We start from the raw sequence: 71383 nt of genomic DNA, 5'->3' as shown, positions 1-71383 counted from the left end.
TGAGTTCTTGCATCATATTTTAAGTGCAGTTGGAGTCCACCCTCCAAAAATTGAAGCGTGACTTCTAGCAACCGGACCTGCGGTTCATATTCCACGTGAAATCGCTATCTCTTATAGCAAAATCCTACCGCCAAAAAGTTAAAGGGAAGCAACCTAAAAATTTCCAGGACAAACCAGAGGAGCCCTTTCCAAATTTTTCCTTGGAGCAGCGAAGAGGGCAAGAAGTATAAAAAAAAGGAAAAGGCCGAGAGTCTCACGGACAACATGAGAGAGAGAGAGAGAGAGAGAGAGAGAGAGAGAGAGAGAGAGAGAGAGCGAACGACGGATATAGCGGGAGAGGATGAGGACAACTCATCAGATGCTCCCGGTCGGGGAAGTGCTGCCGGACGTCTGATTTGTGGGCCCCAGCCCGAATATTATGGGCTGGTCGAAACCCCACCCACGTTGACGCCTGGCCTCACCTAATCACAAATATGACTTCGTCGCGCGCGACCACATCCCGCTGTACACTGTACCCACACCTGCCATCTGAACCTTCTGATTGACGGGCACATCATAAATAATCCCTCCAATCCATACTCACGTATCTCGGTCCAAGGTTTCAAATTTAAATCATCGCAACATTATAATAACTGCTATAACGTCACTGAATCATGGCGATCATCAGATTATCATCTAATTATATTATAACAACCACCATATAGCAAAAGAGATCCGGTTCGTTCTTCACCTTATCATAAATAAAATAAAATAGAATAAATTTATATATTAATAATATCTGCAAAAAATTTGTTTATACAAAAAAAAAAAACTGATTCAAGTGTAGAATGTTGTATATATTTTTAAGAATTTTTTTCATTCTAAAAATTTAAATTTGCACGAATATTTTTTTAAAATTTATATTTATTTTTATACCTTCGTAAAATATTGTTTTTGCATAAATGCCCCTAGTATACGGTTTTTCTTATATCGTTAATAAAAACAATATTTATTTTAATTAAACATAAAATAAAATTTTGAAATTATTTTTTTAATCATCCATCGTAATTTTTTTATAAATATTTTTTTTTTACACATCTACACCATTTTAGTCGTTTTAATTTGAAACCGTTAGTTTTTTAATGATGTTAGATGGCGTAGGTACATATACAAAATTAAGGATAAAAAAAAGTAAGGCAACAAAATAAGTATTTTACAAGAGTATATGAGGGTATTCATGTAAAATTCGATCTTTAAGAGAGTATTTATGAAAAAAAATATGTATTTAATATAGATATATATTGTTAGAAATAGAATGTTATAGTTCACTGTTACCGTTAGTCGTCAGTGTCCATTATTAAGGAGAGCCCCGGAAAATAACGGAAATTATTATACGGAAAATGACGCTGTCAGAGGGGGGCCATCAAACCGGGGATAACCGCGTAAAAGAAGGGGAAACCTTATGGTGGGCCCCATTTAAAGAGCCCATAAACCCATCCGTCCATCGCTCCGCTTTGTCAGTTTATCGGTAAGTTGATGACGGGCATTATGGGTGGGACGAACCGACCGGGCCCACCGTTGGATGAGTGTCGAAGATTGTGCGGACTTCCGGCACGGGACCATGGATGAGGTCCACCGATTAGACGGCCAGGATGGGGCCACACGGTTGTAGGGCAGGCGTCATCACAACAGGGACGGAACATCGACGTTGGCCCCCAAGTGGAGGACCGCAGCTTGGGCGGTCGCCATCAACCCGAGTACAGTTAGCTCAGGGGAGCCCCTGATGTCAAGGACTCCTCGGCAAAATTTCAACCCTCCGATCTGCAATGATTTGGTCTGCGATCTCGACGGCCACCTTGTATGTGGGGGGGATCCACACGGTTGACTCGGTGTACCGCAAAGACGAAGTCATCGAGACGTTGATGGGAGAACAAGAGTAAGGCAGGAGGAATTTGAGTTCCTCCAACTGAGATCGCTACATTTGAGACTAGTGTAACGATACTTTTTATAAAGAAGCTTGCTTGATAAGCTTTTAGAAGTTAAATCACAATGGCTTTTTGTACCATTTTGCGGTTTCACTCGCTCAGGGTTATCTAACTCATTGAGTAAATAAATTATGAAGTAACTCGAAGCAAACCAATTGATGACAGTTTATTCTCTTATATTCTGAGATTTTCCACCACTTCTACTTCATTGGAAGAAAGTGAATTGAGAATATACGCACGAAATGAACTAACAAATCCCATATTCAAGGTTTTACACATGATTAGCTGGTTCTTAGGTTGGTGGTTCAGAGTTTTGCTAATGTTTCTAAACTGAAAGGTTAAGAGGACTTGTTTGTTGAAATTCTAGAGGATCAAAATAACATTAAAATGGATATTCTATATGAATTGGGCTAGTTAATCTGTCCAGCCTCTTTGTTCATAAAAGCCCATCCTAATATTAGCCTAAATCCTATTTATGAGAATATGAGCGGAAAAAAATCTATAGAGATTTTTTTATCTGGTAGGATTTACGTCGAAGAGAGATTGAATTGATGCGGACCTTACTTAAATAGATTTAAATTTATAATATAATAAAAAATTCAGTCCAATCCTACTGAATTTTTCAAACAGGCTCTAATTTCCACCGGGACTGATGTTGCACGGGCTGCTGAAGCCAAGTCACAAGCAAAATGGCTAAGCACACCTGAAAGGCAGTTCTATCAACTCTGCACTTCTCAGTAGCCTTTAAGCTCTCTAACTTTGTATCTCAAGATCTAGTTTAACATAGGCCATAGGCCAATACCTCTAACTTTTTCGCCAAATTGTCACAGTGTTTCACATCACTGAGCCACTTGCACCACATGCAGTTGCATCTACAGAAGTCCTTGCTGCATGCAACAAAAAGCAATAGTCCCACGACCACAGAATCGCCTTAGAGGAATTCAAACCCAAGAACTCACCCCACTGGAGGGCGAAAGCCGTAACTTCTCTCCAAGTTGTTGAGTTGCAGGGGCCGACTAAGATCCACCAGTTCGAAACTCTCATCCAAGTTGGTCATTCATTCTGCAGGCTCGGATGAAGTTGTTTCACAAGCTTCGAAGCGGCAGTCCATCACATGACAATCCCAGCCCAGCCCTGTGAGGGAAACTTTGAAACACACGTCGCCCTCTGCCCAAAAGTGGAGTGCAAGTCAGCCATGGCATTTGTAACCCTCCAAAGACACAAAGAAGAAAGAACGACGACCGCCGAAACCAAAGGATTCTAACCTAGGAGGTAACCTAAGTGGGAGCATCTTACAAAGGACACAACAAGGTTAAGATTCCATGGAGTAAAGGAGAGCTTAGACCAAGGAACTGATAAATCAAGTAAAACTGGCCTTGCAGGCCAAGAGGCACGGAGCGTACAAGATGATGCTAACCTGCCAGGTCGAACAGACTATGCAGTGCCATCCACAAGAACTTAAAAATATTCAACCTGCCCATCACCTCATAAGCATCACCAAAGTGAAATGATAAGTCATCCAGGTATAGTAAAGCCTTTCGATCTTTTCATGGGTCCTGTTCAGACCCAGCTATCTTTGAACAACTATACTGATTTATGACCAAAGCAGTTCAATAATATAATTTTCAATAGGACAAGGTCTGCACAGTGACCATCACTGAACGAGCCAAAAATCAGATTAAGAAAGAACAAATTTGATAGATAAAGCTACTAAGAAATAACAAATTAGATAGACAAAGCAATCAGGTCCAAAATTTATATAAAATTTCCACCACCAATTACATTGTTCACCAAAGGAATCAAAAGGTCGACAAAATCAGTAATTTAAAGCATCCTCTACGAGAAAGCACGTAGCCATAATACAAGGCCAGGATTAAACAAAAAGTAGTCATGAATAATCTTCTTTTTTGATGAAGAAGTCATGAATAATCTTCTATCAAAGAAACTAGGAAGTACGAAGGGAAAATAAGACATACCCACCATGAGAGATAAAATGCTTAATCAACCTCCTCAATCTTAGGACCTGCACCACTGTCACCACCAGAGGGACTATCATCACCCATTCCACCAGCCATGCCAGCACCAGCACCCTGATACATCTTGGCAATGATGGGGTTGCAGGTGCCCTCCAGCTCCTTCATCTTGTCCTCGAACTCATCGGCTTCTGCCAACTGGTTGCCGTCGAGCCACTGGATTGCCTGCTCAATTGCATCCTCAATCTTCTTCTTGTCAGCAGCAGGGAGCTTCGACGCAATCTTGTCGTCCTTGATGGTATTCCTCATGTTGTATGCATAGTTCTCCAAAGCATTCTTTGTCTCAACTTTCTTCTTATGCTCTTCATCCTCTGATTTATACTTCTCAGCATCTTGTACCATCTTCTCGATATCCTCCTTGCTCAGACGACCCTTGTCATTAGTAATCGTAATCTTATTCTTCTGCCCAGTAGTCTTGTCCTCAGCAGAGACGTTCAGGATACCATTAGCATCAATATCAAAGCAGACTGTAATCTGAGGAACCCCCCTAGGAGCAGGCGGAATGCCAGAGAGCTCAAATTTTCCAAGAAGATTGTTATCCCTGGTCCTGGTTCTTTCACCCTCATAAACTTGAATCAGGACACCAGGTTGGTTGTCAGAGTAGGTTGAGAAGACCTGCTCCTTCTTGGTGGGAATGGTGGTGTTCCTTGGTATCAAAACAGTCATTACTCCACCAGCAGTCTCCAAGCCAAGAGAAAGAGGAGTGACATCCAAGAGCAGCAGGTCCTGTACCTTCTCATTGCCCTCACCACTCAAGATGGCAGCCTGCACAGCAGCACCATAAGCAACAGCCTCGTCAGGATTGATATTTTTGCACAACTCTTTCCCATTGAAGAAATCCTGCAATAGCTGCTGGACCCTAGGAATTCTGGTGGATCCACCAACAAGGACAACATCATGGATACTGCTCTTGTCCATTTTTGCATCTCTCAAACACTTCTCAACGGGCTCCATACACTTCCTGAACAAGTCCATGTTAAGTTCTTCAAACCGGGCCCGTGTAATGGTGGAGTAGAAATCAATGCCCTCATACAAGGAGTCGATCTCTATAGTCGTCTGAGCAGTGGAGGAGAGAGTTCTCTTTGCCCTCTCACATGATGTCCTGAGCCTCCTAAGAGCCCTAGGGTTTCCGCTGATGTCCTTTTTATGCTTTCTCTTGAACTCCTGAACAAAGTGGTTGACCATACGGTTATCAAAATCCTCTCCCCCAAGATGAGTGTCACCAGCAGTAGCCTTCACCTCAAAAATACCCTCTTCAATGGTGAGCAGAGAGACATCAAAAGTGCCACCACCAAGGTCAAAGATGAGAACATTCTTCTCACCAACACTTCCAGCCTTCTTGTCTAGACCGTAAGCAATGGCAGCTGCTGTGGGTTCGTTGATGATTCTCATGACATTGAGACCAGAAATAACACCTGCATCCTTGGTGGCCTGGCGCTGAGAATCGTTGAAGTAAGCAGGAACAGTAACAACACCATTCTTAACAGTGGAACCCAAGTAGGCCTCAGCAATTTCCTTCATCTTCATCAAAACCATAGAAGAAATTTCTTCTGCTGCAAACTGCTTCTCCTCACCCTTATATTGGACGACAATCATCGGTTTGTCACCCGGGCCAGCAACAACCTTGAAGGGCCAGAGCTTAACATCACTTTGAACACAAGCATCAGAGAATCGCCTGCCAATCAAACGCTTGGCATCTGAAAAGAAAATAAAGAAAATGTAAGGTCTTCCATGTGATGCCATGGTTAGTCAAATTTATGCTAAATATTGCTGGGTGTTTTTTTTCTGATGCTAAGGAGTGTTATATATAAAAGAATTAAAAAATATACAAAAGAGAAAGCTTAATCAACTACATGGTCACAGCAGCCAGGTTTACAAGCTCTGATATTTATAAAGCAATCAATTAAATCATAAATCGTAACCTCAATACCACAAAGTGAATAAGGAACTTCCTAGCATTTGGCGAATAGCAATAGAAAATGGCACTAGTAATAAGTGCTGATATGTCTAGCAATTCCTTTACTGTTGATGAAGATCACTTACAAGCTCGTCAGACATCCCAAGAACCACTAAAATTATAATCCAAAAGCCAACAACATGCATGCTTAACCATAGTATGAGAATTTACATGCAAAATTCACATGTATCACTTAATCTCCAAAATTATCCACTAGAATGGAGCAGACAAGGGAGGAAAGATCATGCAAGCCACCCAAGACCAAAAAACCCCTACATCTGATCACTATGTCTAGCTACAATAGTCAAACATAGTAAATCAACACCTAAGTGAATCTCATTTTTGCCAAAACAGAGAACCTGAATGGCAACAGTTGCAACCACATAGCATAAGCACAAGCTGAATCAAGCTAAATCTTGATGATCCCAAAAGCAGTTAATCCTAGAAGTAGTTAAGGCTGGAGACGTAGAAAGAAAAACTGAGAAACCACAACAGCCTTTTTTTTTTGGGTACACCGGCGGCTCACACGCAACGGGTGTGGGTGTTGCCCATAAAACCACAACAGCCTTGATAAAACTTTTACAACAGCATGTAAAACAAGGGCTGATATATTCAAATTCTAGATAAGAATGGAGCCTGTAGATGGTTATAATATTGACTACGGACAACCAACAAGTGCTTACACTTTAAAAGGTATAAACTAGTTTATTTTCTATAGTTAAAGCAGCTTTTCCACATATTCTGAAACCTATTACTTTTCCTGCTCAGTCTTTAGCTAATGAACCTCCTGTCCAATGACATGACAGTTAAGTTATTAAATAATACCGCATTAACTCATTAAGAACTACTTAAGAGTCACCGCATGTATTTTAACTCATCAGACACCAACTTAAACAAAATTGGAGAAGAGGTACACAAAACTAATCATGCATGAAAATAGGAATCATTTTTTTTTAATGTTCTATAAAACAATAGCTGAAAATATCAGATTAGTCTGTTAGAAACACAAAACTGGAAAAAAAAAATAGATAGTGTGCAACATAAAGAGGTCTTAGATCTGTCCGCATAAATTCCAAACAGCATATCTAAAGTAGATCTATCCACATAATCCAGAATAGGATATGTTGGGAGATTACCCAAGTCACAACACCTCAGAGGCGCTCGACCGAAGAGCGCCGACCAAAGAGGCGCTCGACCGAAGAGCGCCGACCAGAGAAGCGCTCGATTGGAAAGCGCTGACCAGAGACAAAAAGCGCCAAATAGAGGCACTCGGCTGGAAGGTACTCGACCGAAGAGCGCCGACCAGAGAAGCGCTCGACTGGAAAGCGCCAAATAGAGGCGCTCGGCTGGAAGGTACTCGACCGAAGGGCACCGACCAGGAGCAATCCCGCCACAGGACACACCGCTAAGCGACCTGCTCGGCTCGGCACCTCCGCTAGGCCCATGCCTTAGCCGAATACCCAATCACCGCCTAATCCTCCAACAAGTCTGACAACCAAGTACGTAACTCCACTACAATCTGCCACCGTCCCTAAGTCATCAAGGCACGGGATCTCCACAGGAACTCGGCATGACCTGTCATTAATGCATAAGACCCCCTCGGGCCTCCGATGCACTCAGTCATTAAACGAACACAGCTCAAGACGATCTCCGGATCACTGAACCATCACAACGTATGGCTCACCCTGACCACCGGTTCACTCAGCAATTAATAAACTTACTATCTACGAACCCCCGGGCCTACCATAACCGGCGGTTCAACACACTCCAATGGGCCCAACCGACCGTGACAGCTCCCTGACTCCGGTCTGATCCGGCCTTATTCTCCACAACAACATTAATGAGCGTGATCGCGTCCAATTATTGCAAAAGGAGACAAACTCCCCTGTCACCTCCCAGGTAACGTTATGTCCCTCTATAAAAGGGGCGGGCCCTCTTCCACTACGACACACAGATTAGCCCCCTCTGACTTAAGCTTCGGAGGGCCGGCGCCGGATAATCCGGCCACCGGCTTTTTTGCAGGACTACCCAGGGGAACACCGCCAGTCGGCGCACCGCCTCCCACCATCCCGGCAGCGGAACTCCTCCCCCTCCTTGGTCCGCGGCAGCCTCCGGGTCCAATTTCCAGCAACAGTTGGCGCTAGAGGAAGGGCCCGAGTTGCTGCCATGAAACTAAGAAGTAAAGGGGCTTCCGATGCCTCTCGATGTCCTCCACCTAGTCCCGGACACTCTGTCCAGAACTCACCACCTCCGGCCGAGTCAACTCCTCAAGTCCGGCCGGAGCAGTTTGACGCCCTGATACGGCAGGTGCAGGCCTTGGCTACTGCTGTCCAAAGCTTGCAACCCAGGGGCGTCCCGACGGTACCACCCTCGCCGGCCCCAGTTCAACCGGAGCCCCCTACAAGCGGGCTCCCCCTTCAAGGTCAGGACTCTCAAGTCCAGGCTTCTCTCTGGAGAGAACACCCAGTTAGAGGCCCTGGTGGCTGGCCTCAACCCTCGGAGGTCGAGTCAGTCCCAGGGCAACTCGCACCGGAACGGACCGTTGCAGCGATCCCCCAGAACCATGAGCTCGACAAGAAGGTCGAGGAGCTGGAGCGCCAAATCCAGGCGTTCCACGGGAGGAAATCAGGACGTGATGGTGACTTCGAGTTCACTACGAAGTCCCCATTCTCCCCGGAGATTGAAGACGAGCCGGTCCCGTCGCGGTTCAAGATGCCCCAGGTGGAGCCTTACAACGGCAGGGCTGACCCCCTAGACCACTTGGAAAATTATCGGATCTTAATGGCCCTACAGGGGGCCTCGGAGGCCATGATGTGCAAAGCTTTCCCAGCGCCACTCCGAGGACCGGCCCGGCTTTGGTTTACCGGGCTAAAGCCGAGCACAGTCTCCTCTTTCGAGCAACTTGGCCGGCAGTTCGCCAGCAATTTTGCCGCCAGCCAGCCCCAGCGGCGGACATCAGACTCCCTCCTTGATGTCAAACAAAAGGAGGGAGAATCCTTCAGGGAGTACTTGGATCGGTTTACCGCCGCAACATGGGAAGTCCGGGAGCTTGACCAGTCGATCGCCATGTCAGCACTAAAAACTGGAGCCCGGTCTTACAGGTTCCTCTTTTCTATCAAAAAAAACTTCCCTGCGGACCTCACCGAAATGCTTGTTCGGGCACGAAAGTACGCCAAGGCTGAAGAAGCCGTGGCTACCAGGCGGAGCGGGGCCGAACAGACATCCAAGAGACAGAAAAGGCGTCGCGAGGAGCACGGCCAGCCTAGAAGCCCGTCCCCGCGCCGAGCCAAAAATCCGCCCCGCCTGAAGAGTCCACCCCGATTACGAGGACCGCCTCAGCAGAGGCTATCACTCCGCCCGAGGTTTTCGCCACGAGCCCACGCACCTGAGGGGAGGTACGAGAGCTATACTCCCCTCACCGCTCCTCGAGCCGAAATCCTCATGGAGATTGAGGGTCAAGATTGCATCCGACTCCCACCTCCTAAACGAGATTCCAGAGCTTGGCGCGACCCTCGGAAATATTGCCGTTTTCATCGAGATCACGGTCATGATACCGAGTACTGCTACCAGCTCCGGAACGAGATTGAAGCACTCATTCGCCGAGGGATGCTCGATCGATTTGTGCGGGGCCGGTGTGAAGAAAAGAAAAGAGCCGAAGAAGCCGCCCAGCCTGACAGTTCAAACGCCAACAGACCCATCGCCGGCATCATCAACACCATCCGAGGCGGGGCCCCTGTTGGAGAAGCTTCGGGGGAAGGAACCTCCTCGAAGCGCCTACGCTCCTCGGAAGCCATCTCTTTCTCGGATGACGATCTGATGGGAGTCGAAACTCCCCACGACGATGCCGTTGTCATCTCCATGATTATAAATAGATTTGATGTAAAACGCATCTTAGTTGATAATGGAAGCTCGGCGAATGTTTTGTATTTTGATGCCTACTGTAGAATGGGGATGACAACAGAGCAACTACAGAGGATGAATGCTCCGTTAGTCGGATTTACTGGGAATTCAGTCCCAGTAGAGGGCGAGGTCGACCTTCTGGTCTCGGCCGGGCTCGCCCCCCGTGAAAGTACCGTAAGAATGAGCTTCCTTGTGATACGCCTGCCTTCGGCCTACAATGCCATTCTCGGACGACCAGGTCTTAATGCCCTCCGAGCAGCGGTTTCGACTCGCCACTTGCTCGTGCGATTCCCCACTAGCCAAGGAGTTGGCGAAGTTCGCGGGGACCAGATAGTAGCCAGACGATGCTACATGGCAACTCATGAGGCGAGGCAACCAGCTGAGACACTTTTCCCTGCAACCGGTCAGCCTTCAGTCAAAGCTCCGGAGGCACGAGTCAGCCCTCAGAAGGAGCGGGTAGAGCCTGGTGAGCTACTGATCCAAGTTTCCTTACACGAAAACTTTTCCGAGCTAACCGTGCAGGTCGGCTCTGGCCTTAACAAGTGCGAAAGAGAACGCCTCGTCAATTTTCTACGAGACAACATGGACGTCTTCGCATGGTCGCCTGCGGACATGCCAGGGATAGATCCAGAGATCATGGTCCACCGGCTCCAAGTGAAGCCAACCTGCAAGCCCGTGCGACAAAAGAAGCGAGTCGCCGCCCCAGAACGACAACGAGCGGCGGCCGAGGAGGTTAACAAACTCCTTGAGGCTGGATTCATCCGGGAGATATCCTACCCGGAGTGGCTCGCCAACGTGGTTCTTGTCAAAAAAGCCAACGGAAAGTGGCGCATGTGCGTGGACTACACTGACCTGAATAAAGCCTGTCCAAAGGACAGCTTCCCCCTTTCCAGCATCGACCAGCTCGTAGACTCTACCTCGGGGCACGAGCTGCTGACGTTCATGGACGCCTTTTCCGGATACAACCAGATCCGCATGGCACCGGAAGATGAAGAAAAGACGGCCTTCATCACCAACGGGGGCACCTACTGCTACAAAGTAATGCCATTCGGCTTGAAGAATGCCGGGGCAACTTATCAAAGGCTGGTCAACCGGATCTTTAAAGATCAAATAGGCCGAAACATGGAGGTATATGTTGATGACATGCTGGTGAAGAGCAAGGTGGCGCAAGACCATGTGGCCGATCTTGATGAAGCATTCTCCACACTCCGAAGGTACCAAATGAAGCTTAATCCAGCTAAATGCGCTTTCGGAGTCACCTCGGGCAAATTCCTCGGCTTCATTATTACACAACGAGGAATTGAGGCCAACCCCGAAAAGATCCGAGCACTCCAGAAAATGACGCCTCCGAAGACAGTCAAGGAGGTACAACGGCTTACAGGCCGAGTTGCAGCCCTCGGGAGATTCATCTCTCGCTCGGCCGAGCGCTGCCTTCCATTCTTTACGGCTCTAAAGAAGCCAAAGAATTTCTTGTGGTCAGACGAATGCCAGCAGTCTTTTGAAGAGCTTAAGCACCTCCTGGCCTCCCCTCCCCTACTCACAAAGCCTCAACAGGGTGAACTCCTCTATTTGTATCTAGCCGTTTCCCCTGTAGCAGTAAGCTCGGTCCTGGTTCGAGAGGAGGGCAAGCTCCAAAAACCGGTGTATTACACCGGCCGGATCTTGAGGGATGCTGAGACCCGATACTCTAAGCTGGAGAAGACTGTCTATGCTTTGGTCACCTCGGCACGAAGACTCCGGCCCTACTTCCAGGCCCACACAACGGCCGTGCTGACCGACCAGCCAGTAAAGCAGATCTTGCAGAGATCAGACCGAGCTGGCCGGATTACTAAATGGGCCATCGAGCTTGGGGAATTTGATCTCGAGTACCGACCCAGACCGGCGATCAAAGCGCAAGCACTCGCCGACTTCATAGTCGAATGCACCATACCAGACGAAGTCGAGCTTAAGCCCAAGCTTACGCCAACAAAGCAGACCCCTAGTCCGGCATGGGCCTTACATGTCGATGGCTCTTCAAACTCGGGGGGTAGCGGAGCGGGTCTCATCCTCACCAGCCCGGAGGGGGTGGTCGCTGAACAGGCCCTACGCCTCGAGTTTCCTGCTTCCAACAACATGGCGGAATATGAAACACTGGTCGCCGGGCTCAAGCTAGCCAAAGAGCTAGAAGTAAAAGACTTGGAGGCCTTCAGTGATTCTCAGCTCGTCGTCAACCAAATCCTGGGTGACTTCGAAGCCAGAGACCCTACAATGCAAAAGTATCTACAGAAGGTACGGGATCTCGCCTCGTCCTTGAATTCTTTTCACATCCAACATGTCGCCAGGTCGGAGAATCTCAGGGCCGATCGGCTGTCAAAACTGGCGTCCTCCCGCATGAGCGAGTTCCCCAAGACAACGGCACTGGAGTACCTCCAAAAGCCCAGTACGGAGGAGCCCGAGCAGACCCTCTGCGTCGAATCTGAGCCAAGTTGGATGGACGAGCTCATTAGCTACCTGCAAGACGAAGTCCTCCCCGACGATGAACGGGAAGCCCGCCGAGTGAAGCGCTCCGCCACCCGGTACATATTGTACGAGGGAAAGCTTTATCGGAGATCCTTCACATCTCCCCTCCTCAAATGCATCCGCCCAACAGAGGCTGACTATGCAATGAGCGAAGTCCATGAAGGAATTTGCGGAAGTCACCAAGGGGGACGAGCATTGGCCCATAAAATTTTGCGTCAAGGATATTATTGGCCGACACTCCAGAAGGATACAATGGACTTCGTCCGGAGATGCGACCGATGCCAGAGAAACGCCAATATCCAACGCCGACCCTCGGCTTCCTTAACCTCTATCAGCTCCCCTTGGCCTTTTGCCCAGTGGGGAATTGACATTCTAGGGCCATTCCCTCTGGCTACCGGGCAAAGAAAATTCCTGGTCGTCTCCATCGACTATTTTACAAAATGGGTGGAGGCCGAGCCACTTGCCCGGATCACCGAGCAAAAGATGCGGGACTTTGTCTGGAAGTCAATAATCTGCAGATTCGGACTCCCCCGCATCCTCATCTCTGACAACGGTCGCCAGTTTGACAACATTCACTTCAGAGAATTCTGCTCCGAGCTTGGCATTGACCACCGCTTCACCTCGGTCGCGCACCCTCAGACAAATGGAGAAACCGAGGTAACTAACCGTACTATCTTGCAGGGTCTCAAAGCCAGGCTCGACAAATCCAAAGGACAATGGGTCGAAGACCTATACAATGTCCTGTGGGCCTACCGGACCACGTTCCGCGTCCCCACCGGCGAGACTCCCTTCAACCTGACATACGGAACGGAAGCTGTCATCCCGTTGGAGATCGGACTCCCATCTCCGAGGGTAGAACATCATGACGCCAGCTCCAACTCCTCGCAGCTAAGGAACAATCTCGACCTGATCGAAGAAACAAGGGAAGCCGCCCGTGTTCGCATGGCAAGGTACCAGCAAAAGACCGCCCAGTACTACAACGCCAGGGCTAAAATCAAGTCCTTCAAAGCAGGAGACCTTGTCCTCAGAAGAGCCGAGGCCTCCCGACCAACCGAGCAAGGGAAACTGGCTCCAAACTGGGAAGGACCTTACCGAGTCACACGCATCCGTCGGCCCGGAACTTATAAGCTAGAGTCTCTAGATGGGACTCCCATCCCACGAAGCTGGAATTCTGAAAATCTCCGCGTGTACTACCAATAGTATTCCAAGGGATCCCCTACTGTAACCATTAAATTTTATTTGTAAAGGGTTTGTGCTTGTTCAAACTCACCGATTCTCCTATGTTGTCTCCTGGTGCCAGGCTCGTTCTCCATCGGCCAACGAGCTCGGCTCGTTCTCCATCGGCCAACGAGCTCGGCTCGTTCTCCATCGGCCAACGAGCTCGGCTCGTTCTCCTACCCCGACCTCGGCCGGGATGCCTCGAGACGTCGAGATGCCCCAATTCATCGGGATGCCCCAATACGTTGGGATGCGGTCTTCATTGACCAGACGAGCTCGGCTCGTTCTCCATCGGCCAACGAGCTCGGCTCGTTCTCCATCGGCCAACGAGCTCGGCTCGTTCTCCATCGGCCAACGAGCTCGGCTCGTTCTCCATCGGCCAACGAGCTCGGCTCGTTCTCCTACCCCGACCTCGGCCGGGATGCCTCGAGACGTCGAGATGCCCCAATTCATCGGGATGCCCCAATACGTTGGGATGCGGTCTTCATTGACCAGACGAGCTCGGCTCGTTCTCCATCGGCCAACGAGCTCGGCTCGTTCTCCATCGGCCAACGAGCTCGGCTCGTTCTCCTACCCCAACCTCGGCCGGGATGCCTCGAGACGTCGAGATGCCCCGATTCATCGGGATGCCCCAATACGTTGGGATGCGGTCTTCATTGACCAGACGAGCTCGGCTCGTTCTCCATCGACTTCAGCCAACGAGCTCGGCTCGTTCTCCCATTCATGATCAGCGAGAAGTCCGTGTTTGGCAAAAGCTGAATCTCTCTGCTAACGTCCTCAAAAAACGGAGCCCGAGCAGAGGAGCGTCTTCAAGTAGCCAGATGAAGTTCATAGCCTCGGCACAAGAGCGCTCACGGTACCAGGTACCCATTCGATTAATGTCTACATTATCTCATTTATTTTCATTCTTGGTTAATTAATCCGATCATCCGCCTCGGCAACCCGAGGTCCGGGCTCGAAGTTCGCTAAGGAATCTTAAGTCTAGTGGCCTTATCCTAGGGCTCGGTCGAATTCCGAGTTAAACTCGGAGAGTCCCCCCCGAGCCCAAGCACGTCCTAGACATAAGCACCGCTATATTACTGGTCTTGGGCCCCTAGTTCAGCGGTGCCGAGCCATAACGCAAGTTCGGTTATATAGCAGACGAAGTTGGAGCCGCAGAACCTAATTCCTTAATATAAAAACGGATTCAAACGAAAGATCTTTAGTCAGCCAAAAATGGAATCAAAGCATAAGTCATAACAAATGTATATTCATTTTAAAAAGCCCATAGGCCAAGTACAAGAGTCCGGACTCGGCCTAAACAAGTATAAAGGCCATTCCGACTTACACAAAAAAAAAAGAGAGCGGAAAGGAAAGGACTATATAAAGGGCTCAGGCCCGGCGATTTCAGCAACGGTCGGCTCCTCTGCGGTCGAGGCCTCCACGGTAGCCTCGGGAACCGCCCCGGTGACCTCGGGGGCGATCTCGCCTTCTTCAACTTGACCCTCCTGGTCGGCCCCGCCAGAGGTTGGAACCTCTGCCTCCACCTCCGCTTCTGGATTTTCGACCCCAGCGCCTGGTTGAAGCAGGCTAAGGTCGAAGTCGGGAAGAAGTCGCCGCAACTGGTTGCGGAAGTCCTTGAAGCCCTGGATGAGCCCGTTGACGCCTTCCTCTTCCATCAAGTCGCGAAACTCTTCCGATTCACGGAAGAGCTTGACAGCGTCCTGGGCCTGCTCCCGGGCCTCCTTCTCCCGAGCCTCATGGTAGGCGGCCTTCCGCTCCAAAGTCTTTATTTCTCTTTCGCGGTCCGCGAGCAGAGATTGCACGTCAAGTAGACGGATCTCGAGATCTTGGACCTTTATTCGAGCCTCCCCCACCTCCTGCTCGCGAATAGCGAGCGACGATTCGGCCTCCGTCCGGCGGGCCTCAGCGGCGCGCACTTCAGACCTGGTCAAAGTGTGCGCGCCCCTCTCCTCTTCAAGTTCGGCGACCAGAGCCCGAACCTCGTCCTCGGCCGCCCCTAGCTTCGCTTGAAGCACTTTCTGCTCGGCCTCGGACGCGAGAAACTTTGTTTCGGCCTCCTCACGCCCCCTTTGATGCCTTCGGGCCCGGTCCCGATAGTCCTGGATGATGTGAATCATCGTTTCGGTCTCGTGGAGGCGCTGCAAGAGGAACACGTAAGAAATAGTTTTAAGCCGAAACACAAATTTGCACAGAAATAAAAGCTGACTTACTCGGATGGAGGAGCAAATAGTGGAATCCATGAACTCGCCATAGTTCATGGACCGGATCTTGGCCTGGTCGGCCGGGAGCAGCGCGATCCGGAGAACTTCGCGCGCCACTTGTACGCTGTCGAGGGCCGAGTCGCCCTCAAAGACGGCCCATCCAGGAGCGTATGGCACCCGCTCCTGGGGGCCCGATGAACCCGACAGGCCGGCCTCGGCCGGCCTGGGTGCAGCCGACCCCGTCGCTTCCTGACTATTCCCCGGCTCGGAACCGGAGAGCTGGGGTCGGATTGGCGGCCGACTTGACCGCCGCATGGTAGAAGAAGGGCGCGCGAGCGCCAAATCTGTCGAAGTCCACCCTCCCTGGTCGGAATTTGGAGCTTCCTGCCGACCAGAGATTTGCGAAATGGGCATCGGGCATGGGAGTGCCATCGTGGCTCCGCCAGAGCCTACGCCCTCTCCCCGACCAGCCTCAGGGCGCACGGGGCGAGGAGCGCGCACCTCAACCGTTGTGGTCGTCGAGGTCTTCGCCGAGGTCTTTGCTTTCTTCCTCGGCTCGGTCGGTTCTCCTGAAAGTTCGGCCGCCCTCTTTTGGAACCGGGCGTATAGGACCTCGCTCTTGGTCACCATTTTTGCGATATCTGCAAGGACGAGCAGGATTAAAACTTGGAAACTGTAACAAAATGAAAAAGACACCCTACTGCTACTCTTACCATGGGGACGCGCCGAGCTCAGCCCAACATTCACTAGAGCATCCTCATTGATGAGGCCGCTCAGTAAGATGCCGCCCCCAAGGTTGCGAATGGTGTCGAGGACCCCTTGCTCGCGCGAAGAAAGCTTAGGGACTTTATTGACAGACTTGAGTTGGGTTGGCCCCCACCTAGGGTTAAATCCCCATGTCCGTTCAGACCCCAGGAAGAAGAACTTCTTCTTCCAGTCATGAATGGAGGAGGGGGCACCCTGAAAAAGTGGACGACCCACCCGAAGGGCGATATAGAGCCACTCTCCGTCTCCCGGGTTCGACTTTAACACAAAAAGTCGCCGAAAAACATTAACAGAGGTCAGAATCCCGTGCAGTAAGCACAACGACAGGAAACCGATCACTGTTCTCCAGGCATTCGGAGCGAGTTGCGCTGGAACCAGCTGGTATTCCGTTAGCAACTCATCCACGAAGCCGTGAAGAGGAAACCGTAGGCCAGCCCAGAGTGATTCCAGATACACTCCAATCCGGCCTACTGGAGGGTCGGTCACCCGATCCCCCTGCCTGGCGGGCTCCAACTGGAACCCTTGGAGAGGAAAAAACCATTCCTCGATCATTTCCACCTTCAGTACACCCATGGTGGACTCGACTTCACTTGGACCGGAACCCATTAGGAAAAAGGAAAAGAGATTATTGGGAGAAAAAGAAGAAAAGGGAAAGGGACCTGTGAGACGCCGGGAACAAAAACCTCGGACTGAGAAAAACTGGAAGAAGAAGACAATAAGAAAGGAGAAGGAAGCCAGGTGAGGGTTTATATAAATCCCTCCAACGGCCCAGATCAGCAAAAAAAAAAAAAAAAAAAAAAAAAAACGCTGCTCCCCATTCGGGTTACGACGCGTGTCAATCCAAAAGATAAAACGCCGCATTTATTCCGGGCTGACGCTTCGAACACAGAAGCGCCCTATCGAATCATACGGCCCCATCATGAGCCCACGACGCGAGGACGCCTCGGAGAAGGCGTCCCGATAATGAGGTATTCTCGGGAAAGAAGAAACGCCGCCTATTAAAGGCGTTTCAAAGCGCCCGATAATTCAAAAACGCGCAATAATTTCAAAATTTTCCATAATAACCCAACTAAAACTACTTCCCGCGCTCAAGCTAGTAGCCAGCTAGAACTAGGAAGTCGGGGGGTAGTGTTGGGAGATTACCCAAGTCACAACACCTCAGAGGCGCTCGACCGAAGAGCGCCGACCAAAGAGGCGCTCGACCGAAGAGCGCCGACCAGAGAAGCGCTCGATTGGAAAGCGCTGACCAGAGACAAAAAGCGCCAAATAGAGGCGCTCGGCTGGAAGGTACTCGACCGAAGAGCGCCGACCAGAGAAGCGCTCGACTGGAAAGCGCCAAATAGAGGCGCTCGGCTGGAAGGTACTCGACCGAAGGGCACCAACCAGGAGCAATCCCGCCACAGGACACACCGCTAAGCGACCTGCTCGGCTCGGCACCTCCGCTAGGCCCATGCCTTAGCCGAATACCCAATCACCGCCTAATCCTCCAACAAGTCTGACAACCAAGTACGTAACTCCACTACAATCTGCCACCGTCCCTAAGTCATCAAGGCACGGGATCTCCACAGGAACTCGGCATGACCTGTCATTAATGCATAAGACCCCCTCGGGCCTCCGATGCACTCAGTCATTAAATGAACACAGCTCAAGACGATCTCCGGATCACTGAACCATCACAACGTATGGCTCACCCTGACCACCGGTTCACTCAGCAATTAATGAACTTACTATCTACGAACCCCCGGGCCTACCATAACCGGCGGTTCAACACACTCCAATGGGCCCAACCGACCGTGACAGCTCCCTGACTCCGGTCTGATCCGGCCTTATTCTCCACAACAACATTAATGAGCGTGATCGCGTCCAATTATTGCAAAAGGAGACAAACTCCCCTGTCACCTCCCAGGTAACGTTATGTCCCTCTATAAAAGGGGCGGGCCCTCTTCCACTACGACACACAGATTAGCCCCCTCTGACTTAAGCTTTGGAGGGCCGGCGCCGGATAATCCGGCCACCGGGTTTTTTGCAGGACTACCCAGGGGAACACCGCCAGTCGGCGCACCGCCTCCCACCATCCCGGCAGCGGAACTCCTCCCCCTCCTTGGTCCGCGGCAGCCCCCGGGTCCAATTTCCAGCAACAGGATACATGAACGTTAGCAGATCTATCCGCATGTTAGCAGATCTACCTAACAAATTAGAACGTTCCCAGTGAAGGATCTACCGCAAGACTATCAGATAGAACAAGATGTTTTATCAAAAAAGAAAATTATACTAGCCCCTGAAATCTTTTATATTTTGTATTAATTCCGGTCTTTTGAATAGTTATATTTTAATCTCCGAAATCTTGTAACTTGTTTTCCTCAAGTTATTTCGCTCAAGTTAACTAGATGAAAATGTAATGTTCATCGTGTTCATCTAATATCTTGTAGATATTTTTGTCCCCGCAAAATTAACCGATCTTTTCACCCATGTCCCTCAAACGATGGTCCCTAGCATCCAAGACCTGAACGAGAAGAAGGCAAAATGAAAGAGAAGAGATCAAGTCCCAAGCCACATTTGGTACAAAGGCAAGAACATTTTTGTCCTTCTGCAATACTGATTAACCTGAACCAGGGTTCAGTCAGTGAAAGCTAGAGAAAGTAGTTATTTGCAAAAAAGAACTTTATAAGAATTTCTATATAAATATAAAAATTACCAAACGCACAAGATTTCAGAGGCCAATATGCTAAACATGACCAGGGACAAGTAGAACATAACACCACACCAGATTTACGTTTTAGACACAGATCCTTAAAAAAAAATTTCCCCAAGGGGGAGATCATCACATTATGAAAAAAAAATATTTTTCCCTTAAAATATTTTTTTAAGAAAAAAAAGCCAGGGCATCACGCATGGATCAAAAAAATTTGATTTTTCCCCGTGAAGCACACGAAAAAAGGAAAAAAGCGAGAAGAACACCGTATCACACCTCATTGCAGACATTAGCAAGGGATCTATAAGAAAACGAGATTAAAGAGCTAAAAAACTCACCAAAAACGGTGTTAATGGGGTTCATGGCGACCTGATTTTTGGCAGCATCGCCGATGAGACGCTCGGTATCGGTGAACGCCACATAAGAGGGGGTGGTGCGATTCCCCTGGTCGTTGGCGATGATCTCCACCCGATCGTGCTGCCACACTCCAACGCAGGAGTAGGTCGTGCCGAGATCGATTCCGATTGCGGGACCTTCTCCCTTCCCGGCCATTGCTTCAAGCTGATCGGAAACCACTCGACAGAAGAGAGGAAGGGAGCGGCGAAGGAGGGACTCCGCGGCTAGGGTTTTGTGAGGGAGGGAGAGGAGCGAGGGCGAGAGAAGAGCTTAAAAAACCAGATCTAGAGTTTCTAGAAAGTTCTCCCCTTCTTCCCCGTGACTTCGTTGGGGAGTTTGTTCTAACCGCCCGATTATATTGGACGGTTTCAGATCAGCCGGGTTTCCGCGGGAAGGCTTCCACTCGAATTCTCCTCGCCCGTGCGAAAGCCTAGGAATCTATACGACGCAGCGCATGCAAGGGCCTTGCGGACGAACGCCCAAAATTGGTTGTATTTGAACTGGACTTGGGCCCAGATTCATTACATAGCACGCCCAGATTGCTATTGTGAATTGCGACGGCCTTCTTGGGTTTTGGATGATACAACTTGCTAATAGCTTTATTATTTATATATATTCTGGGTATTATAATTTGGCTTGTTTTGCTACCTGATTAATTTAGTTAATAGTCATATATTTGTTTCAAAGATTTTTACCGTCCAAATACTTTCGAGCTTCTTGGTGGGTTCACCGTGCGTCCGTGCCTGACCCGAGCTGTAATTTCCAGGCGAGTTGTTCCCGAATTTTAATGATGCTAACATGATACAAATATCATGTATTTAATTATCAAATAATTTAGCTGCTTTTTTTTTTTGTGCTGCAAGTAGCAATCTAAGAGTGCATGATAGATACTGTTCAAGATTTCAATGAAGAAGATGAAGGCCTGAACGGATGATACGGTGAAAAGAGATTGATGAGGCTACCTCTCGGCCATGCAAGTTGGCGTCGAACTGGGACAGAATCTTTCCGTTATCCTGGGTGGCTGTGCAGATCTCCCAGGGCTCGAAGTCGTATCGAGACACGTGGCAAATTAGCAGTTAGATGGGCTGCCTAAAATGTACGCGAATGTTAAAGCTTCTGTCAGGGTAGGCGCCTTTAGATTCGAATGCTCGTATGTAAATCTAAGAGCCCAAGACGGGAGAAATTGGGAGGACCGGGGGAGTCCGTGCGAGTTCGGTGGATCCGGTGTTCCGCGGTCGTGAGGTTGCCGCCGCCGGCCATGGATCCGGAGGGGTTGGAGTTGGAGAGGGAGAGGCACGTGTTGTTCCTGGAGATGATGATGGAGAGGCTGCCGTCCGACTTCGAGACGCAGGAGATCAATCATCTCACGCTCGCCTACTTCGCCATCTCCGGCCTCGGCATCCTCGGCGCCCTAGATCGGGTAAAAGCGTTTCCTTTTCCTAATTCCACGAAATTACTGTAGATCTGTTCATTTCACGCTAAAAGACTCGATCTTGTCAAGAGTTTGGACTTGTTGGAAGTGGATCATGGATTTGATTTAGGGCGATTCTTCTCCTTTCTTGGTTTTACGGTGCTCCATTGAAATAGATCGGCCCCGTTGTTTAATTCCTCTTGTTTTCGGATTCTCATATAAACAGAAGAGAAACGAACAAGAAAGGAAAACCAAAAAAGGGAAAAAACTTTTTATGTTTCTCGATGTAATTTTCATCCATAGGATGTTATTTTGGGACGGTGGTGAAAGAATTAGTGAGACAGGTAACAAGATACCTAAGATCAAGGCTGTTTTCTTACTTGGTTCGTAGAAGAGTTTTGAGGAAGAGAAAGGATCCATTAAAATTTATAGCCATGGAAGAAGGCATGCAATATAGTAAGAAGAGAAGAAGTTTGCTGGAGAGGTGGTTTTGGGGGTAATGTGTAATGTGTTCCAAATGAATATGTAATTGTTGCATCAGAGAGGTGTTAGAGAACAATGCTATGCTTTTTCTTTTCTTTTTTTTCCTTCTGGAGTGCTGTCTTTCCCCTCTACAGAACTTTTGCCAATTGGCACTTGCTATAAATATTTGAATTATCTAGCATGAGTTTTGTGATTCCATGACATGTTGAATGGATATGGTGTCAGCAAATGAGATTATTGCAATGGTAAGATTAAGTGGACAAGAAAGAATTTATAATGGTATTTAATAAGAAGTGCTACCAAAAAAAGAAAAAGACAAATCAATAGCCTTACATGTTTTTACATGGTATGGTTCTTTAACTCCCATAGCTTTTACCAAAAGATTGGAGAGATAAAGAGATTAAAAAAAAGGTTGGTACGCGAAGAAAATATTAATATTATCATAAAAATATTAAGATTAGCCTCACTGCCATATCATTGTTCTGCAAGTTGTAGGATTAGCATTAACTAGTTATCGTAGACTATTGGTTTTGATATGTCACATTCATGTCATCAAGTCATGGAACTTATTGGAGCTTCAGTTGCACAGCATTAAGGGCCTCTAATCTCTTTTAGTATTGTTCACTGAATATATTTTTGAATGTGTCTTCTCATTTAGGTTGACAAGGATCAAATAGCCAGTTGGGTGTTATCCTTTCAGGCACAACCAAGAACAATGTCTGACTTGGATAATGGTATGTTATATGAAGTTATGTGCTGTTTGGATTTATCTTGTTATTATTCTGCAAGTTGTGGAAATGCATATAAATTCTGCTTTGCTCAGGACAATTCTATGGATTCCATGGATCTAGAACTTCTCAATTTACTATCGATGATAGTGAGGTATGTGCTGAATAAATATGGTGCTAAATACAACATCTTGGCCGTACTTTCCAAGTTTGGCTATTTATCAATTTCCTATTTCTAACAGGTTTCAAGTCACAACTGTAGTCATCTAGCAAGTACTTATTGTGCTCTTGCCATATTGAATATGATTGGCTATAATTTGTCAAACATCAATTCCGAGGCAATCTTGATCTCAATGAGAAATCTTCAACAACCTGATGGAAGGTATATTTGCATCTTCATCCCCTTATTCATCATCCTATATCCCTATATTATCACAAAATGGAAATATAGAAATTGACAATTTGTTTTATATGCCTGATTGCGTATAATATTTTTTAATGAACATATAATTTGCACAATAATTTTGTATAAAAACTGATGTCTCAACTATCTTTTTTTTTGGTTATATGATTCTTGTTATAATACGCTTCTTATGCACCTCTTTTGGGCACATGTATATGTGAGAAATAAAATCTACGACAATGAGAGCACCACACAGATACCTCAACTGACAATCTTTTTTGTTTTTTTAAGATTCTTGTCATGGTATGCTTTTTAGGCATTTCTTTTCCTGCGTCTGCATGCACGACAATGAGTATGTATGACAATTAGAACACCGCACAGATACCTCAACTGGATTTTTTTATTTCCTTTTTTTATTTCTTTTTGGTTATGTGATTCTTGTCATAACATGTTTTTTGTGCATTTTCCTATATCTTTTAGAAATAAATAAACTGACAGAAACATCATACTTTGACTATGGTTTTCATGTAATATTGTACATGCACTTGTTTCTTGTGGGCATGCTATTGAAAAATTTCCCTTCCTAACAATCAATTATCCTTCTCTGTATGTGCATTATAGATAAGAAAATTTGTGATTCTTCGCTATATGCTAGTTTGATGCTTGCGTCCACACTGAGAATCTGCAATCAAAGGAAGATTCCTTTCATTTGAGACATTTGGGAATCAACATTGCTGCCAAAAGCACCTTTACTCCCCCTTTTACGCAGCTTGCATGGTTCTATTATTTGTATTGTTTCATGAACTTCTACCAATTATATGTCTTGTGCATACATATGGTTACTTTAATTTAGTGATATCAATCCTATTTCCTGGCTTTTATTAGAAAAAATTGAAGTTATATATGCTCCTTGACAGCTTCATGCCAATTCATTTTGGGGCAGAAAAAGACCTGCGATTTGTTTATTGCGCTGGTGAGAAAAAAATTTTCTTTGCATATGTCTATCTTCGTTTTATCTCTTTGTATTTGCATTATTGAGAGCTTGTATAATTAAACATGATTGGTCTTTTCAGCTGCCATTTGTTTTATGCTAAATAACTGGACGGGAATGGATAAGGAAAAGGCTAAGGAGTATATATTACACTGTCAGGTCTGTAATTTGAGCAACTTCTAGATGTCTTTTTTTGCATTATGGCTATATTTCTGCTATTAATTAATAGATATTTTGGTTCTCAACGGGATTTTGTTGCAAGTCTTCTAATGCTTTTAGCTATTGCTTGCAGTCATATGATGGTGGCTTTGGTTTAGTACCAGGTTCAGAATCTCATGGTAAGTGGATCCTATTAATTTCATGTTATGATGTTCAGGTGGTGATTTCTCTCTCTCTCTCTCTCTCTTCCCCCCCTCACTCTTTCCCTCTCTCTATCGCCATTTTCATTCTCTCTGTCATTGCATTTTAGTTTTTTTTTTGTTCACATTGCTAGTGATGTTTTCCATGGTGATGAGGCATATATAGTTGTTCCATGCTTTGGATGGATGTAAGGAACTTCAGGGGGTTTTCTAAAGAGCCCCTTTTGGCTGTATAACTTTTAACATTCCGTATTTCCATTTTTAAAAACCCCAACAACGAGCTATCAACATGTAAAACTATCTTCACTAAGTACTCATTGTCTTTCATTGTCTTAGCGATGCAGGTGGTGCGACCTACTGTGCAGTTGCTGCTCTCCAGCTGATGGGTTTTATTAATGCTGATATTTCTTCCAAACCTGCAAAATCTGTGGTCGTTGATGTGCCATTGCTCGTGGATTGGAGCTTACAGGTACCTTTCCCTAGAAGCATCATGTATCTGGACAAATGAAATTGAATAGATGTTTAATCTTGTGCTTCCTTCATGATGGCTCCATATTGAGTGATAATAGCCAGCAGCTTAGGTTGTTTTCTCAAATGTGTGCAATCCAGTGCACCCTATCTATTTTCTGCTGATACATTGTTCAACAGGTACTAGTCGTTATGCTTTAGAATAAGAATTAAAAAGGTTCTTTTGTGGGACAAGTCTGTTTTCAGTCCTGTTAAAGTGATTTGATGTTAGAACCACCAATAAACATAACACCTATTTTAAAGGAAGGATTGTACTCACTTAGTGGTGCAACTTGTTTAAAGGGGGTTTGGCCTTCAGAAATTAGCATAATGAATTGATCAAATCAAAGAAATTCATCATTTGCTGGTAGTATACTTACGATCGTATGCCAAGAGTTGGAAGAAATTGTTCATGTGTTGAGCTCCTCTTAAATTGCATGCCTTCTGTTTTTTGAGTTGTGATGAATGATTATTCATTGTTTTGATGACAATAATAACCATGAGAGTGATGGAAAACCCAAAGGATACAGCAGTGATCTCTATTTCCCTTTTTCATTTTTCAATTGCAGAGGCAAGCAGCAGATGGTGGATTTCAGGGCAGAGCCAACAAACCCAGTGATACATGTTATGCGTTTTGGTAAGCAAGGAGGCAACATTAAATCTTAAAGTGAGAACATTTTTGTATCTCTAAAATGTCCGCTATCCTGTGTGTTACATTCAGGGTTGGAGGAGTCCTGAAAATCTTAGGGTTCTACCACTTCCTCAACAAGGGTGCTCTACGCAGATTTTTGCTTTCTTGCCAGTCTAAGGTGCTGACGGTGCTTCCCATTTAGTAGCTCTGTTAAGCCAATTTTGCTTCTTTAGAATGGCTTGGTTCTTCTGGACTTGCTGACATTTTCCTTTTCTGTTTTGCCTGCACTAGTATGGTGGTTTTACGAAATTCCCAGAGAATATGCTACCCGACCTGTATCACTCTTACTATAGCTTTGCTGCACTGAGTTTGATGGAGGAAGAAGGACTCAAGCCACTTTGTGTTGAACTGGGGATCACTGCTATAAATGACAATGGAATCTGAGCATCTGCATTGATGCATTAGTTTCCTGCTCCATTTGAAGTTATTGCTCAATTGGGAAAAAGAGCAAGTAGGTACATTCAGTGGTGTTGGTATTACTTCAGAGGTGTTCCATTAAGGATGTTAGGTATGGGGATTCCTTCAATCCAGCAATGATAGATGCTCTGGAAATAACAAAATCATGGCTTCCATAATACAGTGTTATTAGAACTGACTGAAAATTTGTACCATTACTTGAGTTAGGAATTATGTATTTAGCACATTTCATGAATGTTGGTTTTAATTTCTGCTAAACTTTTTCTATATGCGTATTTGTAGTGGGTTGGAGCAGGGTCGATTATAATCTGTGATTGGATGCCCACAATGATTGTTAACAGCAGCATATTTCGATTTAACTGACTATTTGAACAGTTCATTATTAATAATGTCATGAAACAACTTTTCAAGCAAGTGGATCAACTACAGGATAATCGCAACTACTGGCAGCAGGACAAAGAAGTTTACCAGATTCATGTTTCAGACCAGTGATTCAAACTGTAACATGTTGCAGCAAGAATGATCAGCCACTGGAGGCATACTTTTGGAAAACGTTTAACATCTTGATAGCATCTCTTTTTGTGATGTAAGAATTTTGAAATATCTATGCTTGGAGACATCAGCAAGGGAGGGCTTTTTTTTTTTTATTTGGATTGAACAGTTGGGAAGTGAAAACAGTGGCTATGCCTGGCTTAAAATGCTTGGGATTTTTACCCACTGTTTAAAAAGGATAATCTGCTCGTCAGGAAAACCATTTCCTGAAAATGTTTACATGGCTCACCGTATCGGCAGCAGTTAACAAAAGAAATTTAAGTAATTTGCAAAGGCTTCAGAATGTTGTCATTTCTTGATTCTGTCATCACAGAAATGCTTCCTACACAGATATATCAGGTATTAGAACTGGTTCGAGGTAGCTGATGACATTTAAATACGCAATCATCCATCTGATAATCATTGTAAGATGCCTGTTCTGTTATCATCTGTATTCTGTACGGTGTTACACGAAGGACATGTTTGGATGTAGGGCTGTTAACGAGCCGAGCCGAGCCGAGCCCGAGCCTGGGAGAGCTCGGCTCGGCTCGTTTCACAGAAGCTCGGGCTCGGGCTCGGTAACGAGCTCTATATTGGGCTCGAGCTCGGGCTTGCTTGGCAAAGCAAAAGCTCGAGCTTGAGCTCGTAAAGCTCGTTTCAATTACGAGCTCCAGAACGAGCCCGAGCTTTGGCTCGTAATCGGGCTCGAGCTCGGGCTTGGGCTCGATAACAAGCTATTTTTTTCTATGTGGTCAGATTTTTATGAATTATGGTGCCGAAATAAGATTTTTCAGTGGGAGACTAGAGCTCGTTTGGGCTCGTGAGCTGCTCGGGCTCGTTTGACTAACGAGCCGAGCTTTTACTGAGCTGAGCCCGAGCAGCTCGGCTCATTAACAGCCCTATTTGGATGGCGGATGTTCTTACCTATAAAAATCATCAAACACCCACCCTGCTCCTACAACCGTATGATACCAAGGACAACCCACCTGAAAGACACAAAAGATGGCAGAAGAGCAACATATATAATTTAAGCAAGCAGCCACATACATATGCATAATGAGAGCAGTAGCCATCCTCCTGTTCGATTAAAAGACACATTCCTGCAATCAGCCTTTAAGATAACAGCCAACTGAGGAGGTAAAAGATCAGAAAACTGAAAATCACAATCCCCTGATAAAGCCAAATTTGCCATGAAATCAGCTGCTTGATTACCTTCTCGATATGTATGAGATACCATACATTGGCACTGAGTTTTGATCTGCCTGTGAATGTCACGTAACAAAGGAAGATTATGACATCTAATAGCGGATGGGTGAGATATCCATTTGATCACAGGGACTGAATCCCCTTCCAACCATAACTTCTGCGTCTGAAACTCTGTAGTAGCAATATAAAGTCCCAACCAAGCAAAAATTAATTCAGCATACGACGAGGATGAAAAAGGTAGCAATTTACCTCCTGCTCGAACTAAGCGCCATCTATGGTCTCGAAATTTAAGTGAATCTCTCTCCCTCTCTCCACCCTTTCTTAAGAGAAAATTTAAGAAAATCATCTGCATGGGCACCTTTGCCCACCAACCAGCTGTGCAGCAAAAACCTTCGAAACGATCTTTACATGAACAGGGTATGACATGGTTAAGTTATTTCCATTGCCTACGCCTAAACTTCCTGGGAGACAGGAGCTTCAGCAACAACCTCTCCAGCCCTCTTGGAACTTATTGTTGGTCTTGCGAGTTATAATGCTAGGTTTCTCGGAAATAGCACAAGGATCCTTGCCAAACCGGGAACTCCCCACACACCATCCACCACAACCATCATCAAATCGAAATGCTCCGATTTTTCTATATCCTAGGCATGCTTTTTTCTTCTTTTTTTTGATCTATGTCCCCTCCCAGGGGACATAGATCAATTAATCTGTGTGTGTGGATCATACCAGATAAGTACGGATGCACTCAATAAAATTAAAAAACAAAATACCTCGAAGTGCCAGGAGCAACTCTCCATCTCCAACCCACAGAATACTACCCGAGTGACTGACTACATAAGCAGCCACCCAGTCTGCGGCCCCATTAGCTTTACGGAAGACATGCTTGGCCTGGAAAACCCCTCCATCCCTCACCATTGCCCAGATATCTCGGAGTAAAGGATGGACACAATCGTTGCCATTTTATTTTTGGAACTTTTTATTTTAATACAAATCAAATACACATATTCCTATTAGCTCTCTGGTAATCAGTTGGTCCATTATAAAGATCTACCACATTAATTTGATTTAGAAAAATTCTGTGAATCTAGATATGAAACAATAACTTGGACAACTGCTGCACCCCACATGGCAATCCATTGACTCAAGATATCATCATACAGTAGTTTTTGAAAATCTAAACGCAGGATATAAACTGATATTTGATTTCCTGTAAATTTTTATTTTTGCGGATTATTGGGTGCTCTTTCTTTGGTATGAAAGAGTCGAAATCGGCTTCACACCTTCCTGGCTCTTAAGGCTTAGGTAAGATTTCTTCCAGTTAACAAGCAGTTCGCTTCCTGCTGGAGCTTATTTCATTCATGTGGATTTTTGTGCGTAACGTACAGCAATTAGTTAGAAGAAAAACGATTTCTAGCCTTTATGAATTTGAACTTTCTGAGTTATTTTCCGTCCTCTGTGATGCCTAATAGATGCTTTGTTTATGGTCATGGCAAGACATCTGAAAGGTGCTGCATTAGGATGCCAAATACGAGGGATTTCTCCTTTGATTACTTGTATGCATCCGTTATTGCCCTCGGACTCTATGAGTCTATGTCCCAGGCATGCTTTTTTCCTTTTTTTTTTTTAACCTTCCCATTTTTCTCTATCCATCTGGATATTCTTGCAGAACCTGGCAGGTCACTTTTAGGCCTGACGTTGCTCTTCTGGTTGAATGAACCGCTGCCGCAGGCAGCACACATGTGCCGTTATATGCTTGGGCAGCCGAAGAAGGCTCTCTCTAAGTCCAAAACAGCGTAAGCCTGATCGACAAGGACACGCGACATATTTATGTTATTGAGTGCTAGATTTGTTGCTGCCACAAAATATTCTACTAGCAAAGCTCATTATCTGTAGAATCATCGAAGCGACTAGATGTTGGGGCTCAAATGAAAGGATGTTTTATTTCTTTATGTCCTCGATCTTCTTCTTTTTTCGGAAGAGTTTATATGTCCTTTATCTGGTCTTAACCATCTTCTAGTTTTAAACCTTTTGATCACTATTGTTGTTACCAACAATTGTTTACTGTGGGCAAATTTGAATGCCCTGAATTATAATTGAGATTCCAACTTCAACCAGCCCTTGTGGTTCAGGCATCTAGTAACAACATGTCATCTAGAGTCTGTTTGGGGTCAGAAGACATTACCTTAGAATACTTGTTTCCTCCAATGATATTTGAATACAGCTCTATCAAAACGTGCAAGGATCCAGTGTCTGATCGTCCCCATTTTTAACTGCAGCATATAGGTAGAGGTGATTTTTTTTTCTTTTTTCTTTGAGAAAAAAAACAATATCATTTGACACAAGTACCTTCAAATAGTTACGCGTTCTGCTAAACAGGTTGTAAGTTCACAAATCTCTGTGGTAGTCAAAAGACTGAAAACAGGAGCTCGTTATTTCTCATGATGAAATACTGCATAAAGAAAGTGCATGAACTTTACGTGGGTGACCTTCATGATCATAGATGGTTTACCTAGAAACATGATGGCACGCATGGAGTTGAAAATGCTCCGTGCTGGTTAATTAAGCACCCTTCACCTCGTTCATTGTCTTTGATATATAGATGGGCTTAGAACAGATTTCTCAAGACATCTTCAGCAGGCTCATGCACTTGGACACTGAAACAAGCTAAACGAAAAAAAAAGGGGGGCTATGCAGGAATAATACATGCAACACAAGGATGTGTCAGGATGAGCTTCGGGAGCTTGCCAACTACTCAACTAAATTGGTGTCTGATGTCTGCTCCAAGCTCTTGCCTTCTTGGCTCTAACAAACCAAGTAGTTCAATTTTTATCGAGCATGACGGGACATTACAACATGGCTTGGTGCCTGTGTTCAGGTATGACATGATTACCATGAATACAGATATGACCAGCATATGTGAAATTCTCTGGCAAACAGCATGTACATCCCCCACCAGATTGTCAATCAACAAGAGCCTGTTCAAAGGCAAGAACCTTCTCAAATGCAGTAATTTCGCTGCTCGCATTAACTCATAGTACTTATGAAAATAAAAAATGAGCTTCCAATGTGCACCTACAAGAAGGACAAATGTAATCTCCCATGGGACGTGCATGGAAAACAAAAACAGAAACAAATGCTTGATCGGTCTGTAGTCAATCCTTTTACTTGAGAAGAAAACCTAAGCATCTTCAGGAGAAGCACTGGCAGCGCTCAGATCCACAGTCAAATCAAGCTCCTGTGTAATGAAAGAAGAATAGATTATTACTGTTAAGTCTATAAACATTGCAATAGGTTCGTAATCTTTTTGGTTCTCTTAGGCACTTGGTAAAGCCGATGATGGTGGAGAAAGCTAGGATTTACATTGTGATTATTACAAGGACTACTAATCTTGGGAATTTTTGGTGGAGATCGCAAAGTGGCTGTTTTAATGCCAGCAGTCACAAGTGGACCCTGCATGTAATTCATGTGTCATAAGGATTATCTTGACGTAGATTTGCACTCATGTAGGACATGTGCAAAGCATTTCCAAGAAACACAACACCATATCGATTTCCAATTTACTAATATAACTGTCATGTAGCAATCTAATTCCCAAACTTCATCAATCCACAGCTTTCAAAACTGAACTCTTTAGCTTACAGAACTCCATGCATGATACCATATTGTTTTGGGGAAAAAATTATACATCTTTTAATGAAAATGTAACTAATGTTCAAGGGCATTATCTTATATATATACATGTACAAACATATATGTATCTTGTAATGAAATTGCAATTAATGTTCAAGGTCATTATCTTATATATAGAGAGAGCTGGACTTGACTAAACTTAGTGGATCTCCACTCAGATCAGGTCTGGTCAACACTTGATAATGGAGGTCCAACATCAATGATTCGAACTATTGGATGTAATCTACTACCTCAAAACTGCTCACACACCAAAAATCATATGATTTGGAGATCCCTAACCTATGCATCAAGTGATCAAAAAATACATATAATTTAATTTTATTTAGGTTGTCTAATTTTTTGACTACTTGATGTATAAGCTAAGGGTCTCCAAGTTACATGATTTTGGATGTGTAAGCAATTTAAATGTAGTAAATTACATCCAACTACTCGGATCATCAACATGGGACTCCCATTGTCCAATATAGACCTGACTAGATCTGAGTGGAGATCCACTCGAATGTAGCCAAGTTTCTCTCTCTCTACATATACATATATGATATTTCAACTATAAAAGGTAAAACATATCATTGTACCAGTATGTATTTACTTATCTTAATAATGTTATCCCAAATAATGAAAATATTACCTTCCCAGTTATCCTACTGTACATGGAGATCGCATCCTGTACTGTTGACTCAAAGTGTGTCGTTGCATCGTAACTCTACAAAGAAAATCACTACAATCAGAATTACCAGCTGGGTTCCCTTATACACAAAACAAGTTTTCACTAAATATTCTGGTGAATGGAAAATTAAGTAGCTTCACTAAATATTCTGGTGAATGGAAAATTAAGTAGCTCTTATCAAACAAATAACAAGATTCGCTCATATATACCGTAGATATGAAGCAGTTGTCCTCATCATGCTTGTTGATAGGTTCATATCTGTCATAAATGTCAAACAAGATCTCTTCCACAGATCCAAGTAAATCAATCCCAGGCTTCAGTTCAACCTCAGGTTGGTCAGTTTCAGCTTCAGTTGAAACAAAAGCAATATATTTCCCTTTTGGGGCCACATTGTGAGTGTAAGAGCAACAAAAGACATACCTGAAATTAATAAATCAATCCTGACATCAATATTAAGAGACTTCAAGTGTGATATTTTAGTAGAACAAAAATGTCTTCCCGCTATCCACTTTATAATAAATTGGTTGCTCGTGTCCATAAAACATAATCAAAATTTCCTTCTGCACTGACATTGTTTGTCATCCATGTCCATTCTTAATTAGGACCGGACGGCAAGTTCTTTATAATTATACAAAATAAATGCATATTTACAAGAAAATAAAACTTAAGGCTTACTAACACAGAAACAGTAGCTGCTTGAGCTTTTAAAACAAAATACCCTTACCCTTTCTTAACAAAAACATATTGTGGTCATTTGTAAAGAATGTACCGATGTTGCTAGATGAATTATTTAGACAGGCAACTTGTTTCTAGCTATTTAATGGTTACAAAAACCAAAGAACAAGATGTTAATGTTAAATATTCATAAGAAGTTAAATTCAAGGACAAATAAATCAAAAGATATTTCACTAAGACAAAAGCATCAGAAACAAATCCATTGGGAATCCTGTCTTAAAATGCAGAGAAAATTGAAAACTATCAATTTATGGCTCTTTATTTCTTTTCTTTTTTTCAGAATAAATGACTCTTTCGATTACTAATTGACTGATTACCATAAGTTTGTTAATTAATTCATGGAAAAAATAAAGCATGACTTTTGTTAAATATACAACCATAATTTTGAGCCTTTACTCATGTGACTTCAAATAGGCAATGCATGCAAATGCAGAACATAACAACAGATATTCAGTCAAACCTACATGTCTGATTTACGCTCCACTGTTTCTGTGGCAGGATAATCTGCACTGAATGTGAATCATAGGTATTTGGAATGGGATGACTCATTATACATACAGCACGTGCTACTCTTCCAACCTTTTTAACCTGTTAAAATTGGTCAGTTGGAGATCAGAGGTCCATTCTACACAATTAGAAAAAGATGCCACAATTTCATAAATCATTTCAAACCTTATCAGGCAAGTATGAAGGGTCACAAACTACTTTCTTGCATCTAGCAGTTTCTCCCTCAGACGTCACACCATAAACTTTTCCGTTTGCATCAAACTCTACCTATCATGCAATCCTTGTTCTTCAGGTTTCTTAATTATGTTTAACAAATTTGAGGTTCATTGGTCCTTTATGATCGACCAATACTATATATTAAAGACATGCACAAAAATGAACTAACTTAAATGAAAATAGATCAAATTTCTTACCTTGCATTCTGGCTTGTTGAGCATGTAGGTTCCACCATAAACTGCACTAAGACGAGCAAAACCCTACGAACAAAGGCATGTGTCATTTCAACCTATTGGAAACTATCACCATAAAAGCTATGGTGATAGATGAGAACATACTTGGGGAAGCTCTCCCAACCCATATAGTGGATAAATATAAGGAGATCCTCCTTGAAATCGTGCCAAAGATTCTGCATACAGCTGTTCGAAATAAATGTAACAATGATGAGCACTCATATAATGTCACTAGTAATCCTAAGATGTAATGCAAGAGCTGCACCGAATCCAAATCTCCACATTCCTGCAACAGATACATCTCAAGAAGCCTCCAACAACTATGACTACAAAACCAGGTTAAAAACTTCTCTTCTGCTGGATGTTTGAAGTATTGAACAAATAAATATTAGCTTCAGACCAAAATAATTCTGTTTCAGATCAAAACATTTTTGGTTTCATTCAAAATGGTGAAAGTACAGAAAACTCCCAGAAAAGCAAAAGATTAAAAAAATAGAAAATAGAATTAAAATCGCTAAAATAATATCAATAAAAGATGTTGGACAACTTTTTGTAGCTTCTTCTCAAGGGTGTACCATTTACATACTGAATGCAAAAGATGACGACAGAATATGCTTTAGAGAAGGTAGAAGTACAAAAATGAGCATTGCAGGGATGAACATGGAGAGATGGATGTACGCCAAAAGTAGGGAGGACAGGTAAAGAATGAGAACTAAAGGTATGAAAGAAAAGTGAAAGATTGAGGAAAAGAATTTGGAAATGCTTGTAGTTGCACAGTGTTTTATAAGAACAATCAGAAAAGAAGGATTTATAAAGCCAATCCCGAATGATGGGACAATGCTTGATGATTCGGTTTACAGTCAAAGATAGGTTTCTGTTCCTGGTACATGGAAGACAAATGCATCTTTAATGTACAAAAAATATGACATTTATAATAATATACAAAGCACAACATTCAAAACTCTCAATGCTAAAACCAAGAATAGTCAAGAGCATTACAATCACACATTTACCTTCATTCTCTTCACAGTATCGATTGCAGGCTCATCGAGGTAGCTATCATCCCTCTGAAGTGCCAATGCATGCCCAATAAAATCAACTGTGTTGTCCTCTAACCCATATTTGCTATATCAAAGAAATAAAGTTGTCAAAAAAAAAACTTTGATTCATATATTGAATGGTGTCAAAAAATAAGGCATTATTTATTTATCATAGAAGATAATATGCTCAAGTTCTTGGGTTTCCTGCGATAAATTTGAGAAGTCCTAAGCTCCAAAAGATGATAGAGGTTTACTCTTACTTAAAATCTATATTTGCACTACTCCATGTTTGTTAGAACAACATCACAATCCAGTTCTGCTGTTTCAGCACCATAGCAGAGAGACCAACATAAAGATACCTAAATATCTTCCTTCAATCATTAACAATAAAAAAATTGCTAAAGCAACGTGATAGGAATCTTCTCTTTCCTTCTCCGTATTGTCGCCTCCACGCCTTCATGGTTCACATCCTTTAATCTTTCTTCAAAAGACTCTTCAGTCATCAAGTCATTGACACAATATATACATGCATACCTAAGTAAGCAAAAGGACACATAGACAAGCACACACATCTGCACACGTGCCTGAAGGCGAGCTTGCATACACATGCATGCACAACAATAATAACCTAAGTAAGCAAAAAGACACATAGACAAGCACACACATCTACACATGTGCCTGAAGGCGAGCTTGCATACACATGCGCACATGCACGCACAACAATAATAATAAGGCCAAGCGTGTGTAAGTTTTCCAACAATTACAAAGAGAAAATTTCTTGAACAGAACAAGTTATAATCAGCATCTCATGATAATGGGAACAACAAGGGTTGGACACTTCCATAAGCAGCATTACTCAGGCACTTGAAATGGGCACGCACCTAGTGTCTACATGGGAATCTTTAAGAAACCCAACACAGCAACACATCTGAATCTTATAGACGTACATAAATATGAATATGTACACAATGAATACTCAGTGAGACTATTTGCACAATTTTCATTAAATAAATATAATATCTGATAAATGTTATGTTAGGTTGAAACATCTTTTTATGCAGAAGTGCCAAGAGCAGAGAAGTAATGGTGATGACATCTTGATTTCATGATACAAAGCATTAAGGAGTGTCATGAAGTGTCCCAGGTGTCTCATGTCGGACACAAAGAAACACTAAATTTTAAAAGGAGTAATCTAGGCACTCTGTCCATAAAGATTGAATTTCCTTCAAGTCAACAAGAGATATAAGCTAGTATTTGTAAAGTTGCCTCATTTTGTTGATTGGATACACATGCTGAGACACTTACACCTTGTTTCCTATATTCAATGGATTCTTCTATTTGCATTGGAGTGTCAAACACATGACACTTGGTATCCTCTCACTACTTTAGGGATCTTCGTACCCTGTGATCTTTAAAACCAACACATGAAGTTCCATATACATTTTTTTCTCCCTCGTGATTCCCACTTTATATTCTAGTTACATGCTTGTATTACCAAGGACAGACTTTTGAATTGAATATTTTTATCTTTTTTATGCAATGCACCATAATTTCATTGATCTTTTTTTTTCTTAAGCTCAAGAGAATGAATTAAGAAACTTATAGCAATAATCATGTATCATTCAGGTTTATCTTCAGATAACATAATTATTTTCACACTTCTATTGCAATGCAGATGGTAATCTACGTACATATTCATATGTATTTATGTCTGCATCTACACGCATATTGATGAAAGAGAAGAAGAAAATGTAAACTTTGTTTGTCTACCTACATATGTATGTGTATGCATGGACTCAAAATAGACAACATTATCATATTTATTTCAAAAAAAAGAAGTCATTTCTAAATTCAATTGTGCAATTGGTAATGACAAGGAGAAATAAGCTAAGAAAAAGTATAAAATACAAATTAAATACAGCTAAAAGGAATATGAAATTAGATAGTTGATTACTTGATTTACAGGACTTCATTATCAGTCAAATAAACACAAGGAAAGCAGCAGAGGGGGGGGTGGGGGGGGGGGGAAGACAAGACTCATACGCCATAAGCTCTTTGGTTGTAACTTTGTTGAGATCCAAGCCTTCATGAGATTTTGGATCATTCTCCTCATAATCTTGTACATAAATGAAAAGCTTTCGGGCACGACGATTTTCAAAAAGACCCATCAATGTGGATTTCAATGCTTGGACATCAGTAGCTGGCACTTTGTAGATCTGGTAGTACAGTGGTAGAACATGTGAAATTTCTGAATGCAACACAAATATTCCAAGTAAAATGACTAAATTTGGGAATTAAAAATTATCACAAAAGTGTACCTTCCCTTTGTTGTATACAAAGCTACCATCAACAGCCTCGAAGTTCAAATATTTTGTGACACCAGTGCGAATAAGAACACGGACCAGAGCACCATTGGCCATCATGAACTGCCAAATCACAATGGTAATGATGTCTTTAAGAACCAATTGCCAAAATAAGATTAGCTAAAAAGCAAGATTTCAAAAAACAAAAGAAAAAAGATTGTTATGTCTGAACTCTTAAAACTAAGATGTCAAAATAGACATGCAATATTCAAGTAATTGTTAGCTTAAATAGACCAAAGGAAGGGGATAAGAAAACAGATCAGAGCACATTGGCCATCATGCAAAGACGTCTTTAAGAAGCATTTGCCCAAGTTAAGAATTTTTTTTTAAAGACCATTTTTGAAAAAAGATCTGTTATGCCGCAACTTTTAATACAAGGATAACAAAATAGACCAACGAAATAATCAGAAAATAGCTTAATAATACAATGGAAACAATCAAATAATTGATAACTTCAAGAAGCAGCCTTGCGATTTATTACGAAGATATTGCTTCATAAAAATATGGTTGCATACTACAGTAGGAACTGAATAACTTTGACTTCTATAAGAAAGGACAATGGATTCTCTTTCTGAAGAACAGGAGGAAAAAGGTCTTATTAAATTGATTCTGACAATTTCTACTACAAGAATCAGTTAATAATATATACTGTCTAAATAAAGTACTTTATCACCTAGTCTAGTAACTTATTTGTAAACTTCTTTTAATTTCAAATAATGTAAAAGGATATTTCCTTAATCAGCAAAGACGAAGCCAACTGGTACAGAGCACAGCCCTATGCCCTTGAAGGAATAAGATGCCGTTCTACTGCTGTCCAAGCCAGTAAGAGAAAAGGAAGAACAAACAAGAGGAATCAAAGTAGCCTTTTCCAAAGCAGATGAGACTCAAAAACTACCCATGAAGTGGAAACATGGAACCTAATATAATGTTCTATTAAACAGGCATGAACAGTCAAGAGATACAAAGGCCAAAAGGTAGATCTGAATGTCAGAAACATCGAAGGCAGAAAAAGAAAGCCAAGAAACAAGTATGGATGCACCAACACTAAAGAGTATAAAGCCATCAAATAATATGACCAGACATATCCTTGACAAAAGCATCATTTTATCAATCACCAAGAGAGCATGATGAAATACTGCCTAGCAAAAGGAACTTAGTTTTTTGAAGAATTGTTCATAATGCTTATTTTACACCATGCCCATAAATAGCAGACTACTAACGAAATAGACTTTGATGAAGAAGAGAAGCAGGGAGATTTTTTTTCTTATGACTCACATTCTAGTCACAAATGTCCCTAGTCAAAGAAAATGAGCTTGTATATCACTCCATTTTATAACTCATATTCCACACTCAGTTTACTTAAGAACTTTCTCGATTCCCTTTCTAATGCTTTGGGTCACACAAGTTGGTCAATATGTCCATGTCAATTCCCCTCTCCAAATCACGAATGGAAACCTAACTTTGAGAAAGTTGGGCAATCAATAGACTACATAATTAGTTCAGTAGCTATAAACCAAGATTGCAATGGCGTCTTTGCGCAATACAAGAACATAAATTGAATAAAAGAGTTCCACTGAGTTCAAATTTCTAAACGTGGAGAGTCAAGTATCCTTATCTAACATGTGAAACCTTGATAAATTGATGTAAACATAACGATTGCATTGAGAGCCCTAAATAGAAGAGTTCCACCTGAGTTCAAATTTCTAAACATAAAGAGTCAAGTATCCTCATCTAACATGTGAAACCTTGAAAATTTGACATAAACATAACGATTGCATTGAGATTTGAGAGCCCTAACTTTTTTTTCCTTTCCCCAAATTTATCACTTGTGCAATAAAAAATCAACAGGATGAATAAAACAAATAATTGGAAGCATGAATGTAGCATCCATAGAGATGTGGCTGAAACACAAACCATGACTAACTTAAGAATAAAAGCAAAAAAAATCATTGGAAACCTTGGGGATCATGTCAACATTGTACTCCTAGCTTGAACCCAGATGTTCTGGAGGGTTATCATTGCCCTTGAGCCGCTTCCACAGCTATTATTGCATGATAAGAACATGAGAAAATGCATCAATATTATTTAGGTTTAAGAAAAGAAAAAGATAAAAACAGGGATTTGAAACAAGAAAAAAAGTGAAAAAGCATAGCCATGATAAAGTCAATAGCAGAAACACCTGCACAAGATTTAGGGAAGTTGACTCCCCACCATAATAGTCATTCCTGTCCATATGAAGGACCTGGACCAACAATTAAAAGCATCTTAGTTTCAATGATGTCAGCTCATGTTTATACCTCATAGAAGTTCCTATTATATAACAATATCCACCAAGGCACAATTTTGGATAAACAATAAATCAAGAAGTATTTGCATATCTTCTGGACAAGTATTATCTGACTGAGTGTATTGAAAGAAAAGGGAAAACCACTATTTTATATTTGGTCCAGATATTAAACATCTAATATCTTTGCATTTAAATCCAAAAAAAGGATATTCAATTACAAATTCTAGAAAAGATCTAATATTTAACAAGTTACAGAAAAATGATAACAAGAGAGAGATTGCTCGTACAAATGCTTCAACACTGCAATCATTAGCATAAATATATGAATAGATTAGCGTTTCAAACTTGTACAAGTTACAAAACTGAATAAGTTAGGCCATATTTGAATTTTCACTAACAAAAGAACAGAAGGTCTATGATCCACAGGAGATAATAAAGATGGTGAGAGGAATGAGCACAAACTTTACATTTAATAGGTGGGATGTCGATACCAAATTGTGCAATATTCGGCTATAGTTCAAAATCTGCTGGTCAACCCTTGCTTATGATATTTTTATTCTCTGAAGTGTGACCGATATCCATATGATATTGTTAAACAGATCCATTTTTTTCCGTTTCTCATGATTCTTGAAGAGAAATTTTTTCTTTACTCACAAAAAAAAAAAAGGAAGCAAGGGATATAGAACTGATGCACCAAAAATTTATTAAAGCATTTAAATCTACAACTTAATCGACAAATTTTATTTATTGGTCTAAAATATGGGACTGCACAAGATATTGGGTGCAAAGGAGATGAAATTTTTGATGCAGTTTGTTCATCGCGATGAAAATTCAATTTTCTCTCTTTTTTGGTGTTCAAATAAGAAGTAAAAAACAAGAACCAAGGCTTTCTACACAGTTTTGAAAAGATAAAAAAGGTCAAAATTTGACAAATCTTGATGATATTCTTACACAGCTCACTGACAACACAGTAAATGAAAAGAAAATTAACAATGCTTTAATATATATATAAGGCAATAACAAGAACCCCAATGGCTGGGGGGACTTTCTATCAGTACATAGATCATATCGCTCCATCGAATGAAGACGAAAGAACCTAAGTTTATCAGCAAAATATTCTGAATCAAAAACCCTAGTTTTCTTGGATTAGTTAGTTTTCTTGGATTAGTAAGAAAGGGGGAGGGCAAAAACCTTGAGACCGTCGACGGAGAGAAGCCCGCTGAGGATGCATTCTTCGAGGCCCGTCCCAAGAACGATTACATCATACTTCTCGTCCATTCTTCAATGAAACTAAACAGAACAGAGAGAAGAGAAAGAATGAGAAGCGATGTTGAGAGCTCGAGATGGAAGGGATCAAGGAAAAAGAATGGGAATCAAATACGGAGAGAGAGAGGAAAGGAAGGAGAATAGATCTGCAGGCACGGAAATATCAAGAGAGAGAATGAGAAGGGAAGGAGAATAGTTCTAGAGGCGCGGGAATGCCGGGAAAACGGTCACCGTTGCGACCAGCCGAACGACACGTCCTCCATGGTAGCCCCAACTATCCTTTCCCCCGGCCCCCGTCCGTGGACTTTGTTCGATAACCAACAGGATGTCATCCTACGATCTCACCGTGTCCCCCACCATTCTCTCCGCATCAAGAACCGTCTGAATCATCCCAATTGCCCTGTTCTTGACTCTTGCGTCCCGCGATCCCCAATCGCCGCCGTCGCCTCTCGGCATCTCCGCCTCCTTCGCCGGCGAGGAGGAGGCAAGAAGAAAGACCGGGCTGCGGAGTGTTCCTCAAGAAGAAAGACCGGGCTGCGGAGTGTATAGCCCGTACGATCCAAGAAACATAAATCTTATAGTTTTCTTTTTTTAGGATTAATGGTGGAAAAAAAGAGTCGCTTCCACCGATTTCATTGCGGGGAGAAAAGAATAAGTAGGAGGAGTTTTTCCGGAATGGAGAAGAAAAATAAGGAAAATAAGTACAGAACGGAGTCACCGGTTTTGGAAGCCAGTAAAAACGTAGTCACCATGCGGCAATCTGCAACGAGGAAGAGAACATAAATCTTATATTTATAAAGGATACATTGAGATCACTCATGCTACCTCATGACGCGGGTTTTTCTAGGGCCCAGAACATCTGAAACTTCCATTCCACTCAAACATCATTTCATACGGTGTTCTTTGTCTGAAACCTCCATCGCTAAGTTTTCTTAATGTCAATTTTAATTGGTCTATTTTAAATGAAGAGGAGGAGAGGCGATAGCTTTGTTATCAGGAATCCGAACTTCAGAATAGGGGCAGCTGTCAGCTATCGGCTTTTCGACATTTCGATTTTTAGTGCTGAACTGCTGCTTAGACGGGCCTTCATCATGCGCAACGAGTGTTATAGACCAGCTCGATCATACTGGAGGATGACTCGGCCATGGTGATCAGTTGAATCAAAAGAGTCTGAGAGGTAGTCCTATGGATCATCCCTTGCTTTGAGACATCTGAGTGATGATGAGAGATAGAATGGCCTTCCAAGCCAAGCATGTATCTATAGAGGCTAACGAGGCAACCGATTGGATGGCTACCTATGCAGCTAGCCACTCTGGGGACACAATGTAGGCTGAGGAGGAAGAGTTGCCCTTTAGGAGTTTTTGTATGAGAGATGATGAGCTTCAGCCGGCACGGTGATACCCGTCCTTGGATAAAGTACTCCTGCCATATTTTTGGCAAACACCTATCAATAAAAATATTACTGGTAGATTTTGATATGAGTTGAACGCCTGGACTAGTTTCTCTGGGAATTTTTTTATACGATATTGTTATTTCCCATATGGTTTTCTGCAAATAGGAGGCAATGTTGGCAGATATTTGTATAGGCAATCTTAAACCGAATTTTTATATAGATAAAGGACAAGCTAATATATCAGGCTCCAGATTATGAGTTTTAGGAATGATTAGCTGTATATAATGTACTTTCTAAGCAGAAATATTGTTTCCGTATTTTAATCTTATAATTTTCTAGTTATAATGAAGCAACATTTCTAGAACGTTAAGGCTCACTCTCTAATTATTACAAATAAATATTTATAAAATACATATATTATGGATAAATTCTATTAAAACTTGTATAGGAACTCTTTTTTCTTATATTTGTACAGCACTTTCTTCAATTGTTATTAAAATTAAAAAAATGATTGAAACTATATTTGGTTGCTAGGAATGGTAGTTAGAAAAATCTATTCTCGAGAATCTATTAACAATATCCTTTAATATCAGTAATGTTGAGAAAAATACAATATATAAAAAAAATAATATAGTATATATTTATATAATTCTTTAACTTGTAACTATATGAACTATATAATCATCATAGTATAATATAGTATCTTATTAATAGTTTCTATATCATTAATATAATAATATTAAATCAATCTCATAACAATATTTTTATAAAAGAATATTTTACTGAAATAATATATAACATAATGTTAGTATGGCAATATTACTAAAATATGATTAATCTTATATTGTACATTACATAATTAATATTATTTATACCAATATAGTATCATAGATATAATATTGTCAACATTACTATAAATACTAAAATTAATATGATATTATTTTTAAAAATAAGGCAAATAGAAGTCTTATAAATGTTATATGAGAATAATTACAAGATATATTCAGCATTAGTGAATAATCATACTAGCATTATTGCAACAATATAATTGAATATTGTTTACATTATATAATTTATATTTATTATACTATAAAAATATTCAGATTATACTATTTTTTACTTGAAAATAATATAATCAGAAATAATAAAATAAACAATATAATCATATAAATATTATAATATAATATATGGTAGTTATATGTAACAATAAAATAATTATAATAATATGGTTGAGTAATATACACTATATAACATTAATAATACTAATAACTATGTATAGTATATATTCAGGATTAGTATACTAAAAATATTAATATCAATTATATGATAAAATGCAATATCAATATAGTATATATTATGAATAATATGTAGTATATAGTATCATATTGTCCAAAAGATAGTAAATCATCATCATATATTCAATAAATAACAATCTTAATAATATATAAAAAAAATTTTTTTACTATTTAGGTGCATATTCAGGACAAGAGAAAAGTATTTTCTTGGGTATAGTTTTGTTTTTTTTTATAGAAATTCACTGTCCATGAAAATGAACATTTTATAGCCAAATGAGTAACCAAAACGGAGAGGAAAGGAATTTAGGGCTCGTTTGGTTCGCGGGAAGTATTTTCCCTCCTAGGAATATGATTCCTGGGAATCAGATTCCTAGGAAGAGGATACCTAGGAAAGTACTTTTGGCATGTTTGGTTAACCATGGGAAAGTGACAAATTTCTAAAGTGCTTATATTTGGTTGACCATCCACTTTCCTAGGAAAGTTATGTATAATTCCTATTATGCCCTTAATAAAAATTAGGTCTTTAATGCCTCTTTAATGCTTCTTTAATGCTGAAGGGTCTTTTTGGAAAAAAATAAAAAAGGAGTGATTCCCACCTCATGGGAAAGTAACTTTCCCATGTTTCTCATGGGAAAGACTTTCCCATGAAATGTGGGAATCATATTCCCATGAGAATACAACTTTTCCATCTCTCTCCTTTGAAAACTCCAACCAAACAAGAGACATTTCATTACTTTTCCGTTGACCACACTCCCCCCCCCCCCCCCCCCCCCCCCCCCCCCCCCCCCCCCCCCCCCCCATCCTTTTCCTGCGAACCAAACGAGCCGTTATTACTCGTTCTCGCCTCCCGGCTATTCTTATCAAATTACCTGAGTTTCCCCACAAAGCCGGCGACTTGGGTTACCATCGGAGCCCGGAGTCTTCTCGGAATATTCCCCAACTTGTCGTAATTAATGCAGCTTGAAACCGCGTATTGAAGTAAGGTCTGATCGATCGAATCCACCTTTTGAGCAAGAACTTCTTTTGATCGATTCCGTTCGAAGAATATCGAAAGGACCGAGAAGGGTTCCCAAGCTCTCTATCTCTATAATCTAATCCACGATGAGTTTCCTCTTCGGAAACCGGAAAACCCCCGCAGGTGTGAATCTTCGATCTCTTTTCATATCGTATCCTTTGAATTCCCTGTTTGTTTCCTCTTTTTTTCTATTATTTATGAAAAGAAGCGAATTTCAGACAATTCCCTTCTTGCTGTTCCGATAATTCGGTGATTTCTTTTTAAATAGAACGAAAAATACTTTGGGATGGGTTTCCTTGATTCATAACGAACAAAAAGGTTCAGCTTTTATTATTGCTTTTCTTCTTCTAAGTTCTTGCTGTTCCTTTCCAACGGATCTTTGGCCATTTTTACGGGATAAGGATGCTTTTTGTCAAAATTAATTAAGTGTTGCACAGATTTTGGTATGAATGGATCTTGTCATAAGTTTTGGTTAACATCGGTGTTTCAGCGATCATACAATTAACTGATGAGTTCCGTTACTATGCGATTTCTTTGTAATTTTACTGCAATTTTTTAATATATATCAGTTTAAGGGGAAAAGTGATGATTTTAGTGGAGCAATAAGTAGCTGCTGGTTTAATTGCAGAGCTACTGCGGGAGAACAAAAGAATGCTTGACAAATCTATCAGAGAAATAGAAAGAGAGAGACAGGGGCTCCAAACCCAGGAAAAGAAGCTTATTGTGGAGATCAAGAAAACGGCTAAGCAAGGCCAAATGGTATACTCTTTTGCAACTACTTATAGTTCTCAAGAAAGACTGTATCTACATAGTTCAACTTATAGCCAACTCAGCATTGCTTGCTATTTTTGCTTCGAGTAGGTCTGTTTCAGTTTTACCATGAGAGTGCTTTGATCTTCTATATATATATCTCTGTTGAAATTCTTTCAGAGGGGTCCAAGATGGCAGCTTCTTGTGGATAGTTCTGCATTGAAATAGTTGCTGCTGAGTGAAACTTGACATACTTATAAAGGGAAGAGGAGATTAAGATTGAAGTATAGCAAAAAAAAAAAAACGAACTTTATTATGAAAATTTAATATTGATAGAAGCAAGGGTTCAAGTCCCGGTATCGGTATCTATCCCTGCCTGGTCTCATGTCGTACGGTATTGGGACACTCCTATCCAAACACTCGAGATGGGCTGGCATCTTGGTGTGGTAGCAAGATGCTACTTTTTCCTTTTTTTATTGTCTTTTGCCTTTCTTCAACTTTTTAACTTTATCAATTTAATAAAATTCTAATGATTTCTTGTATGTTTTGAGGTCCTTAATAGGGTTTTTGAGTCGATGATGGGGTTTATGGGGCTTAAATTCTTCCCTACCTTTCTCTCTTCTCTCCCTTCCCTTCCTTCTCCCTTTCTTTCTCAGTTTTCCTGTCTCCTATGCCTGGACAACAGGGGAGAAAAGAGAGCCCTAATGGATACACTCTCTTTCTTCTTTTTTTTTTTGAACGTCTCAGTCTGTTCCGGCCAGTATCAGTTAGGATGACCTGGACATTTTCATTCATGAGCGAACCAGTATCCCATGGGCATCCCATATACCATTCTCTCATCGAAATGGTACAGTACCAGTTAGACTCACGGTACTGTCTGCACATGAATCCTTGGTTAGAAGTTTGCATAACAAAGGAGAGCCCTAGTGGGATAGTGCTGTCTCTCTTTTTCTGCTTTTTTTTTTTAGTGTCCCGGTTTTTTTCTGACCGGTATCAACTGGATGGCATGGACATGTCAGTTCATGAGCGAACCGGTATCCCAAGGGTATACCAGATGCCATTCTCTCATCAAAATGATACAATACTGCTTAGACACAAAGTACTACCTGGACATGAATCCTTGTTTAGAAGTTTGCATAAAATCTTTCTCTTAGCATCCTACTTATATTTCCAACAAGGCGAAACTGTCGGAAGCCCTTGGCAAATGCAATCGAATGTATCTAAGGAACTACTTGAATAATTCAAGTTCTATTACATAACATGCTTTCCTAAAGAGCATCTTAAAGTTGTAAGAAATTTGTTGTCAGTAGTACCTGGAAATTTTCTTTGGTTTTGGAACCTCAAAAACTTAAAATTAACCAAGGGTTCTGAATCTAGCACTTCTAGATCTCAGAGATATTTTTCCCAACAAGTATAAGATCATAAGGAATCCAAAATCTAGTGTTCATGTGATGGTTTGTGCCCTCTGGAAACTTGCTCTTACATTCTAGAGTGCAACTTCCAAGTTGGTGGAGCTATGAGATTGTGCTACATAGGGCCCGCCTTTTTGAAGGGACTTGTCAATATGGAGGACCTAAGCTTACTTTTACATTCTAAATGTTCTGAAATTGTTATGTTTTACCAAAGTTAAATAGCTGAAGTTATCTTCTGCCTACTCTTTTCCCTATACACAGTAATCTTGACAAATGACATAGTCATTATCATTAAACTTTATTCTATTCAACATGAATTAGAAATAGTTATCTTGTTATTAAATTTGTTGCATGCATAAAAATAAAATCAGGAACCATGCCAGTATCATTCTTCCTCAATGTTGCATAGGTGCTCTCTGTTTTTACACTTTTCAGGTAAACACAGCAGAGGTCTTGTTCGGTGGAGCATTTTTTTCTGTTTGCCCAAGTTTAAAACGAGCTTATAACTTAACAGTAGCTCTCATTTTGCGGATACTTATATATATATATATACTTGCCAGACCTCTAGGAATTGTAACTAAGAATTCCTCAGTATATTATTCATCAGCACATAGCAGTGGTTTGATTACAGCTGAAAACTGGAAATCTGTTATCCATCTTCTTCTGGTATTCCTATCTTTCATTCATTTGGCTCCAGTTTTTGTCTAAGGATTTTTCATAGTTTATGTTACAGCATGCGTTATTTGTTTTGTAGCGTAAACTGTAAATTAAATTGTATGATTGATATCCATGCCAAATCTCTCGCATCTGGATGTTTTTTTTTCCTGTCAGGGAGCTGTAAAAGTAATGGCAAAGGACCTTATTCGGACAAGACATCAGATTACTAAGTTCTATGCACTCAAGTCTCAGCTCCAGGGTGTTTCTCTTAGAATTCAGGTAACGTTTTCGGCTTTCAAGTGCACAATCATATGGTTCTTGTGGAATGGTTAATGTTTTGCATTATGCTGCATCCCTCCTTAGAACAGAAGCAATTTGTTTGTGCTGGAGCTCTGTATGGTCCATCTAATTCAACTCATCTCTGCTGGAGCAATTTGGTTAAATCATAATTTGCTTCTAATAGCCAGTGCCCTTCATGTCCCAAAACTACTAGATTGTTCTGATTTTCCTATTCCACAAGGCTTAGCAACAAGTTCATTGCCTTGTTCTAGTTTGTTTATGATGGCATGAATGGATCAAATATTTATGATGTTGTTTATTGATATTCAGCCATTTATGCTATTTGCGCAGATTTTTTGTTGAAACGTGTGCCCCATTCTATTGCATGAGATTTCGGTGCAAAGGAACACCAATTACTAGTTACAGGTGTACTTCTAGTCTCTTATCATGAAACATGATCGAAGCAATGTTTTTTGACAAACTAGATATCACAACAAGATGGAATATGCTCTTTAAATGGCTTATCGTTTCAAGTGTCATCTAGTGGCTAACTACTGCTAGAGTTAAATTTGTTGTTAGGTTTCACTGTGTATTCCTTCTAGTTTATTAGCACATCTTTTGTCACTGAAATTTAAAGTTCGCATCTCCAATTTCATTCCTAAGGATCCTCTTCTCTTTGCTCCCTTTCTTGATTTTCCCCTAATTCTTTCTTTGCTTCCTATGTTCTTTCTTATCTTACTCTTCTTTCTATTTCTTGAATAAAATTCCGTTATAGTGCTTGGAAGGAGGTGGTAAACATTTCTCCATGGTCCATTGAACCATCCCAAACTGAGCAGTTCGGGTGCACCAATCCGGACTGACCAGGAACTAGGACAGTTTGGCCTCTTGATTTGGTTCCAAATTAAAGCTAGCCCGAACTGGATTGAACTGTTGGTCCCACTTAGTTTTAGGTTATTTCGAGCAAGTTGAACCAAACTACTTCTTTTAGAATCCTCTTGTCCCCTGTTACCTGATTATCCTCACCTCTTGCAACTCTTTGCCTCGTAATTCCCTTTGCTAGCATTACGATATGTCGCCACCGCCATCGGCAATGATGACTATCGTCTCTCTTTTTCTCCTCTCTCTCGCCATGCCGCCGCCTCTCTCTCTTTCTAGCCCCCACACCACGATCGCAACAACACTGCTGATAACCCCCGCCAATCGCCCTTTGCTGACAGCCCCACCAATCGCCCTTGACAACCTCCACTTCAAACAAAGCTTGTCAGAAGCTAGGGGTCATAGATCTCATCGATTAGAGGCCAAAGGTAATGGACTGGGAGCCGAAAATCACAGATCGGAGGCCAAAAGTTGCAAATTAAGGGCCAGAGATCGCTGATTGGAGGTAGGAGCTTCTCTTGTTCCTTCCTCCCTCCCTCTCACTATCCCCTCTCCCTCTCCCTCTCTCTTTTAGGTGAAGCATGGAGGTATCGGCAAAGTGCTGCATACCTTGTACCGGTACATACCATTCTGTACCAACCTAGTCCCTGACTGATATGATCATCAATAACAGTTTTGTGAAACTTGGATTTCTCTATGGAGAATTTGGTTCGTTTTATGAATAGATGGTGTAGAATGATTTGTAGAGCCAATTCCAAGTCTATTTGATATAGCTTGTTAGTGTATTCATAAAAGAGAGAAGATTAAGGTACCTCCAATTTACAATATCCTTTTCAAAATCCTATTCTAATAGGGCCAAAAATCATCTTAAAATTTCTCATTAAGAACAATTAGAAAACAGACACTGACAGCCATAATAATTCTTATCCAATTGGGAAGCCTGCATCAAATAGCATTGCATGCATTTGACTGGAGAAAGTCTATGCCATTTGAATCAATACCCCATAGATTATATCACATTTTTGTGCATGACTTTTATCGTATTATTGATGACAGAACGCTAAGTGTGCCAATGAGTAGCTTTGTAACACTAAACTTCGGAATCTGGACTGTAACAACCCTACTTTTTGGATAACCTTGAAGTATAAATTAGTAGAAAAGTATACGAGACCTATGGTGTTGCACATATGAGGAATCATTACTTGGTTTTGCAAAAGTAATTAAATAATGAAGGTGAGGTATGCTTTTTTACTACATGTCTTCAAACCTCCATCAGGGTGGGTTGCACTACAGAAACGGATGGTCAAGTTTAGGTGTTTTAAGATTATTACTGCTCCTCTGATAACGGATTGGAGGGCCCTAAATTGGCGACAGTCCCTTAGGAGTTGAGTAATAATTCTTGAACCAAACATGCTCTTGTCCAGTAACCATTCCGAGTGGGGCCCAGGAACAAAGCAAAAGTTGGAAATACAAACTTGAGGCACTTAGTACAAGACGGCTGTGCCTGTCATTGATGCCAGTCAGTGGAAGGGTTCTCCATACTGCTGGGATCGCCATTCGAGTCTCCCTGTGCGTCGGACGCGGTGGGAGATTGGTGGGAGATTGGTGTGACTCGCAAATATACTGCGACGATCGGCTCCATATAGTATAGACATACGGTAAAAAAACCTTAGATTCAAATGTTTTTCCATCGTTCTTCTCTTAGTTATTCTATCACAATATGGGGTTGTAATGGGGGTGTATGCTTTTTAACATAAAGTTCTCAGATGTCCACTATTATATCTCTTGCTTTCTCATTGCTTGAAGCTTGGTTAAGGTTTAAAATCCTATTATTCTGAGGTTATCATTGAGGTATTGTGGATTGAAAAGGAATATTTGACTTCCAGTATGTTCATCTATAGTCTCTTGATTACCTTTATTTTCTTATTCTGTTTCCATGAGGATTTTCTTGAACTACTTAATTGCCTGGAGTACTATGGGGTTCCTCAAAATGCAGTTAGAGATGGCTGTTGGCAATTGATTGGTGGGATTTCTCGTAGTTCATGATGTAGATAATGGGCTTTGGAAATAGATTGATTGGAATTTCATTTGTAAAAGAGGGGGTGTGGTTCACTTTTGTCTTGAAGATCTTTAGAAGGGTTATAAAGTTGATGGGCTGATTTAAATGGGAAAATGTATATATTGGTTTGTTATTGAATCGTTGATTTGGTGTGGAGTTGGCACCAACACCAAATTTTCTATAACAGGAATGATATTTCTGATACATGCAGACACTAAAATCAACACAAGCCATGGGTGAGGCCATGAAAGGTGTTACCAAAGCTATGGGACAGATGAACAGGCAGATGAACCTACCAGCGTTGCAAAAGATAATGCAAGAGTTTGAGCGTCAGAATGAAAAGATGGAAATGGTCAGCGAAGTAATGGGAGATGCCATAGATGATGCTCTGGAAGGAGACGAGGAAGAGGAAGAAACAGAAGAGTTAGTTAACCAGGTCCTCGATGAGATTGGCGTCGACATCAATGCAGAGGTAATTTGATTACCTTTTTTTTTTTCTTTGCTGGAATCTCAGCCAGAAATTTGTGTCCTTATATCTATTTGTTTTTATGCGCACAGCTTGTCAAGGCACCCTCATCCGCAGTGGCTGCTGCACCAGTGGCAGCTCCAAGGGTTGCCCAGGCTGAAACAAGTGGGAATGAAGAGAGCGGGATAGATAGCGATCTACAAGCAAGGTTAGACAATCTAAGGAAAATGTAACTTTCCAGATAAAATTTCACAGATGAGTGCGAGGGAAAGCTGGGGCCATGTATTATATGTAAGATATATTCTCATTATCAAGCCTGGTGTTTGGCATATTGGAATGATTCAGTAAATTCGTGTTTGGGCTTCCATCACTATAAACATATTCTTTTCTTTCATTTGTTTTTGAGTTGCCAGTACTCTCTTTCAATCTTTATCCCTGTTTTAGTGCTGAAATTATCAGAGCATACTTTGGTCGTCTGTGCTAGATCACTGCCTGCTTATTTCATTATGTTCCTATCAGTAGCTGTCAATCTGGCATCAACCTTTGATGGATTGGTTTTAAACTAATGAATGCAATCATTTGATGAGAATGGTTGGTCTGTCCATTTATTTATTTGCTTAAAGGATTAGAATTTTCAATCAAACAAGATTAGCACCTAGTCTGAATAACCTGGTGGACCTACAATGATACCACCACATATCCTAACCTTCTCTTTACCTGCAGCAAATCTCTTCATGAATCACCTACCTGAGGAGGACTACTCTCAAAAGCCAAAAAGAAAAAGAAGGGAATCGTTGTGTGAGAAGAACTTTTGATCTCAAATTGATGAATCTCTAAGTTCTCAGAGGCTATATCATTGTTCTCCAAATACATGCAAGCCATCAGCAAGTAGACAAAATTATTTACATAAGAACAACAATCAAGCCGGCGGTGCCCATGGGTTCGATTGGGTGCCGCCGCATGGAGGCCTCGCCGCCGCTGCCACCGCCGCCAGTCTGGTACCGGGATGGCGGCCGCTCCAGAACAACAGCACGGCAAAGGGGACAATTGGAATGAGAGTAGAGCCACATATCGATGCAAGGAGCATGGAACGAGTGCTTGCAGTTGGGCAGCTGCCGGACATCTTCCCCGTCGACAAAGACCGACAGGCATACCGAACACTCATGCTCTTGAGCCTGCTCTTTGCGATACTTGCACACCGGAATTAGCTCTCCGATCTGTTCGTCATTGGTTTCACCGGCCGAAGGTCCCCGGGACCGGAGAATTCTCCGAATAGCCTCAATGATGCTGCATGTAGAGCAACAGCCGACTGCGATCACGTTCCATACCAAGAGCAAGACTGCAACAGCAGCGACAGCCACGACAAAGTAGTAGTAGTCGCCTGAAGGGGTTTGATGAGGAGGAGGTGGAGATGCCATGGCATAGTAAGCTCCGAAACTTGAAGGTGCAGTGCTCTAATAGGTGGCGGAGCTTCTGCAAAGCTTATCCCAGGAGGAAGAGGAAGGGACAAGTCGCTATTTGCATATATAGATGCATACGTTTGCGTACGGAGTCTGGAAACATTTGTTTAAGGGGCGTCCATTGGGAGTCTCGCACGATAATATTATTCTCTTTGGACTCCAACGTGGATGTCGCATCACGGAGCTCCTGCGAGAGGCAGCGAAGCACTAAAACATTAAGAGGCATAGGATGGGGCCTTTTTTTTTCTTTTTTCTCAAATATCGTGCGATTGTTTTGAATGAACTGGTGCAGTAAGGCACCGGGGGACTGCAATCGATAGCTATGATTCCGTTCCGTCCCGTTTCCATAATATTTTGTTATGCTTTCGTTGACGTGGGGGCATCGCTAGATTTGGGCGCTTTATGACTATCCGACATGGACATGGGATGAGAGGATCGGCTTGATTCATGGCAGTTTGTCCGGCAAATGAGAGACTTCTAAATTCCAACTTAAAAGTCATGGAAGTTGGTAAAGTCATGAATCAGTTTTTGTTATCAGCAACTGGATAAGGGGGATCAAAATTAGCTAAATAAATTAACCATATATGAAACGGACTATACGTCAACCTTGTTATTACATTATTTTTTTTTTCTTGAATACATCTATTTGTTATTTGGGTTAGGGTCAATTCCTACTATGGTAGACAATGGTATATACTTAACCTAAGCAATGATATAAGAATTTTGTCCTTGAGGTGGCCACCCTGGCTGCAAGGAGCTATGGTACTGGTCCATGGGAGAGAGGCAAGAAGCAACAGTAGTTACAAGGAACCTCTCATACTATATTAGCTGTAGGCCTACAGTAGTACCCTAGGCCTGGCCCATGCATGGCCTCCTTGAGCCAGTACTGTATGCTGTTTTGTGTTGGAAAGGAGCGCTTGGCATTGCTTGTATGGATGCATATATAGACTTGGTTGAGAGACCGAAAAGTTGCGTGAGTTATCAATAAGCTGTTTTGTACGGTTGCCCTTGTACTTTACAATTTCGACCTCATAATTTCTTTGTGATTCAATGGACTAAAATATTGCATTCAGTGAATGGTAACTAATCTGATCACTTAGTCATTATAAACTAATACAGTCTTAATCTATTACTATGTTGAAAAAATAAAGACCTGCTGCTCAGATGGGTAGAAAGAATGATTGGCTTAAATAATGGTTCATCTCTCATCTTTGTAGGTACAGATGGTACATGTAATATTTTATAATCAATTAAGGATGCCTAAGATGATTAAGGAGAAGACTGGGGCTCTTTTCTTGATCGCTAGCTGCAACCGTTCGTATTTTAATGCAAGTCCAGCCGTTTGGCTATATGCTTGTTCCATGGCTGCAATCATCTGAGCTGCATTCATAATGCAAAGTAATACATGAAGAAACTGTAATGTCCGGGCCCAGAACCTACTAGGCCCAATAAGAAATGGGCCCAGTTAAGGGTTGGGCCCAAATTCCACTGTGGGCAGTGCTGTATAAGGATTGAAATAAAAAATAATAAAAACGAAGGGATAAGACCGACAGGGAGGGGTGACCCTCACCCCTGCTGACAGCCGCTGCCGGCGCGCCGGAGACAAGGGGGGCGGCGGCCAGTCCCGAGGTATGGAGGAATGGAGAGGGAAGGGACCTCTCAGAGGGGGTCTCATCCTTAAACAGTCCTTTAAGCCTATGCCGGCAACCCCAAAATGACAGACCCCCTAAACACCGAACGAGAGAAAGAGAGAGAGCCCGGAAGCTCCAAGAGGAAGGAGGAACCCCTAAGTCGGCAGAGGTGTTGGAGAGGAGGCACCGCAGGTCATCTCCGGAAATGGTAAGCTCCTGTTACCAAAATAAAAATAGAGGAGGGACTCCATGGACCTCAGTTGCAGTCACTGCCGGCTCTCGGTAGGGGGCTGCAGTCGGCCGGAGTCCATTCCCCTTCTTCTTCTTCAGTGGGATAGGGGGTCTCAGTGAAGAAGAAGAAGGGAGGAAAGAAAAGAAAATGAAAGAAAGAAGAAAAAGGAGAGAGGAGGAGGGGACTTGCCGTGTACGGCCGTGAGCGTCGCCGGTGCGGGCTCGGCCGGGGAAGCCGAGAGCTCGGCCGCGGGCTCGGCCGGGGAAGCCAAGAGCTCGGCCGCGGGCTCGGCCGGGGATGCCGCGGGGCTTGGCCGCGGACGCCGCCGGTCGTGGGCCGTCCTCCCCTCCGCTCGCCGTCCTGCCTTCGTCGGAGAAGAGAGGAGGAGAAAGGGTGAAGAGTGGAGGGAGTGAAGAGTCGGGAAGGCTCTGGAAAAGAGAAGAAAAAAAAAAGAAAAGAAAAAGAGGGAGAAAGAAAAAGAAAAAGAAAGAAAAAAAAAAAGAAAAAAAAAAAGAAAAAAAAAAAGAGAGAGAGAGAAGAGCCCCTTAATGGGTCCGGCCTAACGGGACGAATCGGGGTTCGGGTCCGAAACCCGTTAAGCCTAAAAAATTGAAATGGGTTAAGTAAACCCAATTAAACCGGACCCAATCTAGTTGGGTGAGCCCGGATGAGGGATTGAGTGGGATCTGAACCCAATTGAACCTGAACCGAGCTCAATTGAATGAAATGGGTTAAATTAAGCCCAATTGAGCTGGGTCTGAACCCCATTTATGCAATAGCAATCCCAGCAGGCCCAATTAATTTTAAATTAGGCCCAGTAAATTGACAGAGGACCCAATTGGTTAGAAAAGGTTGGACCCAATTATAAACGAGGCCCAATCCTTCAATTAAAAACCCAATCAACCCATGTGGGCCCAATCTGGTGTTAAGTCGAACTCCAAAGGCTTCAAATTGGACTTGGGTTAAATCCTTGGATGGGATCCAAGCAAGTAAATTCATAGTGTGATGAACTAAGAAATTTTATAATAAATAAATGGGGAATAATGTAATCCCTATGATGTTGTTTTAGGTGATTGAGGATTAGTCACCTGGACTTGAGCAATTTGGAAAGCGAATTGATGTAAGTAATCTGTCTTAATCCTATCGTAGATCTTGTAATACGTTTTATAAGATGAACCAGTGTTTTTTATACAATTTGATTTGTATGCATGATTAGTGAAGAATGTAAGTAACCTGTCCTAATCCTGTTATGGATCATGTTATGTTATTAATGTTTCCTAAGCATTTATTTTAAGTATATATGTTTCATACATGATATGTTACAATGCATAAGTAACTTTAATGATCCCAGAAGCTATGGCTATGTATGCAACATGATGATACTGATATTATAATCATGCATGTAAGTTTATAAAGTCTTAGCTAGCCCAGAGGCACTATAATGGGCTCAAAGATGCTACTGAGAATGACTGAGCCGCCAGTGGCTGAATAGTAACTGAGCTGCCCCGCCAGTGGCTGAATAGTAACTGAGCTGCCCCGCCAGTGGCTGAATAGTAACTGAGCCTGCCCCGCCAGTGGCTGAATTGGAATTGGGCCTGCCCCGCCAGTGGCTGAATAGTAACTGAGCTTGCCCCGCCAGTGGCTGAATAGTAACTGAGCTGGCCCCGCCAGTGGCCGAGTCTGACTTCGCAGTAGCATCCGAGAGTAAAAGGACCACGGCATGCCGGGGGGCACGGTTTCATATGCATATAATATGAAAATTTTGTGATTTGCACTACTGCTTTGTTTAAACCGCATACTTATTATGCCAGGATGATTATTAGATAAACATGCATGTCAGCTTCTCAAAACCCTGATTTACATGTTTAGTCTACTGGTTGATCCGGTAGGATTATGCAGGATTACTTACTGAGCCGTGTAGCTCATATCCGTTCATTTACTTTTTCTTTCAGATCCTCACCACTGATAGCTGCCAGAGACACGTTAATTTGGTATCAGGGCTTCTGGGGTAAAGCAAGTATACTTTTGTGTACATAAACTATGTAGAAGCTCTGTATTTGGGTACCAACCAGCATGTTGTACTAAGAATGCTTTCATATAAAAAGATTCGGTTGGTTTGACTACCCTATTACCCAGGTATGAGGCTGCGTGCTATTGTGGGCGGTAGTCGGCAATAGCACGGCCGTGTCACGGATCCGGATCCGGGGCGTGACATTCTAGTGGTATCAGAGCAATAGGTTAATCATGAGTAAAAACGTTAAGTTTTAATAAGGAAATGGGTAGTTAAGTCTCATTTAGTGAGATTCCGCATAACCGGAAAGGAAAGAAAAGATTTTATTAGTCGTATCATTAGTCTATCACGAAAATTGCTTGACATGAATCTTTTGATAGGTGACAATAAGCAACAAAAAGAAAGAAGTTAAGACTAATACAAAATCATTCGAGGGGCATGATTATGACAGGTATGGTATTAGAATTCAAGACTTAAGACGACTAAGGATTTTGGTGTTTTGAATCAGAATGCTAACAAGCTATGCCAAAATAAGAATAAATTATTTTGGAGATTCCTCGATGGAGTAATTTGTATTTTGGATTATGATTAAATTAGATTTTGACTGATATTAAGTGGAGTACTAGCCATGGAATGTTAAAGTACATTGTGATTATTTGTGTATCAGTATATAGGTGATTTTGAAAGTTTAACTTGATACTGAGTACGGTGGATGATACTTCTAGTTTGAAGTTAATTATTTTGATGGCAGGATAGGGTTCATCCATAAGTTGTTTAAGGCTTGGACAAGGAAAGCTTTTATGTTCTTTGAGGTTAAAATCTGTATGACAATTATGCATGAAACTATTCTATAGAAAGAAAGTATATTTGAGAATGAGATTTAAGAGTTTCTCCTTGTTTACTTGGAATGTGAAATATTAGATCTTTTCAAATTACAATGCAAGATTGGTATTTTGATTGGAAGCCATTTAGTAAATTCTGAGATAATTTTCAATCTTGAAGAATATTTTAGGCTCAAATGTTCTACATTGGATAAAGTGCAGTAGTTTGTGATCCTGTGATAAATCAATTAAACAAATATTAGTTGATGTTTTGACAAAAAAAAAAAAAAAAAAAGAGAAGAAGAGAGAATGATGATGACATGGGGTCATTAGGAAATGCGAGTGGAATCAGCAATAGAATTGATACGGGAACATGCCCAATAGCACATGATGTTGCAGGAGTTTGTATTAGTGATCATGCTTGTAAGATTTGAAATAAATTATTTTATCTCTAATAGAGGGGCAATTACTGAATGCCTTCGTTTATCATTGAGAAGCAAGTTTAAATTGTTTTATGAGGAAGGTGAAAAAATTATGGATGATAATTCCACATATCATCGTCTAGTGGAAAGAGTACAATAGAAGAAGATTTTTAAATAGAGATCTTACAACAAAAGTATACATCCTTTTCTTTTAACGGGGATGTGAGATCCAGAATCACCTTCTAGCAATGCTAAAGTAGGGCAGATTATTGTTCATGCAATTTAAAGATACTTAATAAAAGATTGGGATATTGAGAAATAATTTTCAGAAGTTTACATAATTCCGAGCTTAAAATGTTCTAAGATGGCTTGAGGGCTAATCTCTTATTAGGAAAGAAGGCTTATTTTCAATAAATGAAGTTGTTTATGATCTAATCTTGTGATAGATCGGGTAATCGAGAGCAGTTGATACTTTGACAAAGAAACTTGATCTTCTTATTCAGAATTAAGATGTTGATTCTATGAATAATCTGGAGAGAGAGCTGTATAATCTTCACCCATGAGTTTTTCTATTATTGGTAACTCCCGGGAGAATCTTGGCATCTTAAATTTAGTATTAACGGATTGATGGTGCCTTGGTTGGGCTTAGACCTGAAATATTCCCTACTCCTAGCTATGACATCTTTGATCTACCTATCTAAAAGGGGTTTGAAGTTTTGCTAGGATAAAAGTTGATCATAAAATTGTAGGCAAGGTTAAGAGAAGAAAGAAGATTATAGATTATGAAAAGTATGTGATGCTAATGCTCTCACCTATTTCTATTAACCCGATTACGACCGTTGTGTGGACTTAATCGAGAGCAATTAATTTCTTGGGCCAAGAATCATAGCATTTAAAATCTAAGGCAGGAAGATTAGTCCTCTTTTGAAAGAGATCAAAGAACCCCTACGTGTCATAGATGGAAAGGTTCAAGTTTTGAGGTGCCATGATTTTGCCAAAATCTTATCAGCAAGCATTTTAAGAGGGAGACTAACCGAGAACTAGAGGATGACTCAATGGTTGACTACTTTTGAAAACCAGAACCTAGGGTATGTTTAATTTCGAGGACGAAATTTATTTTAAGGGGGGTAGGATGTAATGTCCGGGCCCAGAACCTACTAGGCCCAATAAGAAATGGGCCCAGTTAAGGGTTGGGCCCAAATTCCACTGTGGGCAGTGCTGTATAAGGATTGAAATAAAAAATAATAAAAACGAAGGGATAAGACCGACAGGGAGGGGTGACCCTCACCCCTGCTGACAGCCGCTGCCGGCGCGCCGGAGACAAGGGGGGCGGCGGCCAGTCCCGAGGTATGGAGGAATGGAGAGGGAAGGGACCTCTCAGAGGGGGTCTCATCCTTAAACAGTCCTTTAAGCCTATGCCGGCAACCCCAAAATGACAGACCCCCTAAACACCGAACGAGAGAAAGAGAGAGAGCCCGGAAGCTCCAAGAGGAAGGAGGAACCCCTAAGTCGGCAGAGGTGTTGGAGAGGAGGCACCGCAGGTCATCCCCGGAAATGGTAAGCTCCTGTTACCAAAATAAAAATAGAGGAGGGACTCCATGGACCTCAGTTGCAGTCACTGCCGGCTCTCGGTAGGGGGCTGCAGTCGGCCGGAGTCCATTCCCCTTCTTCTTCTTCAGTGGGATAGGGGGTCTCAGTGAAGAAGAAGAAGGGAGGAAAGAAAAGAAAATGAAAGAAAGAAGAAAAAGGAGAGAGGAGGAGGGGACTTGCCGTGTACGGCCGTGAGCGTCGCCGGTGCGGGCTCGGCCGGGGAAGCCGAGAGCTCGGCCGCGGGCTCGGCCGGGGAAGCCAAGAGCTCGGCCGCGGGCTCGGCCGGGGATGCCGCGGGGCTTGGCCGCGGACGCCACCGGTCGTGGGCCGTCCTCCCCTCCGCTCGCCGTCCTGCCTTCGTCGGAGAAGAGAGGAGGAGAAAGGGTGAAGAGTGGAGGGAGTGAAGAGTCGGGAAGGCTCTGGAAAAGAGAAGAAAAAAAAAAGAAAAGAAAAAGAGGGAGAAAGAAAAAGAAAAAGAAAGAAGAAAAAAAAGAAAAAAAAAAGAAAAAAAAAGAGAGAGAGAGAAGAGCCCCTTAACGGGTCCGGCCTAACGGGACGAATCGGGGTTCGGGTCCGAAACCCGTTAAGCCTAAAAAATTGAAATGGGTTAAGTAAACCCAATTAAACCGGACCCAATCTAGTTGGGTGAGCCCGGATGAGGGATTGAGTGGGATCTGAACCCAATTGAACCTGAACCGAGCTCAATTGAATGAAATGGGTTAAATTAAGCCCAATTGAGCTGGGTCTGAACCCCATTTATGCAATAGCAATCCCAGCAGGCCCAATTAATTTTAAATTAGGCCCAGTAAATTGACAGAGGACCCAATTGGTTAGAAAAGGTTGGACCCAATTATAAACGAGGCCCAATCCTTCAATTAAAAACCCAATCAACCCATGTGGGCCCAATCTGGTGTTAAGTCGAACTCCAAAGGCTTCAAATTGGACTTGGGCTAAATCCTTGGATGGGATCCAAGCAAGTAAATTCATAGTGTGATGAACTAAGAAATTTTATAATAAATAAATGGGGAATAATGTAATCCCTATGATGTTGTTTTAGGTGATTGAGGATTAGTCACCTGGACTTGAGCAATTTGGAAAGCGAATTGATGTAAGTAATCTGTCTTAATCCTATCGTAGATCTTGTAATACGTTTTATAAGATGAACCAGTGTTTTTTATACAATTTGATTTGTATGCATGATTAGTGAAGAATGTAAGTAACCTGTCCTAATCCTGTTATGGATCATGTTATGTTATTAATGTTTCCTAAGCATTTATTTTAAGTATATATGTTTCATACATGATATGTTACAATGCATAAGTAACTTTAATGATCCCAGAAGCTATGGCTATGTATGCAACATGATGATACTGATATTATAATCATGCATGTAAGTTTATAAAGTCTTAGCTAGCCCAGAGGCACTATAATGGGCTCAAAGATGCTACTGAGAATGACTGAGCCGCCAGTGGCTGAATAGTAACTGAGCTGCCCCGCCAGTGGCTGAATAGTAACTGAGCTGCCCCGCCAGTGGCTGAATAGTAACTGAGCCTGCCCCGCCAGTGGCTGAATTGGAATTGGGCCTGCCCCGCCAGTGGCTGAATAGTAACTGAGCTTGCCCCGCCAGTGGCTGAATAGTAACTGAGCTGGCCCCGCCAGTGGCCGAGTCTGACTTCGCAGTAGCATCCGAGAGTAAAAGGACCACGGCATGCCGGGGGGCACGGTTTCATATGCATATAATATGAAAATTTTGTGATTTGCACTACTGCTTTGTTTAAACCGCATACTTATTATGCCAGGATGATTATTAGATAAACATGCATGTCAGCTTCTCAAAACCCTGATTTACATGTTTAGTCTACTGGTTGATCCGGTAGGATTATGCAGGATTACTTACTGAGCCGTGTAGCTCATATCCGTTCATTTACTTTTTCTTTCAGATCCTCACCACTGATAGCTGCCAGAGACACGTTAATTTGGTATCAGGGCTTCTGGGGTAAAGCAAGTATACTTTTGTGTACATAAACTATGTAGAAGCTCTGTATTTGGGTACCAACCAGCATGTTGTACTAAGAATGCTTTCATATAAAAAGATTCGGTTGGTTTGACTACCCTATTACCCAGGTATGAGGCTGCGTGCTATTGTGGGCGGTAGTCGGCAATAGCACGGCCGTGTCACGGATCCGGATCCGGGGCGTGACAGAAACTTTCAGATATTTGTGTTATTGAAGCAGAGAGGAGTTTGATACTGAAAAGTTGGCATTTGTTTGCAAACATATGATTGCCACGTTTAGATGCTTTTTCGATCAAAAGAACCTGTAAGCAATGGACTGTTTAGTAGCTATGGACATCTTCCGATCGAATACTCCTAACCTCCTAACCCCACCCCTGCCAAATACTTGCGTTCTCTCAAACCTTGATGAAAGCAGGATTCAATTTCAAATCATTATCAAAAGCTTTACCAACTTAGCGAGCTAATACTTCCACATCTAGCTTGGGCTTAACTACAAAATATTGCATGAGTTTAAGATCCCCTACATTTTAAATTTCTACTAATATTGTCAATTAAATCATGCACCACCATCAATCAACTAATCAAAAATGCCGATTGAATGGCATCCAATTTAATTCTCATTCCATCCTATTCAATTATCCAGCATCCATTAGCGAAAATCATTTAAACAAACAAGCGGAACAGCATCATAATTAAGAAAACCAACCTCAGATAATTCAGACAAGATTTGGTAATCATGATCATATATCCAAACAAAAGATGAGCGAACGAGGTGAAAGAATTGAAACAAAAATATCATAGCCTTATTTATCTAGATTTCAAGCTCAAGCAAGGGCCTGCGGCGGTGGCTACACCCCATGCCGGACACAGTGCTTTGGACGTGCGACAGACTTTGATTCGGCAAGAGGCGACCCAAATAGTTTTGACTTCTAGAAAGAAGATGGAATCATAATCTCACTACAGAAAAATCGGATTTTACCGATCCTTTTTTGCCGACACTTTTTATAAAAATCGGATTTTACTGCCGTCGTGGTAGATGGTGGCCTAAGACGACGCTTATACGCGTCATCAGAAGTCAAATTCCCAACAAAACCGGCGGCCGTTCTCCTCCTTCTCATTCTGCATCCCGTTCAAGCCCTAGCTTCTCTTCGACCATGAGCGGCCGACCCTTGTTCTCTCCGGCGCCGAGCAACGTCCGACGGCAAGCTCCTCTCCTCCTCCTTCCTCTCCGACGACGAGCGGCCGATCCTTGTCCTCTCCGGCACCAAGCAACTTCCGACGGCAAGCTCCTCTCCGACGATGAGCGGCCGATCCTTGTCCTCTCCGGTGTCGAGCGACATCCGACGGCAAGCTCCTCTCCTTCTCCCTCCTCTCCGGCATTTTATTGTAGGTGAGTTTTTTCCCCAACCCCCTCCCTCTCCTATAATTTCAAATTTTAGAATTAACCAAATATTAGTAGCTCGTGAATTAGTCCATAAAAACAATGCCCGGCAAAGAAGATTAGGATTGCCATGTTTTAGAGGCATTTTTGAAAAAAAAATTAAGAAAAAATGTAAAGGAGAAAGAAAGCCTTACAGTACCACATGCATCATGTGATTGGCGCGCGGCGCACCGATCATCTTATCTCATTTCTATAAACCCTATTCGTCGTATAATGTCTTTCCAATAAGGAAAGTTGATGATTGGACGGTGTTGATTTCTAGGCTCAAGCAATCCCACACAAGTATTGGGTTGAGGGGAGCGTCGGCAAGGCCCCCACGGAGTTCACCGCCGATCCCAAATCCCAAAAGCAAACCGGTTAGGTGCGAGTGCTCCACTCCAAGCACAGAAGAAGCTAATAATGCATGGTGCGGGCCTACAAAAGTTCAGGTGGAAGGGTCGCGTTGGATGTTCCATGTTTCCACCTTTTTTTTATCAAGAGAATTAACCGGTCCATGTGTTCTCTTTTCTTTAAGAATGAATCCTCGTTGAAGAAGTTTTTGTTTGAGAAGATTATAGGAAAGTTTCAGGTTGGCTTTTATTTTATGTGAAATGTCTTGGAGTAATCATACATTCAAATGTTCTGCAGAAAACTTAGATACTTTTATTTTGTAGAACAATATTTTATGATTATTGTTTTAAAACGAAAAATCTACAAGTCGAGGATTGTAGATATGGCAGATCGATTGAGCCTATTAAATAGATATAGTCGATCAAAGAAAATAGGTTTGATGTGTTTGAAGAAATGATTTGACATCTCCAATGAAATGAGGCATAAGGAAGAGAGCAAGATAAAATATAATAACTCAAGTGATGAGATGTGTCAGGAAAAAAAAATGAAAATTAGATATGCTGTGTTAAAATACAAAGCATAGATTACTTGAGTACACCATGATTGTTATTCTCCGTGGTGAAAGAACCTATCTTAGTAATATCATCTAAAGCACCTAAAAGTATATTGAATTATTTGAGTACACTATTGTTGCCACCGAGTATCGGCCCGACCAAGATGTTGAGCTATTTGAGGGTTCAGACGATTGGTTGTTTAGATCATAGAGGTTGGTCGAAGATCGCGATGCACTTTTGAGACAGTAAGATGGTAGTCGTTGCGCTTATGTAGCAACGACTCCAACTTTAGCCGCTTCTGAGGTGGTGCTGGAAAGATAAGATCGTGCTTGGACGTTTGATTCGACGTCGGATCTGACCTAAAACAATAAAGACAAAAAATCCTCTTACCAAATAGTGTCTAGCTAGGAATCCTCCAATCTTTAAGTCAAACAAACTCTCAGAGAATAGCGAAAGTATTGTGAGAGAGACAAAGCCGCAGCACAAAGATGTAAGAGGGTTCGAGAGCACTTACCTAGAGGGTTCTTTATGAATGTTTTATATAAATGAGAGTCAGAGCTCATTGCTGAGGAATTCGAGTGTACGGACTAGTCATTTTTTTTTTAGTCCATCGCACATCAGAAAGATCACGCGCAAACATTTTACTCATGCATCATGCTCCGCGCATCGAAGGATTTTCTATGCACTTTTGAGTCAGCTATACGACAGGTTTTTACTGGTTGTGTGAGGAGCCGTGCGGGCGTGAGTTTGGTCCCACATCAACTATTCGCTAGAAAGATCTTGGATACTAATGCAAGACTAAGAAATCCAAAATATACCTTCCGACTATCTATTTTAAGTGAGATCCTAAATTATTACAAATGGTATCAAAGCAGGCTCAGCCCATAACCTATTTGGACTGGAGGACACTACAACACTAGCCCATTAAAGCCAATCACAGGCCGATTATGGTGCTTGTAATTAAATTTGAATGCATTTTAACCTTTAATTTGATGAGAATATCATGACTTAAATGAGATGAGTATGCAAGGATCCATGTAGACATGTGTTTAGTTCCACATCAGTTGTTCATCAGAAAGATCTTGGATACTTATATTGGACTAAAAAATCCAAAAAATACTCTCTGATAAGCTATTTTGAATGGGCCCGAGATTATTATAGATTGATCGGAGATTTCATGATAGCTCGATCCATTGTCATCTCATGAGACGTATCAATTGTAATTTGTATTCCCTTTCTACCGAACATGTGCGACACCTGCCAAATTTAAAGTGGGGATGTTGCTGAGCTGAAGCACGACCTACCCTGCTTGATGCTCTTTTTGTAAACCATTCGAGAAGGAAGGGTATGTGCGCATGTTTCCCTTCTTTCTTTTTTTTCCTTCCTATGAAACAATTGAAGCTAGATAAGGACACGCCCAACCGGAGGAGCTTGTAAAGAACGGTCAAAAATAAGCACTGATGGCGAAGGAGGAAGAAAAAAAGGCAAGGAGTCCCTCTTTATTTCACCGTCCGTTAGAATTGAAGCACGTTAAATGGAGGCATTCGACGCTGTTCCACGTGTTACGTTGCATCCAAATGATGCAGAGACTTTTCCTCGTGAATTATTTGAGGCCGGGCGTGCAACAACAGGGACGGGCATCTCAGGACGCGCCGCTTATCAAAAGATGACGTAAGCGATCAAGTAAGCATCCTTGGCCTATTCGCACGTCCTTATCCACTAACCAAATAGGGCTCTTCCCCTTCTCCCAGCTTCAATCCAGCCCCCATTCTCACATCTCTGCCAATTCACAATATGACATTATTACTTACAATTTAGATCAGTGATAGGCTTGGTAATTAGCCTTAAGGAGTAGATCCATGGCTTCACCTTTGTGTGTGCGCGCGCATAATTTTTTTTTAGAATCATTTCTGATTGAAACAAGGTTTATCCAATTGATAGAGGATCACTAAAAAAAATCCAAATAGTATACACTTTTTTGATATGAAAATCATTTACTTTGCGGATGATTTAAGGTTAATAATTCACGAGCATTAAGTGGCCACCATCAAGAGATGAATAACCATCAAACAAAATGGCTGCTATTTAAAAATGCACAGCACTCTGTGGTGCAGTAGAATCCTAATTGAATGATTCACATAGATATCCATCTAATAGGATCGCACTTTTACCTTCGCCAATTGCAGCCAGCAATGTTCCCTTCCCACTCTGAGGTAACTTATTGCAATTATTAGTGGCTTACTTGTCCAATTCTAACAATGTTCACTTGCCATAAAAGTAGGATGCTGCACTTTGTGAGTTCTGGATTAAAGAAGCTCACTTATTGAGATCTATTATGGAGGTATGGAGACAAGTGGACACCATGCAAACCGTTGACATTGATGGCCAAAGTGGGAGATGATTAAAATAGCCTAGTCCATTGCATCCATCTGTTCTGAATATAGCCTGGCCAGTCGAACTCCCCATAATTAAAAAGTTCTCCAATTACTTACAAAGCTTTTGTTGGAGGAACGGTTGCTTGAGTTCCATCCACAGATTGCTTAATAAAGTGCTTGCAAATTATTAACAATATTGCTGTCGAGATAATTGATAAAACAGTAATGCTGTCATTATGATATTATCATCTTCCATGCATGTCATTTTTTCATTTTTCTTGACAATAATTCTTTTAAAAATTCAGGAAAACTTTCTCAAATTTTTCATCGTAATTATCTTTCGTCTTGACAAATCATTTCTTACCACAGATCGATCTCGCGGCTGCTAATGAAAATCTCTGCTTGGAAGATCATTATATAAGTTCATATATGATTGCTAGGACTCCAAGAAATAGTTGTCATTTGTGCTAAGTAGTTGAGATGAGAAAAAGGTGCGTCCCACTGGTCCCATGATTGCTTGCGTTTAGAAGGAAAGCTTGCATTTAGATATCAAGTTGTTTAATTAGTTTTATGCTAAGATTTCTTGTCTTCGGCTTAGAGTTATTTACTTAAATCATTCCCCAAAGTTTGCAAATGCATGATTGCTCATCTTACGCAAGAAATCTTTCTTTTTATTAAGTGACATCACTGGATGCCCACCAAACATTTCACTGATGGGATAATTTTATTGGAAGTGTCTGAAAACCGAGACACAATAAGTTACTTATGTTATGAAAAAAGAAGCATTTAACTCTCCTTCGGTCCTGACCACTTGACCAATTATATTAATCTAAATCATCATCCATCATTCTATCTAATAGTGTATTTGTTTGTGCTCACTCTATCTACCAAATTAGCTTATTAAAATGTTTGATACAAAGGGTCAAATATGACTATCTCCTGCTTTACTAATAATTTGAAAATGCACTATTCAACACTCAAATATAAAATCTTTTCCAAGAAGAGGGGTGCGGCCACCAAGGTGGTAGCTCAGTTAGAACGGGGCGTTTGCTTCCAACCAAGTGGTTCCAAGTTCAAAACGAGCAGGCGGGGGCCCAATAGAAGCTGCTACGTAGGGGTGGGCTTGTCCCTTCCTCCCCCCTCCCTTTTTTTTAACCAAAAAAAAAAAAAGAGGGGTGTGGCATAAGGATCACTAGGCGTATCAAATGCTAGCCTTTCTATATAGTTGGATATTTTTTTTGATATCCAATAGCAGATTATCAAGATTTTAGCAATGTCCATGAGACATGTCTTAATGAGGAACCAGGTAAATTCTCTTAGTGTGGTAATTAGCAAAATATTTGGCTTATGTTCATGCTTAGACCTATTAACTGATGGAGCTGCACTTTAAACAATCTTTCTTGTAATGTCTTAGGGCCTATGAATATATGTCAAGAATGGACTGCAGTGTAAAATCCCTTCTCATTTTTGTAGAATCAAGATATCATATAAAGCATGGTGAAGAGTGTAAGAACTATATATTTTTCACTTATATAAAAAAAAAGACAAGATAAAAAAAAAATATCAACAGGAAGTGTCTATAATAAAGCTACTTATTTATATGTTCTTATCAAATAACTCTTCCATGTTAAATTCAATTGTATAATAATTTTTCGTGTGAAGGGAAGCTATCTTTTGTCCAAGGATATGTATTCCTCTACCTACTGGTATTGAATAAGACTTAGCAGCCACATAATATATTCTGCCGTTATTTGTCAAAAATGAATAAATTCGTCATCCGTTCAGCTTTCCGTTTTGAAATCTTTTCTCTCTCTCTCTCTCTCTCTCTCTGCTTTATCTAATTTAAGTTTCTCCTTTTCTTCTTTTTGCAATACATTCTCTCTTTGTTATAATATATGATAATCGGGAAGTTTATGAAAGGTTGAGAATGCTCCTATATAGAAGGCTTACTGTCTCGATATCGAACTTCATATCGGTGCTGCACTATCAAAGTACCGGTATGGTACAGATTTTTTTTTGGTATACCGAATATCGGTACGCTATATGTATCGAATACCGATAATGAATCGATATGGTATGATATGCTCTGTACCATTCAATTAAAACCGGTACGGCATACCAAGCTTATATATATTTATTAAATTTATCATTTACAAACATGAGTAAATGTATGTGCTATCCATTTTAAAACATGATTAACTTGCTAATTTTTGGTTGTGTAGTAAATCTTATGTACGTTCATGAAGGCATCTGGAGCACAATACCCTATATTGCGACAAACAGGAGAGCTCATGGCGTTCAGATAATTCCCAAGGTCCACCGCCACCGCTATGATAGATGCTGAAGGAGATCTAAAAGCGTGCTCTCTTATTTAGAGAGAGAAAGCGAGAGAGCTTCTTTTGACCGACCAAAGCTTGGTCACAATAGGAGAGAGGAGAAGGAAAGAAGCAAGCGCTGAGATAACGACGTTGACTTGTCGATCATATACACCACCAACGACCAATATATATATATATATAATATAACTATTAGAAAAAAAGAAAATTAAAAGGTTTCCCAAAGAAAAAATTGAACAGTTTGCCGTCACCGTCAAGTAACGGCGGGCCGCGGTGTCATCTGGTGCAGGCCGGAACCGAGGGCACGGTTTCTTAAACGGAGACCCCGATATTCCTTTCTCCCTCCTCCTCCTCCTCCCCTCTTCTTCTTCTTTGTTCCCCATACCGAAGGCCCATTCATCTGTTAACCTTGACGGAAAACCGGGAATGGAGACGCCGGACGCCGTTGAAGCTTCGGGAGGACTCCTCCTCTCGGGGAGTCGAACCCCCCAAAAGGTAACCACATCCGTTTTCTAGGTCAGGAATAGGATTAGGGTTTCCGATTCTTTTTCTTGTCTCTCTCTCCTTCTCTCGCCATCTCTCGGATACGCCCATAGTTAGATGGGTCTGATCTCTTTGATTCGGCTTTTCCCTCCCGTCTTCGGAGGGTTTCGGGGGATTCTATAGCCGCGGATCGATAAAGATCTCGCCTTCAATCTGATTCGCTGGATTCCTGGTTCTAGGGTTTGTTTTCTCGTTTGAGGAATCGGCGATTCTAACGGAAAGAAAAGCAATTTTTTGGTTAAAGTTGGGATTTTTGATTGACTAAAAGAACAAAAAAATTGGGTTTTTTTTTTTTTGGATGGGGTTCTTTTGAATTGAATTGTTAGGGGTTGGTGGTGCTGGGATTTTTTATGGAATGGATTTGTGAGGGTTTTTATTGGGATGCTGTTGCTGGATGTGTTGGAATTCGAAACCTGCCAGATAGATAGGGTGCAGAGGAGGAAGACAAAGAGGAGGAGGAGGAGGTGATAAGCAAGCACGGAGAGGGACGAGACAGACTGCGCTACCGCCACCATGGGGGAGCCCCTCCTCACCACCTTGTCCATGGAGAACCACCACCCGTCCACCCTTCTCTCTATGGACCCCAGCGGCGGCGCCCCACCGCTGGCCGTCGCGGCCGCCGCCTTCGTCCACGACGACTGCGACCGGGAGCTCATGATCCAGCAGCGCCAGCAGATGGTCCTATCCCGGCCGCCCGACATCAACCTTCCCCTCTCGGCCGAGCGCTCCCCTCCGCCGCAGTCCTGGAGCTCCGACTCCTGTGACATCCTTGACGTTGGCCTCGGCCCCCAGATCTCCGAGACCGAGGCCGTCCTCAGCCTCCCCAAGTCCGGTTGCAGTGCTGTTGTGGTTGCCGCTGCTGGTTCCCGGAAGTGCGCCAAGAGAGGGGATAGCATCTGGGGTGCCTGGTTCTTCTTCAATTTCTACTTCAAGCCTGTTCTCTCGGAGAAATCCAAGGCCAAGAGCATCCGGGATGCAAACGGTGTTGCAGGCTTCGACAAGTCTGACCTCCGGCTCGAGGTGTTCATGGTCCAGCATGACATGGAGAACATGTACATGTGGGTCTTTAAGGAGAGGCCAGAGAATGCGCTTGGAAAGATGCAGCTGAGGAGCTACATGAACGGGCACTCCCGCCTCGGCGAGCCCCAGTTCCCTTTCAGCGTTGACAAGGGCTTTGTCCGTTCCCACCGGATGCAGCGCAAGCAGTACAGGGGCCTGTCGAACCCGCAGTGCGTGCACGGGATTGAGGTCGTAAGGTCACCTAATCTCTCAGTGGTCTCTGAGGTTGATTGCAAGAAGTGGATGGAGCTCACAGGAAGGGACGTCAATTTCTCGATCCCGCTCGAGGCCTGCGATTTTGGGTCATGGAGGAATCTTCCCAACACCGACTTTGAGCTTGAGAAACCACCTCTGCTGTTAAAGAATACTTCACATCCCCATCCAAGGAGGTTGCTTAATGGCTCGGGTCTGAATTTATCGACACAACCATCATCAAATCATTCTGGTGGGGATGGAACTGATGTCTCCACTATGTGCACGAAACGTAGGAAGGATTTCTTCCCACATGGGATGGAGGAAGATGGTTGCTTGCCGAATAATTCTTATTTAGACAGGTCCCAAGATATTGATGTGCACCCAGTCGAACCAGTACCATGGCTAAATGAGTTTAGTGGTGTGATGAGGCGTGCATATGGCCCGGTTACTGCCGCAAAGACTATATATGAGGATGATGAGGGATACCTGATAGTGGTTAGCTTGCCGTTCTCTGATCAACAGAGGGTGAAGGTCTCCTGGAGGAACAGTCTTACTCGCGGGATAGTGAAGATATCATGTGTCAGCACTGCCCGGAATCTTTATATAAAGAGACATGATAGAACATTCAAGCTAACAGACCCTTCTCCTGAGCACTGCCCACCAGGGGAGTTCGTAAGAGAAATACCTCTGGCCACGCGCATTCCAGAAGATGCCAAGTTGGAAGCATACTATGATGAGTCTGGTACCGTGCTCGAGATAATGGTCCCTAAACACCGTGTCGGTCCAGAAGAGCATGAAGTTCATGTCTGCATGCGCCCGCCTCATCTTGGGGCGAATGAACTTCTGCTGACTTGACAAGGCAGCGCTTTTAATGTGTATGGGTGGTTGCCATCGGTCAGATCTATTGGTTACTAACTCTGAATCATAAAAGAAAATCTATAAAATGAAAGTGCACCCTTACCATACACACTTTCTTTTGCAACTTAGTTTTGCTGACTGCTTTGGTGCTCTATCATGTTTTGCTGTTGGGATCACATCAGTGCTACTTGCACACTTGAGGTTCTAAAGGAAAATGGTAAGGGTTTGAGCTACCCTCTCGGCCTTTTTATGCTTATGTTTTGATGTCAGGAAGCAAGATAAGATTGCATAATTTTCTTATTGTACTTTATCTGATCATTTTGTAGGCACAAGTTTCTGCATCTTTTGCATCGATAGATATGTTGGTGTTCGCCATCCCACAAAGTATTCTACAGAACATGATCAGGCAAAATTTGTATAGACATTCATATTTGGAAGTGTATCAAGAAAGTTTGTTAATGTGATGTTGGAATTTTTTGAAGAAATTATTTCTATTTCGTTTGGTGGAAACAAAATGGTAAATGGTGTTGGGATTTTTGAAGGTATTGTCTCTCTCAATGGAACCAAACAGTGAATATCACCTTGAATTCAGGTTGCACATTTTCTTCTTACATCTTGGATATTATGTAGATGACCTGTATACTCTGATTATTTTGTAGAACATTTATGACACAATCAACAAGACTCCTGTTTAGTTTCTAATGCAATTTTTGTGCTTATTTAAAGTTAGATGATTGTAGTTGCTTGACTATCTATTTTTTCCATCTCATCTCTAATGATTGTGGTGGTCCACTAAAATGGTGGCATCTTAGCAGTTACTTGGGATTATTTTTCCTTAGTTGTGTGCGCATCTTCTTTGCCAATGGATGCACCCACTATATGCATGTATGCATGTTGTTTTGCTTTATAACCATCCACTTTTCTGAGAGTAGAGATTACTTGGATGATTG

General features: G+C 42.1%; 5 protein-coding genes and 1 pseudogene across 6 annotated transcripts; 3 read left to right on the top strand and 3 right to left on the bottom strand.

Annotated features, from left to right (window-relative positions):
• Positions 1-3689: 3689 nt before the first annotated feature.
• Positions 3690-19907, bottom strand: LOC103723030 (heat shock cognate 70 kDa protein 2-like). Its single transcript, XM_008813820.4, has 2 exons — positions 19571-19907; positions 3690-5694 (listed from the first exon to the last, which is right to left on the bottom strand). The coding sequence occupies exons 1-2, from the start codon at positions 19782-19784 to the stop codon at positions 3962-3964; spliced, it is 1947 nt and encodes a 648-aa protein (XP_008812042.2). The 5' UTR covers positions 19785-19907; the 3' UTR covers positions 3690-3961.
• An 842-nt stretch (positions 19908-20749) lies between these two features.
• Positions 20750-25929, top strand: LOC103723029 (geranylgeranyl transferase type-1 subunit beta). The gene is made up of 11 exons (XM_008813819.4): positions 20750-21048; positions 22181-22256; positions 22346-22404; positions 22493-22632; positions 23571-23626; positions 23727-23803; positions 23937-23982; positions 24348-24472; positions 25080-25147; positions 25232-25319; positions 25433-25929. Exons 1-11 carry the CDS (start codon positions 20773-20775, stop codon positions 25583-25585), a joined length of 1164 nt encoding a protein of 387 aa, XP_008812041.1. The 5' UTR covers positions 20750-20772; the 3' UTR covers positions 25586-25929.
• A 3483-nt stretch (positions 25930-29412) lies between these two features.
• Positions 29413-41288, bottom strand: LOC103723028 (annotated as a pseudogene).
• Positions 41289-43877: 2589 nt separating this feature from the next.
• LOC103723027 (vacuolar protein sorting-associated protein 2 homolog 1-like) lies at positions 43878-51013 on the top strand. The gene is made up of 5 exons (XM_008813818.4): positions 43878-44185; positions 44691-44821; positions 47056-47160; positions 50307-50567; positions 50654-51013. The coding sequence occupies exons 1-5, from the start codon at positions 44149-44151 to the stop codon at positions 50792-50794; spliced, it is 675 nt and encodes a 224-aa protein (XP_008812040.1). The 5' UTR covers positions 43878-44148; the 3' UTR covers positions 50795-51013.
• Positions 50889-52575, bottom strand: LOC103723035 (RING-H2 finger protein ATL16-like). Its single transcript, XM_008813823.4, has one exon. It carries the CDS (start codon positions 51977-51979, stop codon positions 51464-51466), a length of 516 nt encoding a protein of 171 aa, XP_008812045.1. The 5' UTR covers positions 51980-52575; the 3' UTR covers positions 50889-51463.
• Positions 52576-68093: 15518 nt separating this feature from the next.
• LOC103723026 lies at positions 68094-71140 on the top strand. Of its 2 annotated transcripts, XM_008813817.4 has the most exons (3): positions 68094-68273; positions 68742-70650; positions 70760-71140. In XM_008813817.4, exon 2 carries the CDS (start codon positions 68835-68837, stop codon positions 70428-70430), a length of 1596 nt encoding a protein of 531 aa, XP_008812039.2. In that variant the 5' UTR covers positions 68094-68273; positions 68742-68834; the 3' UTR covers positions 70431-70650; positions 70760-71140. The 2 variants fall into 2 exon arrangements, with proteins under 2 accessions (XP_008812039.2, XP_008812037.2); XM_008813815.4 differs by having other exon boundaries at positions 68094-70650.
• Positions 71141-71383: the final 243 nt, after the last annotated feature.

Source organism: Phoenix dactylifera, chromosome 13 (assembly GCF_009389715.1).
Source record: "Phoenix dactylifera cultivar Barhee BC4 chromosome 13, palm_55x_up_171113_PBpolish2nd_filt_p, whole genome shotgun sequence".
Lineage (NCBI taxonomy): Eukaryota > Viridiplantae > Streptophyta > Magnoliopsida > Arecales > Arecaceae > Phoenix > Phoenix dactylifera.
This window is presented reverse-complemented; position numbering and strand designations above follow the sequence as displayed.

Excerpts from the sequence above, each read along its gene's own strand:
- LOC103723035 (XM_008813823.4), bottom strand. The coding sequence starts at position 51,979 with ATGGCATCTCCACCTCCTCCTCATCAAACCCCTTCAGGCGACTACTAC.
- LOC103723030 (XM_008813820.4), bottom strand. The coding sequence starts at position 19,784 with ATGGCCGGGAAGGGAGAAGGTCCCGCAATCGGAATCGATCTCGGCACG. Across the intron at positions 5,695-19,570 it reads CCCCATTAACACCGTTTTTG|ATGCCAAGCGTTTGATTGGC; the intron begins GTGAGTTTTTTA and ends TTTTCTTTTCAG.
- LOC103723026 (XM_008813817.4), top strand. The coding sequence starts at position 68,835 with ATGGGGGAGCCCCTCCTCACCACCTTGTCCATGGAGAACCACCACCCG.
- LOC103723027 (XM_008813818.4), top strand. The coding sequence starts at position 44,149 with ATGAGTTTCCTCTTCGGAAACCGGAAAACCCCCGCAG. Across the intron at positions 44,186-44,690 it reads AAACCGGAAAACCCCCGCAG|AGCTACTGCGGGAGAACAAA; the intron begins GTGTGAATCTTC and ends GTTTAATTGCAG. Across the intron at positions 44,822-47,055 it reads CGGCTAAGCAAGGCCAAATG|GGAGCTGTAAAAGTAATGGC; the intron begins GTATACTCTTTT and ends TTTTCCTGTCAG.
- LOC103723029 (XM_008813819.4), top strand. The coding sequence starts at position 20,773 with ATGCTCGTATGTAAATCTAAGAGCCCAAGACGGGAGAAATTGGGAGGA. Across the intron at positions 22,257-22,345 it reads AATGTCTGACTTGGATAATG|GACAATTCTATGGATTCCAT; the intron begins GTATGTTATATG and ends TGCTTTGCTCAG. Across the intron at positions 22,405-22,492 it reads TTACTATCGATGATAGTGAG|GTTTCAAGTCACAACTGTAG; the intron begins GTATGTGCTGAA and ends TATTTCTAACAG.